The 72,089-nt window shown below is 40.8% G+C and overlaps 2 protein-coding genes across 5 annotated transcripts; one reads left to right on the top strand and one right to left on the bottom strand.

Moving 5' to 3' along the window:
• Positions 1 to 12,495: 12,495 nt before the first annotated feature.
• brd7 (bromodomain containing 7) lies at positions 12,496 to 28,157 on the top strand. Its single transcript, XM_061735128.1, has 17 exons — positions 12,496 to 12,574; positions 12,873 to 13,066; positions 18,949 to 19,042; positions 20,060 to 20,117; positions 20,254 to 20,398; positions 20,599 to 20,709; positions 21,622 to 21,791; positions 22,371 to 22,485; positions 22,753 to 22,828; positions 23,226 to 23,333; positions 23,423 to 23,558; positions 25,584 to 25,704; positions 25,794 to 25,916; positions 26,511 to 26,592; positions 27,333 to 27,476; positions 27,748 to 27,888; positions 27,972 to 28,157. Exons 1-17 carry the CDS (start codon positions 12,526 to 12,528, stop codon positions 28,043 to 28,045), a joined length of 1,941 nt encoding a protein of 646 aa, XP_061591112.1. The 5' UTR covers positions 12,496 to 12,525; the 3' UTR covers positions 28,046 to 28,157.
• On the bottom strand, positions 27,134 to 65,326 carry adcy7 (adenylate cyclase 7). Of its 4 annotated transcripts, XM_061745736.1 has the most exons (26): positions 64,619 to 65,326; positions 58,119 to 58,316; positions 56,657 to 56,815; positions 56,362 to 56,511; positions 54,389 to 54,549; positions 50,777 to 50,888; positions 50,393 to 50,520; positions 48,981 to 49,139; positions 47,618 to 47,750; positions 45,778 to 45,966; positions 45,500 to 45,543; positions 42,433 to 42,492; positions 41,413 to 41,490; positions 39,743 to 39,812; positions 39,528 to 39,625; positions 39,329 to 39,413; positions 36,989 to 37,126; positions 36,779 to 36,838; positions 35,581 to 35,777; positions 34,548 to 34,662; positions 34,297 to 34,455; positions 32,978 to 33,124; positions 31,922 to 32,029; positions 31,708 to 31,822; positions 30,190 to 30,314; positions 27,134 to 29,291 (listed from the first exon to the last, which is right to left on the bottom strand). In XM_061745736.1, exons 1-26 carry the CDS (start codon positions 64,781 to 64,783, stop codon positions 29,145 to 29,147), a joined length of 3,300 nt encoding a protein of 1,099 aa, XP_061601720.1. In that variant the 5' UTR covers positions 64,784 to 65,326; the 3' UTR covers positions 27,134 to 29,144. The 4 variants fall into 4 exon arrangements, with proteins under 4 accessions (XP_061601720.1, XP_061601703.1, XP_061601712.1 ...); XM_061745719.1 differs by having other exon boundaries at positions 31,708 to 32,029; XM_061745728.1 differs by lacking the exon at positions 42,433 to 42,492 and having other exon boundaries at positions 31,708 to 32,029.
• Between the last annotated feature and the right edge of the window lie 6,763 nt (positions 65,327 to 72,089).

The following is a 72,089-nucleotide window of genomic DNA, read 5'->3' as shown; positions in this document are numbered from 1 at the left end:
ACATCTGAACTTGGGGTTTTGGTTATTTTTAATAAACAAATATATCATTGTAACTTCACCTGAAGCCCCGAGGCATTTGTGTTTTCAGCGTACTGCCCCCCATCAGCAGGCCATGGCTCTGTTCCCTGCAAACAACATCTTTCAATGGATGTATTTTCTGTGAATATTCCACATTTAATTTTTAACGCGAGCAATCTCGCTGAAAGCTACCCACATGACCAAAACCACAGTTTACTGGCAAATGACCACTACTTTGTACAATTACAGACATAAACTAACAAGTTGAATTGGGAAGAGTACGACAGCCTGCTGGGAAGAGAAAAGCTCCAAGATTCACAAAACTGGCAACTGAAATCTGCCAGGGAAGCTAAGCAATCCAAAATAACGTTTAGGGATGGCAGATATATGGCACATAACGTATTTTGTGGGTCATAAGCCACACCGCATTATAAGGCGCAATATCAATGAGTGGGTCTATTTTCGTAAATAAGGGTTTGAACGCGCATGATAAAACATATATAAAGCGAAACAAAACAGTCTGGTGAGTCAAACTTTAGAATATCTCAGAATATCATTCAGTTGTAACTAATACAGAAAAATAAACTCACATTTTAAATCATTCGTCCTCCACAAATCCACAAATAAAAAGTGGCAGAAGTAAGTGTCGTCCTTTTCTCTGATTGGTTCATCATTGTCAGCGATAGCTGATACTTGAAGTTAGTGTGAGGTTGGAACATTGTATTCCAAGATTTGATTATAACTGGATTATGATGTATATTTGAAAATTGGGTTTACACTAAAAACCTAACGTTAGCTTGACGTCTAATTCTAGTAAAGTAACATGGACCAGATGTTGGATGATGATTGCTTGCCACCACTACATAATTAGTTATCTACCGTTGTCTGACGTTGCAACCCGTATCTAACCAAGGACCGACTTTAATGCGTCAGCTGAATGATCCAACAATCAATCAAGCGGGCGGCTTCGTTGCTACCTAAGTCACACAAAAGCTGCACTATTTTTGAGCGCAGCGTACCACATAAAATTGGTTTGAGGTCAGTAAGCACAACAGAATTCATACATAAGGCGCACTGCTCATTTTTGAGAACATTTAAGGATTTTAACCTTATAGTGCAGAAAATACGGTATATCCGACAAACATAAATCTCAGACAGTGTCGCAAAGGCAAAGAAACCTCCACACCTCTAGGAGGACCCACTTAGATACAAATTGCAGAAGTTCTTTTGCGTCACAATGAGGCAGTTTAATCATTGTCAGGTTATAAATGGGGCTGGCATTGTTTCGGGAAGCTCTAAGCTTAGCTGCATGGAAGCTCCTGTTCTCAGATCCGTTGTTTATGATGATCATATTGCTCTACTCAGTCTTTTTAGGAGGGGGGAGGGGTCCCCGATAAACCACTGAAGTTGAATGAGATTACAGGCAGCGCGTTTCCATCTCAAACAGTGCCTCTCCCTGCGTTCAGATGATAAACTCTCATTGAGTTTGCAAAGACCATTTCCCAGAGGCTGTCTTTCAGTTTATATGAACTTTTCAAACGGCTAAGGATCTGACGGAGGATCGTCACCAAGCTTGCACGCTTTGAACACATCTCCCTTGTGCATTTTTCCCACCCCAAGACCTCTGTCTTCAGAGGCTTGCAGAGAATAAAGCGTCAGATCGACAGAAATCAGCATCCCCACCCGCACCCCCGCCACCAACCTCCTCCTACTTTGTCCTGTCTCACATGCTCATACTCACACGCTTCCAAATTTATGGTGCACGTAAGCATTTTGATATGTGTGGCCCATGAATATACACAAAGGCAATTCCCCCTGCAGTCACACATCAGATCAGCTTTCTTTAAAAAAATAAAAATCTCCATTTTAAATGGAGCTTTCAACAGCAGAATAACACATCAAGTACCTTAAAGCAAAGCGTGACTTTAAATACAAAAAGACGAAGCAAGCTCGGAGAAATATACATTAGAGCCATGAATCAGAGAGCGCTTTGCTTGAATTGGAGACAGCTCATGTTAAGAACCCACAGAGGACTTTTGGTCCGAGCTGCTGACCCAGGCCAGAAACCGATTTCAAACTCAAACTTTCTTGTCTCATTTATTTATTCATAGAAGGCTGCTTTGGGTACTTTTAAAATACACAAGTAGTTGTGCTGTAGTGCACAAAGGTAGTCCAAACCTCCATCCATAGCCCTGTGTCCACTGAGCGGTTCGGTCCAGACCGGTACGGTTGGGTACACTATTTTGTGTGTTTTTTTAATTTTATTTAGCCTTTATTTAACCAGGTTAGTCCCATTGAGATCGGGGGTCTCTTTTACAAGGGAGACCTGGTCAAGATAGCAGCAACATAGTTACAGAATTAAAAGATAAAAAACAAACAAACATATAAAATAATTACATATAGACTTAATCAATTAAAACACTTGCATACAGACAGTCTGAACTCCACTGTTTTCATGAGAGCTTTAAATTCAGTCACAGGTATGAGGTTTCGTAAATGCAGTTCGGATTGAAGTTTATTCCAAGCATCTGGTGCTGAAAACCTAAAAGCTTTCTTCCCAAATTCCATTCTTGTTTTTGGAAAAACCAAATGCAAAATGTCCATTGAGCGGAGATTGTAACCTCCTTGTTTGCATGTTAAAAGAAAAGATAAATAAAAAGGAATTTTACCCAGAATGGCTTCATAAATGAACATATACCAATGACTGAGGCGACGAGCATGTAACGATGACCAATTTACTTTAGTATAGAGAAGACAGTGATGGGTGACACACCATTTTGTGTTTCCATTATCTTTTTTTTTCTTAAATATTTTATTATTATTCATTTTATATCACCCAGTGCTCCAACCTAAGTGACAGTCCTGGGCATTGCTGTCCTCTACCCTGCACTGAGCTCAGGTCTCCTCCTTAACCTGAGGAGTGAGCAGGCCGCATCTTTTCACAGTTTGGGGCTTCTCCGGCCGGACGTAGCACGTGGAAGGATCACGTTATTCCGGCCTGATCCTCCCCACCCCATCTGGCGCCCCGGTTGGCCAGAGGAGGCATGTATAGCCCAGGACTATTGCATGTTTTTGTGAGGGTAGCTCACATTGCTACCCAAGGGAACACGGGGAGAACATGCAAACTCCACACAGAAAGATCCTTTCGCCAACCCCACCCAGGGTGTGGGCACTGAAGAACTAACACGCACCTCAGCGCCCACAGCGTCCCCGGCGGGAATCAAACCCAGGACCTTCTTGCTGTGAGACGGCTGCACTACCAGCTGCGCCACCGTGCCCCCTGTGTTTCCATTATTAAAGGGTGCCATAAAACCGAAACAAACCGCAGCATTTCTGGGCCCCGTGCAGATGTAGATCCATAAGTAAATGATAAATAAATGGTACGGTGCGGTTACGGTGGAGCTACCATACAATCTGTTGATTGGCGGACAGAAAACCGTCACCGCCAACGGCAATCGCAAACACAAAAACAAACACCAAGTTGCCATTCAGTCGCGGCCAGAAATGTTCTTCTGGCCTCAGCTGTGTTTCTCTTCGCGCTATGACGCCACGCTAGGCATTTGGTCTAAACCCTGCAGCGGCAGCCTGATTTGCAGAGGGAACTTTCTCCTGAACCGACTGGGTCAATCTCATCCTTCCGAACGGTACCGGCCCGGAACGGACCGCCCAGTGGAAACGGGGCTCATGTGTCTGTGCTGGATGCCGGAGGACCACAGGACTGGAACGCCACCGAGACAGCTGTTAAAATTGACAAGCGATCCCACCGGCATGACTTTTTTTTTTCCTTCTTCTTCTTTTTGTTGCAGATAAAAATAGAGTCGCCATCCACATGACGCTTTGACGAGGATGAGTGACTGATGCTCAAAGATGCTGCCATGACAGAGTGGCAGGCGGGAGAAAAACACTGAGGCAAAATGATTGGCTTCTCCTCTTTGATGTTTCTGTCTGACTTACTTGTGATGGCTGGTTACATCTTCAAACCAGCGCTTCACTGACAGTTGTAATGACCCCAAACATTTCTTCTGTCATATCTGAGCAGCTCTCTGACAGCTTTGAGTGGAGAGAATCCTCTTTCATGGCCATGCTTCATGACATATTCTCATTTCGATCTATAAGGACAGATGTTATTAATTTCCATTTATCACGGATTTAAAGCAGAATTGCTTTTAACTTTAAAATCCAACAAAATCAGAGTAAGAAGCAAATATCACAAACAGTGAACAAGGTGTTAGGAGAAACCAAGGCTCGGGTCGTTCTCAGTAAACTTCACATGCAAGTAAAGAGATATGATAACCGCTGGCATGTAGCCTGACGTGAAGTTAGAGAAACTATTTACAACTCAACTCAAACTGGATTGTCTCAAAGCTCATGAAAATCTGTAAATGGCTGAAGTCCTTTGGCTCAGTCCAAACATCACGTTTTATCTCCACTGCTGGCTCAGTCGGCCCATGTGTGAGACAGATAAACCGTTCAAAGCCAGCCTTTGTCATGCCTATTTGGATTTTTGTTGTGTGTATGCGCAAAGACCAAAACATCCCAGTTCCGTCCTGTCCTCAGAGCGGGAAGCGGTTTCCCATGGTTCTGTTGCGGACGTCGCTTTCATGTGGAAACAGTCTCTGGGTCCCTGTAGCCCCTCTGTTGTGACAGAGGATAATGAATTTCACAACATCTGTCATTTGTTAACCCTGTTTGGTGTAACCAATCTCTTTTTAATCCGAGGACTTCCAACACGTGTGCAGCTCCGTGGCTGGACCCGAGCAGCTGGAGGTGCTGAGGGGAGTGCAGACTGGATCTCTCTGTACGGGACACAGACCACTTCCTCCAACCTCTGAAGTCATTCCTGAGGTGTATGTGTGTACTAAAGGGCCGTTTTGAATTTACAGTCACATGTGAAAGATTAGTTCCCCTCTTTTAATCGTTTTTTTCATTGTAAAAACTGATCATTGTGGGTCTTCTTGGCAGATGAATGCCAGTACATCACGTTCATCACAATGTCATTATCATACTTATTTAAAATAAATAAACAGATCAATAACTTAATCATGAGGGCAATACTAAGTAACTTAAAGTTCCAACACACCATTTCAATTGGGTTGACGTCTGGATTTTGATTAGACCATTACAAAATCTTTATTCTTTTCTTTTTATGCCATCGTGCTTTAAATCTGCACCATGGTGTAGTGTAAGGTTTACACAAGTCCTGCATATACGTGAGAATACCCACTTATTTTGCGGTGAGCATTAAGTTTACCCTGGCGCCGAGAAGGGGGGGTAAAGGAGGCAGATTCTAGGGGCTCATGATTGAGGGGGGCCCAGAAAGGCCCCTAATGATGCTGACATGATAATACCGAAAAAATAATGACACTAATTTATTAACTAACAAATAATCGAGAATGTTTTATTTTCAATGTCCTGGTAACAATAACTTTATCCGTTTTGGAAACATTAACGCCTGTTCTTCTTTCACTGATATGGTAATGATTGTCAAAAATACCATAAAAAGGAATAATTGTATGTAAAATAGCATAAAAAATGTTGCCCCTGTGTCTGGGGCGCTGTAAAGAGTCTTTTCATGGGGCCCAAAATCCCTGGCGGCGCCCATGGGTATACCGACTTCACAATCCCCTCGGATTTGTGTCCGTGGTGTCTGCGAGACAAATGGCCCAATTTTCATTGATGGTGAGGCCTGACCCACCCTAAGCTCCCTTCTTTGGTACTCGTAGATAGGTTAGGTTTAGGTATGAGGACTGACGAGCCAATCAGAGGCAGAGTAGTGATGCTCATGCCTGAGAAAATTCAATTCAGTGCAAATTTATTTACATACCAACAAATCATGACAAATCTCAAGGTAGGCTTGTAGTCAAGACCGCCTAAACCGAGACCAAGACACCACGAAGACCAGAGAGTATCAAGACCAAGACTAGTTCAGCTCAGTACTGAGACCAAAAACAAACCTAGTTATTTCCTGTTCCTGCGTGAGTTATAGAACATCACTCACCATCCTGGTTCAGCTAGTTTCCATATGAGATTGTTTTCAACTGCAGCACAATAACACAGAGAAGTGGATGATGATGTTGAACTCACTATAAATGTTTTCATCCATCAGCTGAGATCAGATATGTGTGGCGACTGCACTACCGCTATTTCTACACTATTGGAGGATTGACTCCAGTGCTTTTAAGGATTGACACGACTACTAACTAGTCTCAAAGTCATCTAGCAGAATAACCAGCTCCAACACCCCCCTCCACCTCAGAACAGTAATGAATAGTAAATGTCACTGATTTAAATTATACTTAATTTAGGAGGAAACGTGAATTTTAAATATTAAAGATACAATTACTGACTTAAAATTGCATTATTTGCCATTATAGTAGCCAAATTACACCATATATCAGCATCACTGAAATAGACCTGATGCTTAATCAATCACAATGATATGCAAATATTATTCAAAGGCCAATGATGCCATATATTTCTTCAAACAAGGCCATTATATCCACAAAACTGTAATTAAATACTGGTGAAGAACTGGTGATCACAAGATTCTGTCACCTTGGTGTGCAACGGCATCTCACCGAGATGGGAGATGGGAGACCGAGAGACCCGAGACAAGACAAAAAAGTGGTCCTGAGACCAAGACTGGTCTCGAGAACTTCATGTTTATCTCAGGGCACTTCAACCATTCACTTCATTCCAAATTAGCTCTGTTAATACAAAGCCAATAAACTAACAATAACAATCGTTGCCAAACTGAGGAAACCAGCAGATTGCGTCAAAACTTTTCTACGATACAGTCCTCCGTCCTGATCAAGCACCAGGCAGCTGTGGAAAAGAAAAACTCTGCTTCAACAAGAAGAACCGTCTGGCAGGACCAGACTCAGGAAGAGTGACCATCTGCCTCCATCGATCGGGGGTGGAGAGGACAGGAAAGAGGAGAGAACAGCAACAACAATAGATCAGGAAAAACCTGCTGGGTTAATAACAACAACAATAGCGCCATTAAGAGAGTTTGAGTAGAAGAGAACAGAGTGAGAAGAGGTGCATCATGGGAGGTCCCCAGCAGTCTAGCCCTATAGCTGCATAATTAACTAATTAACATAAATAACTAGAAGCTTTATCAAAAAGGAAGGTTTTAAGCTTAATCTAAATGGTGGAGAGGGTGTCTGCTTCCTGAATACAAACTATCAGCCGTTTCCAGAGGAGAGGAAGCTGATGACTGGAGGTTCTACCTCCCATTTACTTTAAATAAACACAAATAAACCTGTTGTCTGAGAGCGAAGCGCTCTACTTGGGAAATATGACACTAGTTCTTTAAGATATGATAGATCTTGGTAATTAGATGCTTTATATGTGACGAGAGGGATTTCAAATTCTATTCTGGATTTTATAGGTACCCGATGAAGATGAGTTACAGCTGGGGAAATGTGATCTCTCCTGCTAGTTCTCGTCAGAACCCCGGCTGCAGCATTTTGGATGAGCTAAAGCTTTTTTAGAGATTTTTTGGGAACACACCCAATAATAAAAAAATCACATTAGTCCAACCTTGAAGCAACAAATGTATGGATCTGTTTTTCTGAGACAGGACGTTCCTAATGTCATCAATATTACAAAGGAGAAAAAAAGACTAGAAACCTCTTTAATAGGTGAATCAAAGGACAGATTCTGGTCAAAAAAAACTCCCAGGATCCAGGTAATAATACCATCTAGAGTTACTACATACTGTCGCTGGACATTATGTCCCTGAAGCACTCAAGTCCGAATACAATGACTTCTTCATCCACATCCAAAGATGCCGGCACAACATCAGATGAACATGTCAACTATGGTGGGATGGCACCTTTTTTAATGCTGGACCCTCTAAATTATGTTAATAACATGTCTGTACTGGGCTCAAACAGTAATATCTGCAAACTGCTCCTGGTAAAGTAATTACAATATTTTGTATTTCCCTTAGCATTGGACAGTCTGAATTTGGCATCTGTCTTATACGCCTTTCACCTGTGGATAATTTATCTCACTGCAAAATATTGAACTCCAAATTGTTTTTGAATGATTTTATAACCTTTTGGGATTGTTTTGTAACCTTTTCCAGATTGTTGCAGCAGCTTTTGCTCCTCTAAGACCAATACTTGGCATTGTGTTAACACACACACCTGTCTGCACACTGAAGATTGATTTATCAGTGTCTAATGATCAGTTGCATCTGTGACCTTTTGTTTGGAAAGTTAAAATGTGTCTCATCTGTGCCTCTTGCATCTTTTTTTTCCCTTGTTTTTCACGTTTCTTCTTCCCGGTGCTTGGAGCCAGCCTTAACTCAAGCCCGGAGCACTAGCGGCATGTCGGAGGGCCATATGGGAGACAGATACCATCAACTCTGCACTTGTTGAAATTCCTAAATCCTTCTGTCAGTGCGCGCTGAGAGCTAAACAACTGGACGGGAACACAGGGCCGTAAACAAGTTTGTCTTATCAACTTTAAAGTATGCGGCTTGTTTGTGTTGCAGACGAAAATAAACGTCCATAAATCTGCGCTGTGTGTGTTTTCCATTTTATACTGTTTTTCTCAGATTTCAAAGAAAGAGCTTTTCTCATCCTGTAATTGTAACTCGATCCATCAGAGTACCACCCTGCTGTCCTAAGTGTACGTATGCAAAGAATGCACTAGGATGCTGGTATGTCATGACGGATCAGGGACTAATTTACTGGGGATGGGTCTGCTCAGATAGGACGCTCAAACATCAACAGACCATCAAGAATCACCTCTTCATTCTGGGGGAAGGAATGGCTGAAATGGTGAATTCAGTCAATCTTCATTCCTTGCAAACCTTCTCCCTCCATCCTTTGCCCTCCTCATAAAACCTGGAATGCACTTCAAAGAATGTACACTATCTCCCCTCCATGAATAAAACATCTGTCATTCATCAGCCAGTACAATATGTGCTGATTTAACAGTGCATAACAGCTCTCTGCAAGGGAGGCAGGCAGGCTCCCGCGAAACCCGACCAAGTATCGGCCGTCTCCCTTTGCAGATTACAGGTTAATTTAGACAAGATTCAGTGAATTCATTTGTGGATTAAGGCTATAAAAGGGCCCTCCGATGCAAGTCTGTGTCGGCCAGTACATGCTCCGAATTTCCAAGGGAAAGGCCATCCAAAGCAGATTTCACACCTGCACTGCAGGCCTGAAATTGTCTGGACATTTTCCAGCGCAAGCTGCATGTGGGAACACAGATGTCCACGTCAGATGGACGAGACTTTGAGTGAACTTCACTGAGCCAGCACCCTATATTTCATTTGGAAATTACTGAATGAATCCATGTGTGCACAGAGCACATGATTCTTGGTCAGTTTCTGCTAATTCATCTATATTTCCTGCACATCCTTACATGTAATGTTGATAAATCAGTCCAAAATAAGGCATTTTCATATGGGGTATGCCCATAGACAGCCTCTACGCTCAGTGTTCTGCTAACAGAACGCTAACTTCTGTGCACTCTATCTCACGGCCTATTAATATTTTGCATTTTGAGTATTTTCAGTTGTAACAGCAAAATCTTTTGCTGTGTAGTGTATGTACACAGCTAATTGAGGATTTTATCTAAACTTCATTCTCAGGTGTTAATGAGAGTGCCTCTTTAAAGAGACAGAGTGCATGGGGGGCGCATGTGGGCGGGATTTTCTTGGGCTTCAGAGTATTTGTTGGAGTGTCGTGTGTTGGAATTAATATAAAGCAATATATGCTTCCTGGGCAACATGGTTGCAACCTGTATGAAGAAAAGAGGGGTTCAAAGCTGCTCTTCAGACCCCAGTGAGTCATGTGACCTAATGCTTCGTTCATCGTTTTTTTTACAGTCTATGAGCTGTAATAGACAAGGGCCAGCTATCTAACTTCTGGGTAGTCTTGTGCAGAACCAAAAGTCATTGCAGTTCATTGACTGGCCACTAGAGGCTGTTTTCAGAAACAAGTCTATCTCCAATGACCTCAAAAAAAGGTTTTGCTCTCAATCGTTTGATTTCACACCCGTGACAACTCTGAAAGGGGGTTAATTTTTTTGTACCACGCTATAAGAATTTATATATAGCATTAAATTCATTTCTAATAAGATTGATTGACAGTCAGCTGAACCAGTGCCTAGCCACTATCACTTCCTCATCCATTAGTGAATCAACTAGCCATCTGTACGAATCTGGCACCTGCTAAACATGACTGTAATTTTTGATTTTGCCGTCAGGTCAACGTGTTAAACTGTGTATTCGGCTGTAAACGTCTTCCAGCAACCCTGGAGATATTTCGGCAGGGATCCACTGAAGGAGCTGATAGCTTGACACACACTGGGCGTGTTCAGCTTCCCTAATTACATTGCTGCCCCCCATTGATGGAAAAAGAGGCTTTAAAACTCTTCCCCCATCCTTTCCCCATTGTTTTTTACGGTCTATTGTACCTACAATCTGATTTACAAGCGGAAACCAACCTGAAAGTAACAAAAACTGCTGTTCACCGACTGACCACTGGAGGCTTGCTGTAAAAGCGAGTCAATCTCCACTGACCCTCATAATAAAAAGTTCAAATTAAGTGCAGAAACACACATATTTACCGCTTGGTTCAAAGAAACGTTTTGGTTTGTATTGTTTGATTTCTTGTTTGATAACTTTTGACTGACAGTTGGTTGGTGTGCATCAGCTGAAGAAGGTGAAAGAGGCTTCAAAACTGCTCTTCGGGAAACCATGGAAAATTTCGGATTGTCCAGTAATATTTGCAGTCCGTGCTATGAACAGGGGGGAAAAGAAAAAAAAAAACATAGTTGAACAGGGAGTTCTTGTTCTGTAATTGTTCCCTGTAGTATTCTGACCTTCTGACCAAAGCATGTCACTAAGATGTTATCAAAACCCAATAAAAATGTTCATAGAAAAGAAAGAGAAACAATAACAAAACATTGTCATATGTCTCCTTTAATGCTCCTGCCAGTGGAACTGACAGGAAATCCCAGTCTCCCTCATGAAGACACTGACAGACAATATTTGGGATTCTTTCTCCAGCAAAAGATTGTCTAGCTTTGTCTGAGTCTAGACTCTGGACCTTTAAATAATTTCAGCATGTGGAGTTTACTAAAGTTGGAAATGGACTGTGATCAGCATCAGTATCACCATCACTGTTGTCAAACGCTCCCAACGGGCGTCACTGTTAGGAGTAAGAGTTATCAATACTCACGAAAACGTCAGAGCACGGTGGCTTAGTGGTTAGCACTGTTGCCTCACAACGAGCAGGTTCCCAGTTCAACTCCCTGGCCCACTCCGGCTTCCTCCCACAGTCCAACGACATCCATATTAGGTTAATTGATGATTATCAGAATCAGAATCAGTTTTATTGGCCAAGTTTGAGCATGCCCAACAAGGAATTTGACTCCAGTTATTTCGCTCACTGTACCCAGATTTAAAAAAGTAGCAAACAGTAAATAAACAAATGTGGCACTTATTAACATATATACAATTAAAAAAGTGAAAGGTGCAGCAGCATGAGGTAGACATGGTAATGACAGCTCTTAATAACATATATACAATTTTTAAAAAGTGAAAGGTGCAGCAGAATGAGGTAGATATGATTATTGGAAGGTGCATTGTTACAGCATATGATAGTGTAGGGTTCCCAATTGATCATTATGCCAGTTTCCAGCATGCACTTACATACCTCATTGGGGATCATGATTAGACGTTCTAGATCACCCAAAAAAATCGGTTAATTGGTTTCTTCCCCCAAGCTGTTGCTCAACTCTCATCACTCATAGAGTCTCAGAGTAATCAATCACTGTTTAATAATAATAATAATAATAGCCACAATCATATGCTGTAACAATGCACCTTTCAATAATCATGACTACCTCATAATTCTGCACCTTTCACTTTTAAATTGTATGTTAATAAGAGCCATTTGTAACTATTTAAATCTGGGTTCAGTGAGTGAAAAAAAGCAAAAACAAATTCCCTGTCTGGCATGTTCATACTTGGCCAATAAAGCTTATTCTATTCTATTCTGTATTCTATTAAATCAGTAGAAGCACAAAATGAATGGTGGACTTTGGGCCCTTTGGTCTTTGGTCAATGTATCAATCTTGAATTTCAAACTTAGAGGGTGAAATTATAATTAAAATGCATGAACTGGTTGAGAAGTTTCATTAGACGGTTTGTTATTGACTGGGATCTCTGATTGATGCCCTCTTCCATTTATTTGACATAAACTGATGGCAAAGCAACATTGGCTTCTTTGAAAAATAATTATCCAAAACAAGACAATAAATGTAATTTCTCCCTTTACTTACTGATGGTGGCTGCTTGCTCACAACAGTAGGATAACGCGCCCGGGATTTGCGGATGAGGTGAATTTCAAAGCCTCTCCCGCCATCTCGTGGATGCAAGTGTGACGTCATGAGCAGTGGCGCGTGTTTTTCCCGCCACGCCGACAGGCGGCGCTGCAGGAGCTGCGCGCGCACTCACTCATCACAACACAAACAATGGGGAAGAAGCACAAGAAACACAAGTCCGACAAACATGGATATGAAGGTATAATATTGTAAATAACTCGAGCTTTTATCGTAATAAATCCCAGATTTATTGGTATTACTTAGTATTTAAACACGGCGGCTTGATTCCCGGGTTTATAGCGATTATATCGCTAGCTTGTTAGCTTAGCTGACTAGTCATTTAACTGTTTATGTGATTCATGGTCCACATGTACACATTTGTTCTGCATTTGCAAGCTGGTTTTGGTCTTTAAACCCTATTGGATAAAAAAATAGAGGTTTTAGCCTTAGAGGACGTGGTTGTGTGTGTGTTGAGCTCCTCTGGGTTTGTTCCGCAGAGTTTGGAGACAGACCTCTGAAACTGGTGCTGAAAGTTTCTGGTAACGAGGTGACCACCGGCAGCTCCAGCCGGGACACCTTCTACGAGGAGACGCCGGCCGACTCCGGCAAGCAGAAGGAGAAAAAGAAGAAAAGGAAGAAGGATAAAGATAGAAACCTCGGATCCCCCGACAGTACCAAAGGGAAGAAGAAGGTGAAAGCATCCAAGATGCCTCCTCCATCCTGTAGAGCAGGGGTTCCCAACCTTTTTTGTGCCGGGGACCAGCAGAAGTATAAACAAAAAGCTCAGGGACCGGTTGACAATTTATGTCAATTTTAATAAACATTTTAGAAAAAAACAATGCATTTTAAAATGCAGGCTATCATCAGCGACGTTAGCTGATGTTGTGGCCTTTAAAACTTGCTTCTGCAAATCTAACTCACGTTTTTTCCTTTCGAAAAAATCCACTGGTTTGTCTTTGAGAGAAAGATGTTTTGTATTTAAGTGTCTTTGGAGCTTGGATGGCTTCATTGCTTCGTTGGCGAGCGTTTCTCCACATAAAACATAGTGGGTTTGGCGCCATCGGCGTCGCCAGACAGATTTTACTGGGGCACGTGCCCCAGTATTGATCTGCAGTGCCCCAGTAAAAATTTCACCAGTAAAAAATGAATTTCGGAGTTTTAACTCCACATAGAATACACCAGTGTTGTGCATGAACGCATTCAAATGAACGAATAATCCTTCTCATTTCACCAGCGGGCGGCGCGCATATTTAAAATGCTCGACGAGCCCGGTGCAGTCTTTACGAATGAAGGCTGATTTATGGTTCCGCGTTAGACCAACGCGGAACCTACGGCGTAGGATACGCGGCGTGCGGACCGTATGCTTCACGTCGCCTGCCGCGTACCTTACGCTGTAGTCCGCGCCGTCGATTTAACACGGAACCATAAATCAGCCTTGACCAGTGAAGAGAGAGACGTTGCAGACGCAGCGTCAGCGAGCCGTCAGATGATGATCCGCTTATCATTATCTGCAGTACTCGAGTTGAAGGGGGATGAGGGGGGATGGCATCCCCCCTGAAATAAAAACGGTCCAAATCATCCCCCCTGTAAAACTGCCATCCCTCCTTTCCATCCCTTATGTCATTTCATCAATGAATGTGGTTTTACTGCTATTTCAACATTTAGAGTCATCACCAGAAAAATAACTCCATAAAAATAACTTATTTGACAATTTTCACCTGTTTCAAGTACATTTTCACTTGAAATAAGTAGAAAAATCTGCCAGTGAGACAAGATTTATCTTCTTATTACAAGCAAAAAAAATATTGTTCCCCTGGCAGATTTTTCTACTTATTTCAAGTGAAAATCTACTTGAAACAGGTGAAAATTGTTGTTTTTTTCCAGTGATGAGTCTTGTTTTAAGTGTAATAAGATTTTTTACTGAAATGAGAAATTTTAACTAGAAATAGAACAAATATTCTTTTAAGATTTAGAGTTTTTGCAGTGATCCATTTTACTTATCCTGTGAAGGACAGAGTCATATTGATAATTTCAGAAAAGTGTTTTTTATTGTTGTGTTTTGATGTATTTGATGTAAGCCCAGTGGATATTTAAAGCTTACAGAAGGCTGCATTTAACTGCTGCTATGTCATTCCTGCAGGATTTCTGCAGGTGTTTTGGTCAGTGCTATTATTTGTAATATATTATATTATTTGTAATGAGCACAAATTATCTGTCCCCATATGATAAAATCCACCATCCCCCCTGATTTTTTTTTTACAACTCGAGTACTGATTATCTGCGGGAATTTTACACATCGTCTCCCAAAGAGTCTGACGGTAGGAAACTAACCTTTCTGTGAAGATTATGTCTGAGAAAACAAGTCTGAACGTCTGCCTCGTCAACTTCACATTTGAAACGTCATGTGGAGTTAAAGCATCAGTCCAGTGGGAGAAAATATCTGCTAGTCCTTGACAATCAAAAAAGTTCCCAGAAAGACCAAGAGGTCTGATTTCCCAGTAACAGGTAGACAAATTGATAATGCACTACAATGTTGGAGATTTACAGCCTCTGAATAAAGTTGAAACGCCATTAGGACAATACATGATTGTATTCAGCAGGGGTCTCCAACCCTGTCCTGCATGTTCTACATGTTTCCTGCATCATCACACCTGATTCTAATTAATGGTCCTAATTAGCTTGTCATCAAGGTCTTGACACTTCTGTTGATGACACAGCCACTTGTATCACGGTGTGCTGAAGCAGGGAAACATCTAAAACATGCAGGACAGGGTTGCCTCGAGGACCAGGGTTGGGAAACACTGATTTAAAGCACCATTTCAGCTTTTTTATTATAAATAAGTGCTAAAAAATTTTTTGCTCGTGCGCTCCGCGCACTCGCATGCATTCTCTGTGCCCCAGCTGTGCCCCAGTACAATCTTAAGTCTAGTGACGCCCCTGTTTGGCGCCTCCAAATCGCCCGTTGCAACAAATCCGTATTTTATATACATAATGTCGTACTTACGATTAAAGCTTTTGCTTTTCTTTTTGGTAGGATTTTCCACTTGTTCATCACTATTTCTTTTACTCGAACAACCAGTAAAGAAACGGCTCATGGAGGTTTGCTGAGGTCCGCTCATCTCTGCAGCTGACTGTACCTAACCTGCATACAGCACCTGTGCATTGCGCTGTTCAGTCCGGTCAGGTACCAGAACTTATTGTCCGCCAAGCCATGACAGGGCTGCCACTCAAAGAAACACATTTCGATTTATACAAGTTTTGGATGAAATGATATGACAAAAAAATGCAAAAATTGTTTTCTTAAATTTAGTATGAGGTTGCTTTAATTATGTGGCAAATGATAATAAACACGAGAAAGATGGGTACTTCAATGAAAAATAGATATTTTATTCAACTTTGCTGCTGTCATTCATGCAGGGAGACACCTAAAACATGCTGGATAGGTCTCTCCAGGACCGGAGTTGGAGACCCCTGTATTATGCTCTTATTTATTCATGTAATAATCTACAGGTGGAGGTCGGAAAATTTGAATATATTGCAAAACTTCATTCGTAGTAAATTCAACTTAAGGTGAAACAAATATTATTTCCCACTACATGCAAAGTGAGATATTTCAAGCCTTTATTTGTTATAATTTTGATGATTAGCCTATGGCTTACAGTTTATGAAAACCCCAAATAAAAAATCTCAAAAAATTAATTAAACAATTCAATCATCAAAATTATAACAAATAAAGGATTAACATATATTGTTTTGCTTGTAATGAGACTATGTACTGTAATATACATGTATTACGCGTATAACCATCTCCCGACGAATATTTAATTCTCTGCGCATTAATTCTGCACCTTCATCAATTGTGTCTTCATCAAAAGGACATGCCGTGTTCGTGACAATGGACTTCTAATATATATATGCAGTACTCGAGTTGTAAAAACAATTCAGGGGGGGTGGTGGATTTGATCATATGGGGACAGATAATTTGTGCTGATTACAAATAATATAATATATTACAAATAATAGCAGTGACCAAAACACCTGCAGAAATACTGCAGGAATGACATAGCAGCAGTTAAATGCAGCCTTCTGTAAGCTTTAAATATCCACTGGGCTTACATCAAATACATCAAAACACAACAATAAAAAACACTTTTCTGAACTTATCAATATGACTCTGTCCTTCACAGGATAAGTAACATGGATCAATGCAAAAACTCACAATCTAGAATATTTGTCCTATTTTTAGTTAAAATCATTTTAGTAAAAAACATCTCATTACACTTAAAACAAGACTCATCACTGGAAAAAAAAACAATTTTCACCTGTTTCAAGTAGATTTTCACTTGAAATAAGTAGAAAAATCTGCCAGTGGAACAAGATTTTTTTGCTTGTAATGAGAAGATAAATCTTGTCCCACTGGCAGATTTTTCTACTTATTTCAAGTGAAAATTTACTTGAAACAGATGAAAATTGTCAAATAAGTTTTTTTTCTGGTGATGACTGTAAATGTTGAAATAGCAGTAAAACCATATTCATTGATGAAATGACATAAGGGATGGAAAGGAGGGGTGGCAGTTTTATAGGGGGGATGATTTGGACCGTTTTTATTTCAGGGGGGATGCCGTCCCCCCTCATCCCCCCTCAACTCCAGTACTATATGACTCTGTTTTTAATGACAGACGGCAGAACTTCGCCAAAACTCGCCTGTTGACTGAATGAATGAGGAAATCAAATGTGCGTGTGTCTCTGAAAGAGGCGGAGACGCAGAGAAACTCCAGGTTTCACGATATAAACCTGGTCCCGACCAGGTTAGTTTGAGAGAGTCTGTTACTACGGTAACTGGCCGAGAGCTTAAGTTACCTCTCTTTGTGAAACAGGCTAGAGTTACCTCTCTTTCTCTGGTTTGAGTTACCTCCCTTTGTGAAACGGAAAACTCAGTTTCCCTCATTTCAGGGTTAACAGACTCAGAGTTTTCACTAAACCTGCTTTGTGAAACGGACCCCTGCTCATCATTGATCAGCATCTGCAGTATTGATCAGTGAGCGCAGTCGTCTGGTGCGGGGAGACGCAAAAAAGAAAAAAAAAAGAAAAAAAGCAGCGCTGAGACGCGGGTCTCGGCAGAGATTGTATGAGGTGAAGTGAAGTGAGATGCCTCACTCCATTGGGAAAAAAACGTCTGGTGACAATTGCCGACGATTTTGATTATCGCTTTTTGTCGACAACGTCGTTGCAGCCCTAATTATGATCGGAACACAAGCCATTCCACGGCCCGGTAGTAACAGCTCTACGGACCGGTACCGGTCCGGGGACCGGGGGTTGGGAATCACGGCTGTAGAGCAGTGGTCCTCAACCTTTTTTCAGTGATATACCCAGTACTCGAGTTGAGGGGGGATGGCATCCCCCCTGAAATAAAAACGGTCAAAATCATCCCCCCTTTCCATCCCTTATGTCATTTCATCAATGAATGTGGTTTTACTGCTATTTCAACATTTAGAGTCATCACCAGAAAAATAACTTTTTTGACAATTTTCACCTGTTTCAAGTAAATTTTCACTTGAAATAAGTAGAAAAATCTGCCAAAGGGACAAGATTTATCTTCTCATTATAAGATAAAATAAAATCTTGTTCCACATGCAGTTTTTTCTACTTATTTTAAGTGAAAATCTACTTGAAACAGGTGAAAATTGTCGTTTTTTCCAGTGATGAGTCTTGTTTTAAGTGTAATGAGATTTTTTTTACTAAAATGAGACATTTTAACTAGAAATAAGACAAATATTCTTGTTAAGATTTTGAGTTTTTGCAGTGATCCATTTTATTTATCCTGTGAAGGACAGAGTCATATTGATAAGTTCAGAAAAGTGTTTTTTATTGTTGTGTTTTCATGTATTTGATGTAAGCCCAGTGGATATTTAAAGCTTACAGAAGGCTGCATTTAACTGCTGCTATGTCATTCCTGCAGTATTTCTGCAGGGTTTTTGGTCAGTGCTCTTATTTGTAATATATTATATTATTTGTAATCAGCACAAAGGATCTGTCCCCATATGATAAAATCCACCATCTCCCCTGATTGTTTTTTACAACTCGAGTACTGGATGTACCCCCTGTGAAATATTTTTATATTACCCCCTAACCATCGCAAAGTACTTTTTTGTTTTGAAAAAAAAAAAGACCTAAAACAGAGCACTGTGCCACCAGTAACTGATTTATTAAACATAAAAATATTGCTGCTATGCTTCAACCACGACTCCATCGTTGGTCCAAGTGATTGACAGGTTAGGTGGAACCATCCTGGTGTGGGGGATACTCTGCGGTTTTAGGATAATAAGTTGAATAGCCTACTCCTGAAGATAAAATTCATTTTATGAATTTAGACTTATATTTTCCTCAATTATTTATTAAATATTTATTTTGAAAGGATTTTTGCATGGATGCTACTTTTTAAATATATGTATATTTTAAAATCACGCGTACCCCCATTTGAGAACCACTCCTCTAGAGGAGATGGTTGAGGACCTTTACCCTCCCAAATGTGATGTTTTATCCTCATTATTGTCTTGTTTACGTTTCTGTTAGATCACTAAGAAGAAGAAAGGACAGGATGCAGAAGCAGATGACGAGAGGGAGAGGAGCAGAACTCCCATCCGCTCAGAGCTGGATAAACAAGAAGGTGGGAAATCATCCAGGGATTGTTATCAGAGCTTCAGTCAACTTTAACTCATATATTTAACTCATTTTTTTTATTATACATTTTTAAAAGGATACATGTCCAGTGCAGTATATATACAAATAATTTGAAATACACTTGTGTGAAAAAGTTTTTGCCCCCTTCCTGATTTCTTTTTTTTTTTTTTGCATGTTTGTCACACTTAAATGTTTCAGATCATCAAACAAATCTAAATATTAGACAAAGATGACACAAGTAAACACAAAATGCAGGTTTTAAATGAAGGTTTTTATTATTAAGTGGGAAAAAAAATCCAAACCTACATAGCCTGGTGTGGAAAAAGTGGGGCAAGGGGCCAAACACTTTTTCACACAACTGTATGTAGCAAATCCAGAATACACACACAGCAATGATTCATAAAATACTTTGTAAAACCAGAATTTTTATCAAAAATAATCAATCATGAAATAATTTTCAGATTTACTGAAAGGAGGGAAATGGAGGAAAATACAGCCATCCATGCATCTATCCATCCACCCATCTGCTGTATAATAGCCTAAACTTTATGTCTGTGCTGGGGCATTTTGTTTGGTGTTGAAGTGATCTTGTTTAACTTAAAAAAAAAAAAAAAAAAAGTATTTGTTGGCAAAGGAAAGGGTGTCTATGAAATGCTGTTTACCCCGTGACCTGTGAAAATTAGTAATTCAATTCTGATTGTTAGGTAATTCTGATTGTCTTTTTTTTTTAAAACGTTCTTTTTATTATGCATTTTTAAAATTAGACATGTCCAGTATATATACAAATAATTTGAAATATGTAGCAGATCCAGAATACATACACAGCAATGATTCCTAAGGTCCTCAGTGAATCCAACATTTCAGGCAGTTCCCAGGTACACTTTGCCAAATTTAGCTGTAAAAAGGCACCTCTGACCACTAATTCCAAATATCAGTCTTTCCAGAGAAATATAGTCCACTATCAACGACTTAACTCATGTATTTTAATTCTTCTCTCTCGTAGAAAAAGAGCAAACTCCGCTGCAGGAAGCATTGAATCAGCTCATCAGGCAACTGCAAAGGTGAAGCATTGAACCTGTTGTTGAACTCTTGTTATTTTTGTACAATATGTCTTCAAAGACTTTGGACTAAAGTCTTACTTGCACTTTTTTTTCCTTTTTTTTTTTTTTTTTTTGCAACTGCAAATCTACTCTGCAGGAAAGACCCGAGTGCATTTTTCTCGTTCCCGGTGACAGACCTCATCGCGCCAGGCTACTCCTCGATAATCAAACGCCCCATGGACTTCAGCTCAATGAAGGACAGGGTAAAGAAAGAGTGTTACCAGACGCTGGATGAACTGAAGGTACGTGAATCAGTCCACTCAGAAATCAGAGGTAGATAAATCAAAACAACTGATGCCTAGAAGGTGTTGCTCATGTAGGATGAATGTTTTACCATACAAACTTGAATAATATAGCAAAACTGTGAAGGAACGATCATTAGTTTAGTCAGAAGGACAAGATTTATACACATCCCTAAACTGTCAAGTATGTGTCGCTGCAGGTGGATTTCAGAATAATGTGTGAAAACGCCATGATTTACAACAAACCCGAGACGATCTACCATAAGGCTGCTCGGAAACTGTTGCACACTGGCATGAAGATCCTGAGCCCGGTATGAAGATGATTTATTCAGAATAACACCTCTGTGTGGGTTTGCAGACTGCCAAGTTGCTCCTTGCCGGCTTGTGACCCCGAACACGATGTAAAACCCTTCAGCATGAATAATGTAAAGGTTAAATTAAGTCATTTTATTGCTTCAGATGCAGACATGTTATTTAAAAACTGTGTGTAGTTAGAGTTCAGTCTTTCCAATATTCTTTGTCTGCTGCAAGATGTCTTTTGTTTTGTCATTTTGAGCTAATATCTGACCTGCCACATTCATGCCTACTTTTGTTTTTAAATGTGCAAGTGCTTTTTTGTGGGGATTTTCTTTTCAAATTATGTGTGAAGGTATCAACACTAGAAAGCATCAGGCTGCACACATAGCCAGTTTAGTGTGTGCACACTGCATTTAAACCCGAGTATTGGGACTGCTGTACGGTGAATCATCAATACTGATCTTTTCCGACAGAAATTATGTCCATTGTGGCATTTAAAATTAAAGATTGGATTGCAACAAGACCCCCACTGAGAAGACTTAATTCATTAATTTGGAAAAACTATTAGCCTAATACACCTCAACACACACTCAGACACCAAACCATCTCTTCAGATTGCTGAGCTCTCATCAGGGGAGTTTTTAAACTCTAAAGATCTGATCACATAACATAAATGCTTTTTTTTTTATTGAATACATGTGGTGTTTATCTACTCTAATATTAGTGATGCATCTGCTTTCAGAGTCTTAAAACAGTCAAATAAGGCCTGTTTTTGCAATGATTCAACAGACGGGGGCAGCAGAAAGCATCAAATATTATTTCAAGCATTCAAGAGAGCTTCAGCAATAGCAGTTTTTTTTTCCTCTCTCTCTTCACTTGTTTTCTTTCATAAATTAAAAAAAAAAACTGTTCTGCTCTTCCAATAGGAAAGGCTGGAGAGCCTGAAGCAGAGCATAGTGTTCATGTCTGGCCTGGACCCCTGCACCAAACAGCCGCTGAAGACTGAGGACCAGGGGGGGGGCGGCCAGGACCCGAGCAAGGCGGGATCCGTGACCACCGACACCAGCGAGCGCTCCCAGACGCCCAGTATTCCCAGGTGCTTCAGACAGGGCCAGAGACGCACTGAAAACCCAGTCACAGATGTCTCAGAAATAGTTCAGAGTGATATGAGTGACGCTAATAAAACTTGTCAGAACCAGCATGTTCATCCCCTGTCTGCAGAGCGTTGCTTCCCTTTAGCTTAACTCTTTCCCGGCCCTGGTTATTCCTCCCAGGAGCTGAGGGCTGAGAATGTGAAGTATGCCTGACAACATGCCGGGACCTGTCAACTGTTGTAGCTGTACATCATCTACATCGCTTTAGTTTCCACCCCTGCTGCTGAACTGAAATCATTTGTCAGATAATGACTCATTGTCAGAGAAGTATCCTCAGAAAGCCGGCTGCTATGCTCATTCAGCTACGCCTTAAAGCAGAAAAATCAATGACGTTTATTGGCGTCAGCAAAAGCTCACAGACCGACGATACGTGAAACAGATGAATGTCGGCATTTTATGAAACAAAAAAGCTTGTGTGAGCTGTGAGCGTGATTTCCTGTTGTCGGTACAAAGTGAAAAGCCTTTTGGTTCACGGTCAGAGTGTCTCATCCGTCTTCTTTCAATTTGTTTTTCCTTTGCAGACAGGACAAAGACTCCAAGGACGAAGCGGCAAATGCAGAGAAGGAGCTTCAGGAAATCCGCAAGGTCATCGAAGAGTCTGGAGGAAAGCTGTCTAACAGGCTGCTGCAGAGTGATGTGAGAAACCGCCATTAAAGGAGTGTGACATCAATGTACCTGCTTTTAAAAATGCTGTGATCCTCAGGTGGCAGCATGATGGGGGGGGAGGCAACATTTCCCCCATTTTTGAGGAAATATGCATACTTTTAACTCCACATTCAGTGTTTGTGGTGACCTTTTTTTCTTAAATATTGGTTATTAGTGAAACCCCCCCCCCCCCCCCCCCCCCCCTTATTTTTTTCTACTCCCCACTGAAATGTAGTTGACGGTGTATTTGTTCTCCAGGTAGAGTTTGTGAGGCGGAAGTCTGATGGCTCCACCACTCTCGGCATCCTGAACTCGGCAGATCCGTCAGCAGGAGGTCGGTCCATTTTTAAAAGCTTAAAAGAACTCAGACAATTACTCACTTTTGAAAAAGAAGAAAAAAGCTTATGGTCGTCATTTATATCTGACATAAAGCTTGAATTTATTTCACATTTGCAAAAATGTTTTCAAGCAAATCCATTTCAGATTTATTTATTGTAAATAGAACAGGGTTTTCTCGGCCTTTCATGAACCTAAACTGTATATTTGCAGTCTGACATGTTTCTACAAAGTACAAATCATAAGTAGTTTATCTTGGACTCAGAGAAATACTCGTCACTGATTTCAAATATAAATACTCTGACGGCTACTTGACGTGGAACATGATGTTTATGTGCAGCGCGGGCTTGAATGAACTTATATCCTGCTCAAAGTGTGAATGTTTGCTGTTGCAGATGCTGGTTACTGTCCCGTTAAACTGGGCATGATGTCCACTCGGCTGCAGAGCGGTGTGAACGCGCTGCAGGGCTTCAGGGAGGACAAGAGGAACAAGATCACTCCAGGTACCGGTCTGAGCCAGTTTTTTTGGTCTTACATACCAGATACTCCCATAATAGGCAATGAGCTTCCTTGTCTTTGACACCTTCCCCAGTTTGCTACTTAAACTACGGACCATTCACCTCCTTCGCACCCACTTATGACTCCAGCTTCGCCAACGTCAGCAAGGACGACTCTGACCTTATCTACTCGTTCTACGGAGAGGAGTCCAGCCCTCGGGGCTCAGACAGGTCGGTGCATCAGACACACTCCAGCTCTGAGAGATGCACACATTACATCACCGGAGGCATTCCTGTCCGATTACCTTCCAGATGTTCCTCTTTTCCCGTTTGTCTTTGCTTGGTTCGGTCGGTCTAGAGGAGGTCAGCGGCCAGCTGTGGACGGAGCCTCACTGACATCATCCTCCTTTATTCTCCCTCGCAGGAAACTCAATACCAACTTGGTTTACTGCCTCTTATGTAGCTCCGAGGTGTTTACCGTTCAATAAACAAATTGAGGGAAGGGGAAAACTTGTGACGTTAATGTCCCTGAAAAGCTTTTCTCTTCAGCATTTTTGTTGTCGGAGAACAACGAGAGTGGGAAATAACATCCAGAAATACTAGTGCAGCACTTTCATCATAGCAGAGAGAGGAGCTAAAACCCTGTTTTAAGCACAAACTGCGAAAATTGCTTCTTTAGCTCTGTATAACTGGATTCTTTACTTGTACCGTAGCAGTTAGTTTCAAAATCTTTTTTTTAGTGGTGGGACTCGATTAAAAAAATTAATCTAATTCATTAGAGGCTTTGTAATTAATTAATCGCAATTAATCGCATATCAATATTTGACACGATAAGCAAAATTTTTCAATTTAAATGCATGTTGGTATACGACTGAATCATTGAATTGACACATAAATGGGCTTAAACAACAAAATTGTGTTTATTTTGATAACTGAGTGTTAACATAAAGTGCAATATGAATAAAGGGATTATGATTGCATTGTCCACAAGGCACAATCATAAATTCAAGTTAGCTATATTCAAGCTTTTTCAGGACTTTTTGTAAACTGTCTATGTCTAAAACACATTGTTTTTGTTTAGTAAAATTAAACGGGTAACTTCTACCGGGAACTCGTGCAATGAGAAACATTCCGCACTGTTTGGAGTGCAAAAGTAAATTGCGATTAAATGCGTTATTTTTTTTTGTTGCGTTATTTTTCTGTAATTAATTAATGCGATAAAGTCCCAGCCCTACTTTTTTTATACGATGGACTTTTCTTTCATAATTTCACAGCAGCATCAGTGTCACTTACTGTATCTCTCACCTGCCGGCCAATCACAATGCTGCAGCCTCTGAAACGGGGCTCTCAAACCCGGCAGGCAGGTGAGCTAGTTAAACGTCTGAGAAGGGGAGGGATCCACGTCAGGTCCCAGTTGCTAGGTGACAAGGATGCTTCCTTGGGAGTAGTTAGCTGATATCAAGTAGTTTTTCCAAGTTGGACTGAGTCGCACGGTATCTTCCTAGCTGTCAGTGAAAAGCTGCGTCTTTAGTCGTGCTAATGAGGAGGAGGAGGAGACGAGCTGCTGCGGAGAGAAAGAGGACGTGGGTTGGTGAGACGCTCAACAATGACGGGAGAGTTTAGGAGCGTTCAGGGGCTGACAGCTTTCAGTTGTAGTTCAGGATGAGTCGGGAGCGGTTTGACAGCTCGGGGAGGGGGGGGGTAGACGCAGAGGCAGAGGCAGAGATAGCATCCAGATAGCATACGAAGCTGTAACGCCGGGACAATGAGCTGCTGATTCTCCTTGAGGTCTGTGAGGTTCTCTGCGTCCAGCCGTCATCCGAGAGCTGCACCCACGTTTAACACTTTTAACTTCTTCCTAGTCAAAAACCTCATTCCACAGCAGAGCAGTGTTTTGCAACTGGTGTGTCGTACTAAACACACTAATTTATCCGTATGTGACGTGATCAACTGTTTCTGTCCTCACAGCTTCTGTATTCATGGTTACTTTTGCTTAACTGGTACATAACTTTATTCAGAGACTGTAGTTGCTGCCCTGCTGCTCTTGTGTGTCGTCACCTGCTGGATCTTTTCATTTGATTTCAGATCTATAGAAATGTGTTATTAGCTTCTTTCCGGCATGTCCTCACTCACCTTTGCCTCACTGGGCAAATGCAGTCACTTTCCCAGGAAATTTCAGCTGCATTGAGATCAGTTTCTCATTTTCTCATTCAGATGTAATTGATTTGTGTCGTGTTTTTGTGTGTGTGTGTTTAGCACTAGCAGTCTGTCGGAGTTCCTGGCCAAACCAGATGAATACAGGTTCAAACTAGCAGACAACTTTCTGGATGCGATGACCAATGGAGAACATTCAAGGAGCCTAAAGGCCACCGAGCCAGTAAGAAGCTTCATGACTCTCGCTCCTGATTATAGCAGCTCAGGTAGAAGTTGTTGAGTAAAACAGTTTTTGTTTTTCAACCTTTTAAGCAGGTACAAGAGTCAGCAAATACTCAAGTGGACAAGGATGAGGTGAGTTTGTCCTCATTACCTTCTCTATACTGTGTTTTTACAAAAGTTGTCCAAGAGCAGCAGAGACAAACAAGTATAATATGACAATAAATCAATGCGTTGTGCGTAACACAAACCCTGCTGCTCGGCAGCTCCGTGGAAAGCCCGTCACGTGTTCTCCCACTGCAGCCAGTGTGAGTATCCTTCATTTAATTTGAGATGGTTCCTGCATCCAGCAGCTGTGTCAACACGGCGGGGGCTGGCCGTTCGCTGCGATCCGTCCGCGCATGGAAAGAACTTTTCCCCTGAAGACACAGTAGGGCTACTTGCTGAGGGTCCGACGCCGAAGAATGTGGAGGGGACCGTGTTTTCCTTCGGTGCCCGCTGGCTGCGAGGCTGAATCGCTCCTCAGAGCAGCGGAGGAAACCAGAGCGGCGGCCCCACCTCCCGGCGCACACAGCAACCTCTGTGCTGGCTGTTTGCTGCTTTTGGCCGCGCTCCAGTTTACACTCATCCCCTGCTCAGTTGTTGCAGCTTTTGATTAGGTTTGATTTTGTTGGAACGGAGAAGCAGCACGAGAGAAGAAAAAAAAAAGGCTTCAAAAGGCCACGATGTTCCCTTGACGCATCAGCTGTCCAGTACAGAATGCGTTTTGTAATCTGGCCAAACATGTCGTTTCCCCTCCGTCTCTCGTAGGTAGCTGAGGCCGAATCAGCCCCCCGGCTGGATGTCCCGCGCTCGGCTGCAGGCACGCAGACGGCCGAGGAGCTCTCTGCCGGTAAAACCTCGCTCTGGTCTACATTCTGAATTGAAAATTACCTTTTCAAAGTATCTTCATGTCTTTACGACCTCAGCACACACACACACACACACACACACTTTCTTCAGAAGAAGTAAAGCACCAAGACATATTCAGAAGTCTTGAATGCTCTTTTCTTCTATGCTTTTGACGTTAAACATCAACTAAACATTGCTGTGTGTGTATCAGGCACCTGGACTTTAAATGCCTGCATGCAGAAGGTTGTTTTTAATGTATTTGTTATAGATCAGCATCATTAAGCGCAAACTAAACATGAGTAGCTGTCAAAAGCACGATGACTTTGTGGGCAAGTTTATCTGAAGAGCAGATAATTTGATCCCAGGTCTCTGTTTCTGTATTTTACAGCCCTTTGACATGAAGCCCATTAATCAGATGAGGTAAAGTGTAATATATATAAGAGGACTTGCCTCATCGATGAGAATAGCTGAAAAATACACGTGCATGGATCATAGTTTGCTCTGAATTAAGACAAACAAAAGACAACCGCTTTAAATCCACACCAAGTTTAATGTTCTAATATTAAGTGAGATTTATAACCCAAAAACATTATATTCTAACCGTCTGCACATGTTTCACAGAAGTTTGTAATCAGACTTCAAAATCAGTTGATCCCCGTGTGTCTGGCTCCAGGAGAATGGATGTGTTGTGCCCTGAGGAAGTAACTCGTGTGTGTGTCGTCTGCCCCGTATCTGTTACAGGAGCGATACACTTCCAGCAGAAACTGGACGAGACCACAAAGCTCCTGCGTGACTTGCAGGAGGCCCAGAACGAGCGTCTGAGCACCAAACAGCCACCTAACATGATCTGCTTGCTGGCCCCGACGGCCAAGGAACTGGAGCTGGGTAAGAGAGAGTCCCGCTGCATGGGCCCTTTGTTCCCCGACCGCAGCCTTGGCACCCGCCGTACACCAACAATCCCTCATCTATCTAGTTAGTCTCACAAAGGTGCGGTTTGTCTGCTAGACTCAGACGAGTGTGCATCGTTAAGGTGATCCGACTCAAATCCCTGTGGAGCTTTTTTGTAATTTTATCCTTCTAGAGAGATGTGTACTTTAAAATATTCATGATTTCGTTTCTATCACTAATATACATCCTGCGTTATCATGTACTGCAGCTGAGAAGGTGACGGGGAACCTGACTGAACTAACGGGCCAAGTAGCTCCGTGTGACGTCAGCAGCATCCACGCCATCAGGAAGGCCATGGGTGTCGCTCTGCGCCCAGAGCCGCCCGAGCCCCTTTTAGACCTCACAGCAGGTAAAACACCACATTTATGTAACTGTCCTGCTTGTCAAGTTAGACGTAATGTAACATTTCAGTAACACTCTGCACGTCTTCAGTGCAGGACGCCGGGGAACCGATGGAGACGGCGTCCGCCTGTCCGGATGGGCCGTCATGCGTTGCTGTGAAATGAACTTCCAACCACCTTCGTTCAGTTCAATTAACTTAAGTTTTGTACAAAAAGGTGCTTGTTGTGTGACATTTGTGTGTATTTCAGTCAAATAAACTCTTTTTATTCATACAAACTTCAGTTGTTTTGTAACGATGCACGACAGATGCAGAAAAACATTTATTACATTCTGTAACTGTACAAAAGTCATTGTCACATTTGTTCACGGAAAGGCTAAAACATTATTATTATTATGATGATGTAACCACAAGGACAACATGTTGGTCTCGGATGATAAGGCCACAAGACGTCAAATTTCAGGAGGCACAGAGAGTGATGGAGTTTAGTCGAGGTGGAAACACGAGCCGGGGTCAGAAACATTCATAGCGGGCAGGTTGTTAGATCATACGGGAAGAACATGCGTCACATTTCCTCCGTGGCTGCGCGTATAAAAACAGGCGGCTAAACACCAGAATAGATGTTAAATCTGAGCAGAAAGACTGAAACGTGAAGCACACACGTATCCAGAAACACGGTGTGTATCTTCTCAAAAGTGACATCTCCAAACTGCACGGCTGGAACCAGATGAGAGAACTAGATCTCCCACTTGAACGTACATTTATGGGACTAAATTCTTAATCAGATGGCATTAGGATGTGTAGCTGTGCCAGAAAGCATGAAAACGTCTTGAAAGTGGAGTTCTTCGGTACCTAAGGTTTATCTCGGAGAAGCAGAGCGGCGTGTCCATGTGCGTGTCAAACGGCAAGAACAAACTGATCCAACAGAATCCACTTATTTAAAAGGACCAAAGAGGTCTTCAAAAATAATGTTCCATTAATACAAGACACACTTGTTCTATCACAGTAATTAGGAGGCAAAAAGGGGTACAAAAGTAACATAAGTGGATGTGTCTGAGAATACAAAAAGACGGTGAGGGAACATACCGACCGCCTCAGTCACCTGATCTGACCCGAGTCCAAAAGTGACATCCAGCAAAAATAAAAAACAAACAAAACAGAGAAGCAGTTTCTGTAAATTCTTTGAAAAACAGGCCGACGCTTTTGTGCAGGAATCTGTAAACTTTTGTCTTGAGTTCGTGAGTCTGTCTCCGGGCGGGCTGGACTCAGCTCAGCCCCATACCTTGCTGCTTGCTCATGTCGGTGCAGACAAAGAAAGTTTTCAGCTCTCCTTTCCCCTTGACATCGATCAGTCCTCGACACTCGCACGAGTAGCCAAGTTTGTGCAGGACGTCAGACGTTTCCTCCGTCACCTGCAGGACGAGCAGAGGAGCAGCTTGTAACAAAGAGATTATCTGCTCCAAGTATCTGGTAGACTTCTCACTTTTAAAAGCTAAATGAAATGTAACGTATTAGTTGGGGAATATGATACACATCAGTGAAGAATAAACACCCCACTTCTCCCCCCGTTACTGTTATGATTAATTAATTTATTTATTTATTACGGATCCCCATTAGTCCTCACTGCAGTGAAGACTATTCTTCCTGGGGTCCAACATTGCACACATAAAACAATAAAATACAACCCTTACAATTAAAACATAACTAAATCTAAACAAAAATCTGAGATGTAATAGAATTCAACCCTTAAATTGTTGAAACCAGCCAGAACCAAACAACAAAAAATATTCCACTCAGAATTTCAGAATAAACCAAGAATTTCAGAATAAACCAACTAACTAAAACTGACTTACTTGCCAAGTCCTGCTTTTATTCATTTATTTTTTAATACAGCTTTTTTTTTTTATCTTGTTTATCATGGTTAAATGTGGTGGAAGCTTATTCCAATATGTTACTGCTCTGTACATTTTAGCCTTCTTTAGTGCATTGGTTCTTGGTAGAGGAAGAGTAAAGTAGTGAACACCAGAAGCAGATCTGGTTGCAGAGCCATGTTGAGTATTGCTGGGGTTTTAGATGTGATGACAAATTGATAGGTTTACCAATATTCCAGATGTTGAAACAAAATGTTACCAGGCCACACGGCAGCCTTTGGTCAACTTTTATCCAGGACAAAGCGGCATGCATCCACTCAACACACTAAATCTTGCCTTCTAGCACTGGACCATATTGTTGGGCAGTAATGAATAAAGGAAACAGAATCTTTGCAAAGAGTGAAAGAGGAGTTTAAAGTATGCTAATCTTCAGGTGTACCTGGATCTTTCCCAGCTCCCCGGTGCTCTCCATCCTACTGGCCACGTTTACTGTGTTGCCCCAGATGTCGTACTGAGGTTTCCTCGCACCGATCACTCCTGCGATCACCGGGCCGTGGTTGATTCCTGCAGGAAGAACAAGCACGGACATGCTGTTAACTAACTTAAGTTTTTTAGTTGTGTGGAAAAGATGGAGTGTACATTTCAACAAGGGAGAGTTTCAGCATCTGCAGGTCTCAAGCTGGGGTCGGAGAGGCCAGCGTGAACCAGACGAGGTGAAAGAAAACAAAAGGTTAGATAGAAAAAGAAAACTTTCTGAGAGACGAACAACTTTTTCAAATCAGACTTTAACCAAAAAAAAAATCTCTTGTGGAGCTGACAGTGAAATGAAGCGGTTAGTAGAGACGACGGCTGATTCTGTTGTGATCCAGACGGCCGTGATTTCTGTAAGAGTCATCTCCGCTATCATGTTCAGGTTTGATCTCTTAAACATACAAGATAATGGACAGTATGAAAAAGTCTATTAAACCTCATCAAAGATAATCAAACAAAAATAAAACATCTGCCAGAAATGAACATAATATAACATAATAAATGAAATGAAATGAAAATGAACCATAATGTGTCTGTTTGTTGTAACTTGAGACAAGTTTGGAAAAACTGACGCCTGGAAAGACCAACATGTACCCAAAACTCATAAAAACGATAATTGATTAACAATTGATGACAACATGGATCATAAAAGATTATTACAGACACAAGAACATCTCATTCAGCCTGTTTATCTTGATGGAAACTTTGCGATTGTTTGGGAAATTCCTGATGTTATCTGAACACGACTCACAGCTGCCGTCAAAGTTTATCGCTGCCCAGGAAGTTAAAAGTGAAGTAAATCTGAGCGAAACCAACCGGGACTGAAGAGGGCCGAGGTGTAAACACTGTTACTGTAAGAAAAAGGTCAAACTCAACATGTTTTACTCTGTAGTGTTTGGACACGGCTGCTGACGGAAGCAGAGGTGTGATCCGGAGGACTTCAGCAACCCGGCGTTTCCCAAATGATATTAAAGTTTTTTTAGTTTTTACCTCCTGTATCCAAGATATCTGTCAACTGTCTGCACTAAAAGACACAATAAACAGGATAAAGGTTGTTTTTCTCTTGATTATGACATTCATTTTCATACGATTGACGCACTTTAGGCAGCCGTGGTCGATTATCACCAACCTCCAGACACCACAATGTAAATGCTGCCAAATGTCCAAGTTTACAGGAGCTGAATGAATAAGAATGAGCTCGCCGCGGTGAGGGTGCTTTAACCGTTACCCGCGGCAACCGCCTAACGACATAATAAGTGGATGCGAGTGAATATTACTAGTGAGACTGCAAAGTCAACACCTGAATGCTATTCATGCACAGGGTAACCAAGGGAACGGGCGGCGTAACTTTACATCGATACAATAGAGGGAACTCAGACAATGAAAAGGTTCAAGTCGAGGCCGGGAAGCGTCTGAACACACTCACCCACGCGGAGCCGGAACGTGTTGAACGAATGTCTGTTGATGCCGTCCAACTTGCCGATCATAGCGATGGCGAACTCCACCATGATCCCGATCTGGGCCTGCTGCCTCTCTCTGTCCTGAAGCGACACAGTCACATCAACGTTAGGCGGCTCTTCCAGTGTGAGGAGCGTTCGGTTGGAGACCAGGGCTCTGAGATCCCGGCCTGGACGCCACACCTGGTTGTTCTCCTGACCAGGCGTCCCGCTGAGCCCCGCGGCAGCCATGTAAGTGCTGCCGATCGTCTTGATCTTCTCCACGCCGCTGAACTTTGGTTTGGACAGCAGCTGTCAGGGAAGAGGAGGATGGAACGGGTTATCAGTCCAGCCTTTTATCACCTATACACAGTACTCGAGTTGTAAAAAACAATCAGGGGGGATGGTGGATTTTATCATATGGGGACAGATAATTTGTGCCGATTACAAATAATATAATATATTACAAATAATGGCACTGACCAAAACACCTGCAGAAATACTGCAGGAATGACATAGCAGCAGTTAAATGCAGCCTTCTGTAAGCTTTAAATATCCACTGGGCTTACATCAAATACATCAAAACACAAAAATAAAAAACACTTTTCTGAACTTATCAATATGACTCTGTCCTTCACAGGATAAGTAAAATGGATCACTGCAAAAACTCAAAATCTTAACAAGAATATTTGTCTTATTTCTAGTTAAAATGTCTCATTTTAGTAAAAAAAATCTCATTACCCTTAAAACAAGACTCATCACTGGAAAAAACAACAATTTTCACCTGTTTCAAGTAGATTTTCACTTGAAATAAGTAGAAAAATCTGCCAGTGGAACAAGATTTTTTTGCTTGTAATAAGAAGATAAATCATGTCCCACTGGCAGATTTTTCTACTTATTTCAAGTGAAAATGTACTTGAAACAGGTGAAAATTGTCAAATAAGTTATTTTTCTGGTGTTATTTTTCTGACAATGACTCTAAATGTTGAAATAGCAGTAAAACCACATTCATTGATGAAATGACATAAGGGATGGAAAGGGGGGATGGCAGTTTTAGAGCGGGGATGATTTTGACCGTTTTTTATTTCAGGGGTGATGCCATCCCCCCTCATCCCCCCTCAACTCCAGTCCTGTATACATCCCTGCATGCACGTCACAATCCCAGGATCAATATATGAAAAGTGTACGCTATCTCAGAGGAGAATTTGTAACAAACAGAAGCATTAACCCCTCCAACCCCTTAATCTTTGTCGTCCTGACCTCGTCAAAGTCAGCAATGATCTCATTGAGCAGCCTCAGGCATTCCAGGCCCTCCTTGTTAATATCGCACTCGGTGTAAAATTCTTTGAAATCCGGCACTGAGGCGAACATCACGCACACACAGTCGTACGACTTGTAGTAGAGGTCCTGTCGAGGGAGGAGAAAAATAAAGGAGACAGTCATTGTTTTGCTTCAACACGTTCCCACAGCAGAAGAGGGTCCACTTCAGCTACTTTTAATAAACTAGAAATCATCATCCTGTAAATCTGAGATCATAAAAATAGGAGCGGCTTTATTTTTTATAATTAAATTAAGGCTGGGACTTTAGCGCGTTAATTTTGATTAATTAATTACTAGAAAAAAATAGCGCATTTTAATCGCATTCGTTTTTTCCCCTCGGAAAGTTTCTCACGGGACGACTTTCACACGGACGGCGCACCAACCAACCAGACCCCTTGAGAGTGAGGCTGCGTCCGAAATCGCATATTTCCACCCTAATGATATTTACTCAAAAGTGTGCCGAACTTAAGTATACTTTTTAGTATATACTTTTTACTATGGCATTTCAGACGCACCGAGAGAGTTATGACACTTACGTCGACTCCCATTGTAAGCTCCGCGGCGAGATCAAAGCGTTTTACAACTCTCTCTCTCAAGGGTTCTGCAACCAACGTGCATTAGTGTTAAAGCGAAGTGCGGCCGTCGTCATAACACAAGCTAAGTTGTTACCACACACATTAAAGATGAATGAAGTCGCAGACGAAAAGGGTCTCGTTGGTCCTGTGGATGGAAATTTTGTTTTAAAAAAATGGATGGATGGAAGCGTGGTCTGTTTTCTAATGTGTTTCCATGTTCTGGAATGTACTTGAAACAGTTGAAAGTATTTTGTTATATTTAAGTGTTTACAGAAGGTCCTTGACTATAGGCTACCTGTCTCATTCAATGTGCATACTGCATATATTTAATTTACTGCACTTTATAGCAAATTGCACTGATTTGTTCTTGGTGAAGCACCACCTTGATAAAAATAAACTGTTTCATAAATTGAACATATGTTTTCACTAGTCAATCATTCACTCGTATACAAAAATCCATTTGAAACAAACAAAAAAAAGGAAATCTCATTGTTCTCAGATCTAAAATTGATATGCGATCAAATTGCGATTAATTAATTACAAAGCCTGTAATTAATTCGATTAATTTTTTTAATCGAGTCCCAGCCCTAAATTAAATATGTTAACCTGAATACTTCATTACCCATCAGTTAAAGTCTGGACGCTAGCCATCTGGTTAACGTGAGAGAGTTGTGAAGCTCTCACCTCGTTCTTCTTGTTCTCCCCGACGAACAGCGCCGCCACGTGAGCCGGCAGCACGTTCTCCAGCAGCAGGCGGTTCAGGTTCTCCCGGGTCTCGATCTCGTCCTGCTCCGTGTGGTTCTTGTACTTCAGCAAGAAGTCCTGGCGAAAGCAGTATTCGTTCTGGGAGGCCGGAGAAGGCGAGAGGAGACTGATTAGTACGACGACTGAGACGGAAATTAAACGAGGAAGGAAAAGTGAAAAAGTGTCAGTACCTGTTGTGAGATGATGAGCATGGTGACCAGGAACAGCGTGATGTATATGCAGCTCATAACCTTGGGGTGTTTCACCAGACCGATGCAGTTCAGGATGTCCGTGGAAATATTTGGTCTACAAGTCAGAAGAAACGTATATAAAAAGCAAGAAACCTCTTAATTCTGTACGACGGAGTATTAGGGCCAAACTAAGACAAAAAAAAATTGAAATTACGAGAATAAAGTCGTAAAATTACGTGAATAAAGTCATAATGTTGCGAGAATAAAGTCGTAATAGCCTTTTACAAGAATAAAGTGGTAATTTATGAGAATAAAGTCGTAATATTACGAGAATAAAGTCGTAACATTACGAGAATAAAGTCGTAACATTACGAGAATAAAGTCGTAATAGCCTTTTACAAGAATAAAGTGGTAATTTATAAAAATGAAGTCGTAATATTACAAGAATAAAGTGGTAATTTATGAGAATAAAGTGGTAATTTATTAGAATAAAGTCGTAATATTACGAGAATAAAGTGGTAATTTATGAGAACTCTAACAGGAAGAGCATCTTCTCCCTGTGTTAAAATGAGGAATATTGAGCATCTTGTGAAGTTATATTTATATATTATATTATATATTACGACTTTATTCTCGTAATATTACGACTTTATTCACGTAATATTACGACTTTATTCTCACAACATTATGACTTTATTCTGGTAATTCTACGACTTTATTCTCATATTATTATTACTTTATTTTCGTAATTTCCATTTTTTTTGTCTTAGTTTGGCCCTAATACTCCGTCGTAATTCTGAACTTTAAATGACAGATTTAAAATACCATTTAAAGTGAACATAAAGGAATAATTCAAGTGCAATAACACTTCAAACACCATCAACCATATTCTCGAGCAAAATACATCATCTAAGTGACTTGAGGAATTTGTTTCAATCAATGTTTAAAGAAAAAGAAAGAAAGGGAAGAAAATGTGTTTGCGTGGTTTCCTCTCCGCCAGACGAGCGGGAATGTCGTCTCCCTCCCGTCTCACCTGCTGCAGTTCCAGCTGCTGTCGATCTGAGCATGAAGGGAATTTCCGTAGCTGGTGAAGAGTTTCTCCCTGGTGCTGAAGATGATGATGTAGTACACGACGGAGGCCGCCGTGAGGAAGAGCACTTTGAGCTCGAAGCTGACGCGCAGGAAGACGCCGCAGGCGATGAGCGACAGGATGCAGCAGTACACCGAATACTGGGGGACACGAGAGAGCAGACGCTGAACCCACCCTGCAGGTAACTGTTCATGTCCTTCAAGGTCCTTTTACATATTCAACAAGTAATAAAAGTCAGTGATGTCATCAGTACAGTTTTTGTAACACACACAACACTGTACTCTCTCCAAAAGAACATTTCTAGGAAAGTCTTTTAGGTCTAATTTCCAAAACTAAGCTGTGCAGCCATGTCCTTTTCCTGGCCAAAAAAAGCCCAACTTGTCCAGGCTTTTTCCCCCCTCACACTTCTGCCAGAAACCTAGCTTTTAGCATGTTAACTGAGGCTTGTAAAGACAGACTTAAACACTTCCTTATTTTGACTGCGTTTAGACGGACAGTCCTGAGAGTTGTGCAGCGCTCTCCAAGCCTCGGTTAACGCCAGACATGTCGTTGTTGGACACCTGATTGTTATGCTTTTGGTTTTGATCAAGCTTTATTAAACTGTGAGATACAGTAATGAATTTAACGTTAATTCAGGCAGACAAAATTTCCCACCAGTTTTAACCTGTATTTTCAGCAAAACTGCATTCATTTGGTTTGGAATATGTGAAAGATAAAGTAAAATCCTGATGGTCACATGGCGGTAATTAATTTTAAAAACACAGATCAGAATATTTAACATCCTAAAACTTAAGAACAAAACAAATCTGCTCACTAAGTGCATCTGATTGCACTTATTATGTAATATGTCATGGTTTTGATGATCTGTTGTTGTACGTCCCTAATTTTAAGACCTAAAAGGGAAACTTTTGTTTTATTATTTAAATCCTCCTTTGTAAAATTTCAGAAGTGAAAAAGACTGATAAAAAGAAAAAATGTATAAAGAAAACCTGCACATGTAGAAGAAGAATGTTTTCTATGTGCATTTTATTTGGTATTTAATTATATACGTATTAATTTTGTACTACATGCATTTTTATTAAGGGGAGCACTATTATTATCATCATCATCATCATCTTGGGTTAACAAAGTCATCACTCACAGTCAGACAGAAGAGGTCTCTATCCAGGAGAGTTTCATCCTTGATCTTATGGATGAAGAACTGTGGAGAGTTAAAAACAGTTTGAGTGACGTGCAGCCGGCGGAGCGCGTGCTTTGAAGTGCAGCATGGCCTTTCTGAAGTGCGGTTCAGCTTTAAATAGCAGCATGCCTAACATCATCGTCTTAATTTAAATTAGGAGCGCAGTCCTACCAGGTTGAACACGGCCAGGATGATGATGACCGCAGTGGTGATGGTGGCCAGCGGGAGGCGCACGCAGGGCCGCTTCACCACCGCCTCCGACACCGCCGGCAGCCACTGACACCTCGACAGCTTCTCCGGAAACACGCGCTGCACAGAGGAGGAAGACGAGTCAGAGGAGAGATGAGTTAGATTTGAGACGTGTTTACAGAGTAAGTGACTGCTGCGTCGCCAGTCATCTCCAGGCGTTCATGTGCGCCTGAGTCACCGCCGACTGCTTCCACTTTCGAGTGCGTCTGTCAAGGCCTGAATGTCAGATGTCATCTGACATGTTAATAAAGGAGCAGAAATCAGCAACACATCAAAGGCAGGGGGGGGGCGGCAGCTTCCACGAAATGGTTCTATTCTCTCTCGGGCTAATTTTGGCAAAGTGAGCTCTTGAACTATGTGCACGCCACAGACGCACTTCATGCAACAATGACCTGCCTGGTGGACCGTGTTGGTGCTGAGGTTTGGAGGTTTGGACCTGTGGACCTCTCAAAGTTGCCTGTGATCACTTTTGTTTTTCTTTCATCCACAGAAGCAGAATTTAACAAATAAAACATGGTAACCACACCAACACCTGACACTGTCTTTCATCACATCTTAAAGGGGGACCTATTATGGCATCTAGTACCTATTCTAAACAGGCCTTGGATGTTTTAAAAACAAGCTTTTGATAGTTTTTGCTAAATAAATTAGAAATTCAGCCTCTGAGCCTTGTCTTTATCTTCTCATTCTCTAACCTCATTCTCTATGCGGGATTCTGAGTGGGCGGGGCTATGATAATGAAGCTCTGTGCTGATTGGCTTGGACTTGAGTGGGTTTGGTGACTGAGTGCAGCATGGTGGGATTGATTTGGGGGGGGGGTCTGGTTGCTCTCAGGGTGCCGTGTTGATGTGGGTGTAAATGTGTTTCGGAGTATCAGTATGTAGTTGGATGTGATGGTCTATTGAAATGTAAATTTACAATGTTAAAATTTAGCATTAAAATAATATTAAATTATAAGTTTGTTTGGTTTTTTGCATAAATTCATTAGATTCAGAAAACCGGATGGACATAAAGTGTAATTATGAAATATTGGAGAAGTGAGAGGAATACATTTTACTTCTTCCTACCCCTGTTCAGACATGTTAAACAGGATTTGTGTGTTATCGGAATCAGAATCAGAATCAGCTTTATTGGCCAAGTTTGAACATGCCAGATAGGGAATTTGACTCCGGTTATTTCGCTCACTGAACCCAGATATTAATCGTAGCAAACAGTAATAGACAAATGGCTCTTATTGACATATATACAATTAAAAAAAGTGAAAGGTGCAGCAGTATGAGGTAGCCATGGTTATTGAAAGGTGCATTGTTACAGCATATGATTGTGGTTATTATTATTATTATTGCAGAGTGATTGATTACTCTGAGACTCTATGAGTGATGAGAGTTCATCAGAGCAACAGCTTGGGGGAAGAAACTGTCTCTGAGTCTGGAGGTTTTGGCTACAGAGCTCTGTAGCGCCGTCCAGAGGGGAGGAGTTCAACCAGACTGTGTCCTGGGTGTGAGGGGTCTGCAGAGATACTACCTGCCCGTTTCCTGGTTGTGGACCAGTACAGGTCCTGGTTAGATGGGAGGTTAGTCCCAGTAATCCTCTCTGCAGACCTAATTTTCTGTTGCAGTCTGTGCCTGTTTTTGCCTTTTACATTTTTCTAATTCATTTTTTTTTGTGCATCTCTATGAATACACTGGCTAATTTTATTCTTTTATTTTGTAGATTTTGTTTTATCATATAAAACTTTTTTTCTCTTGTTTTTTTATTATTATGGGGGTGGTGCAGAGGGCTCAGAAATGCATGTATCAAATATGATGCAGTAAAATCTCTATGCATTGATTCCTAAATAATAACGCCCACATAATGAATATAAATGAAGGCTTTTGCTACCAACACATTGTGAATAACGTTTTTCAGTAAGGCCTACTTCATTAAAACATTCTCTTCTGTGGCATTAACATAAAAATTATATGAAAGCTAATAAAAGTATTTCATATTTCATTTCCCTCTGATGGAATGAAAAGTCGTAGCAATACCACTTAAGAGTCAAATACATGTAATACAGACCAGGGACAGGCCGTAATTATGCAAGACTTTAAAACAGTTGCTGTAAAACAGCTCCTTCATGATGTATCATGGCTGAAAAAGCTGCTTTGAAGTGGTATAACAGGGTTTTTGTACCTGTGAGGCTTTATTTTTTACTATTGTCTGCAAATCCACTTGCTAATTAGGCCTGAAAAGAAAAATGACCACAAGACTTAACATACTGACCTGCAAGTGACCTGCAAAACAGATGGCCAGGGTCAGCAGCAGCACGCAGGCCAACACCCCAAATGATATTCCAAACATCTGCCGGCTAATGGAGACAAGCGTGTTGAAAACATAAAAGCTCATCACATCTCAGAATTCAAAGCACGGAGAAAAATACTTCCTTACAGTTAAAATGACAGGAAATTCAAGATATACTCACTCCTTTGTGACGAGCATCTGAATCAAAAAGATACAAAGGAAGATGAAGGTTGCACAGCCCACGTAGTGTTTGAACATCGGCAAATCCAGGGCTCGGTACTTAAAAGAGGAGAAATAAAAGTCACACCCAAACCTCATAGTCAGTATTTGAATAACTGAGTGAACGACATATAAAAATATAAAAGGATTCTTCTGATCTCTCCTCATGAAACGAACCTGTTTTTCCAGATCTTTCTTTGGAAACCACAGAGCTAAACTGCCACTCTCTTCTGACTTAGACCATTGCCTAAAAGAAAAGAAAGGAAACGACAGATAATGACCAAGAATGCAAAAAGGGATGAGTATTTAGAAACCGCTCTGTTCCTCCAGCTCAGTGTGATACTATTATAGCACATGATGCAGGCTGCAACATGCCACGCTGCATCTATACGTCTGCATCTCCCTCCACATCATCTCCAGCAAAACTGACCGAGTAGACAGGTCCTGCATCTCCATTGAACATAAACTGGGGCATTTGGGGATTTTTTTGTGCTTTTTTGTGAGAGCTGATGCACTTTTTCAATGTTTCGACAATCATTTATTTTTCTAAACAAAATAAAAACTGATTTCCATTTCTTTCTCACTCACATATCTCATCATTTAACATTCAGTACACTGCAAAAACTCACTTTAAATAAAGTGAAAAAGCATTATTTCAAGGAAATAAGAACAGTATGTCAGACTATTTTACTAGTTTTGAGAATTGTAGTCAATAAAAAATATTAGTTATCCTATTGGCAAATATATTTTTGTGCTTAAAATAAGGCAATTTTGACTAGATTTATGGAACATGAAGCTTATATCATTTGTTGCTGTTTTTGCAGCGTAAATCTGCACTACTACTTTGCTGATCACGTTTATTTAGTTGGGATGCTTAAAATAATACAATGTTGACTAGATTGGGATGAAATCAGTGCTTTATGGGTAAATTCATGGTTCATTCTTTCGATTTTAAAACAGTTTTCAAGCCTTAACCTTAGCTGAAATACAAATTCATATCAAATCAAACAAAATCTTTCACATATTTCAGTGTGGAAATTTAATTCTTTAATCTTCACACATAAATCATCTTTTGCATATCTAATCTAATCCATGGCGTCAACAAAGGATCAGTACTAATGTGGTGTGCGCTGAGCAGTCAACAAAAACTGCATATATATTTTCCTTTTATCAAATTCTTCCAGTCATTACGTAGCAGCAGGAAATCTAATCATTTCATCTTCAGCCTCCCCAAATAGAGGATGCTTGAAATCCACATGAGCAACAGAGAAGCAATGACACTCGTCATTAAAATCAAACAGCTGAAAGATGAGGCGGGATGTAAAGCTTAAACATGTTATCATATGGTTCACATGTTTTAACAGTAAAATTATCTTAAACTATTATAAGTTTCATCAAATCTGGTAGTTATTTTTTCTATTTGTTTTAAAATCTTTTTATTTAAGTGTCATGTATATTAATATTTCATGTATAATATTTGGAAGTGCACCTGAATAGCAGCTAACCACATTATCCTGCTTATATGTACCAAGTACCAAGAATCTGCAGTAAACACAATTTTTTATGTAATTTCATAGTTTTGTATCCGCCCTGTACTGGCAAAGAACACAACCCAAACACGGTACGTTAATATTGGACCTGATCTGAACCGTAATCAGATGCAGGTTCAGAGCTGTTGCTGCTTCACTGGAGGCTTGTGGAACAGGATGCTGTCAGGGCGCCGACAAATTAAATCAGGAATGGATATAAAACTATCAAGGTTCTGTGTGTCTTATTAAACTGAATAAATAAGTGTAATAAATTAAGAAGCCTGACGTGTAACATTTGATTTGACTAAATGAACCTACTTGCTGCTGAGCTCGTCGATGGTAGTGGTCATCTCGTTGTGCAGCTCCTCATCAAACTTACTCTTCTGGGATTTGATCCTGCAGCAGAGAGCAAAGACGATATTAGGACGAGGCAGGCGGACAGGCTTTGAGACACACGCGGCCTGATTGGAACAGATGCTGGGAAACCAGATCAGGTCATGTGATTCACTCAGGTCCATTTCAGCGGTGCTTGGGGATAACTCGGGTAATGAGAGTCTGAGCATTCGGGAGAAGAGGAAAAAAAAAACACGGCTTGTGCCTGTGAGAAAGTCATTCATAAGGGAGTGTGCTGGATGCATGATGCTGTGCGTTAGATAATCCCTGCAGGATTCAGTGGGAGGGTTTTTGTCGTGCTTCTGCTTGGAAACTCCCGACTCAATCAGGAAGGAAACACTCACGCAGATGTGCAGACCCCGACACACACACGCCCCAGTCAGTGATTAGTGTTAATAGGAGCATGTCAGTCCACTAAATACAGGCTACAGAACCGGAGAGATCACGCCCTGCCCCGTTACCGAGAGTTAGGAGTTAGGAACGATGAGAACAGCACTTCAACACTGTTCGGGTTAGTGTTGGGATAGCAACAATCTCCACCAAGACAGTAGTTCTCACCTTGAAGATCAAAACACTAAACAGAAACTTTGGAGGATGTTAGAAAATTAATGGTTGGATAAAAATACACAAGGCTTCCACCTGTTAAACTGGCACGTGTCTTTTCTTTTTGAATTGGGGGGTAGTTTTGTCTCCTTTTTTAAAACAAAAATAGTAACTTCAAGGATGATGAACGAAGCAGTTTGATGGATGCGTGAAAAGAAATTTAAACATTTTTGTTCAGTATGCAAGAGCTCACAACGTTTTTATTTACACACGTGACTGTGAGCAAGGATCTCTTCCTTTATTTATTTTTTTTTTTTTAGTTAACTGGGCGATACGTTAAAGGTTGAGAACTATTGCGCTGACAGGGATGAGGACCTGGTGGGCCGTGAAGGCCCCACTCACTTATGGCTGCTGAACGGAGCGTTGGGCAAGGAGAAGGGCTCCTCAAGAGACTCATCAAAGCTGTCGGGGTCCAACAGTAAGACAAACACAAATATATCACAAGAGAGTAGTGCCAAGCCAACAGACACACCCAAATATTGTATAACTGTGAAAATCTAGATTGTGAGACAGTGAGAAATACGTGAAACAGTCGACTCGAGACCCTTATTTTTAACCAAGAAAATCATATCCAGCTCGGTAATGTCCAGAGGTGGAAAAAGTACTGAAAAATTATAATTGAGTAAAAGTATCTTTACTTTGCTTAAATCCTACTCAAAGTAAAAGTACTCATCTAAAAATGTACTCGAGTAAAAGTACAAAAGTACTTCATTTAAAATGTAATTTGAGTAAAAGTTACTTTCAGTTATTTAATGCAAAAAAAAGGATGAGTCACAAATCAATTAATCAACTTGGAGGCATATTAAAGTACACATCCACACTTGTTCCAGTACATTTTTTTAGATGTTGATGTCTTGAAGGCTGAAAGCTCTGCTCTGCCGGGCAGGTACATTTTACACTGCATTATAATGTTGTTGCCTGTTGTGCGTTTGAACGCAAATAAGTCTTCCAAGTTTGGCCAAGGGTTTTTGTGGCTGGTTTCTGCCCGCATTTAATTTTTTCACCATCAATTTTGTACTCAGTAACGTGAGGGGGTTCAAATGTAGCAAAGTAAAATACTTGGGTCAAAATGTACTCGAGTAAAAGTAAAAATTACATATTTCCAAAACTACTAAGAAAATTACAAATTACTCCTAAAAAGTACTCAATTACAGTAACGTGAGTAAATGTACTTTGTTACTTTCCACCCCGGTAATGTCGTTGAGATGGAGCTGGTCCGTGACGTTTCTCTACCTCGTCATCGTGGGACATGTTCAGCAGATACCACTTCTGCTTTAGTAGAGTCAACGCACGAATTAAACTAGCATCACTTCTGATCACATTACTGAGGCCACATCGGGTTTTTCTGAGGGGAGTCCTGCTCAACAACAAGGAGCCAAACTTTATATATTTGTTAGTTAGAAATAAAGAATCGTGAGATAACGCGATTAATCTAAATGACAACTTCAGTTGACTGTTTGTTAGTTATGAGGAAACTTATTTAATAATTAATGCAAATTGATATTCTTAAAAGCTTAAAAAACTGTAATTCAAGTGAACTGCCAGTTCAAGTTAAACTAGAGCTGACTAGTATAATTTAAACCGAATATCAAATTAAACCAGTCCCAGATAATCTCAGCTACTTTGGTCTTTTAATTATAATAACAGGTTTATTGTTTATAACTGACGAATGCAAACAAACACTCTTTTCATGTTATCAGTGAAATGTTTGAACCATGCAGAATATTTTTTTCCATATTGAACTGAATGATTAATACTTGCATTAATAACGTTTCCTTCTGCAGCGGGTGTTTAGCACAGCCACTCCCATGTCTGATACAGGTACAAATATCCTTTAAATGATCCACTTGTTGCACTAATCCAAAATCCCGACGTTGAATACCAAGATGAAAATGGGCAGAAACATTGGTGGATTTAGTGAGACTGACATGGACACTTCACTAATCTGTTACCGTTTATTATGGGGTTCAGATGTAAGAAGCTTTCATCGATATTAGCTCTTCGTTTTACACCCGGCCCGATCACAGCAGATAGCTGTAGATTATTCTGTTAAATACACTGTCATTTTAAACATAAGCATTTTACTTCAACTTGTGCAAAATGCTGCTGCTTGTCTTTTAACCAACACTAACAGACGTTTGCCCGTCACTCCTGTTCTTAACTCCCTTCATTGGCTTCCCGTCCTTTATAGAATTGATTTTAAACTTTTGATGTCTGTTTTTAAAGCTCTTAACGGCCTCGCACCCTTGCATTTATCCGAGCTTTTAACTGTCCATAATCCTGGTAGAGCGCTGAGGTCAACTGATCAACTTTTGTTGGCAGTCCAGAGGTCAAAATATAAACACGCTCTGGAATAGGCTCCCCGCCGAGATGCAGCTTATTTCTGACCTGAGCAATTTTAAATCTAGGCTAAAAACCTATTTAAGATGGCTTTTAACACCCAGTAGTGTGACGACACGTTTATCTTATTAGGTTTTGTTGTATTTTATTGTTTTTGATTGTTCTATCCTCCTTTTTATGTATTACTTGTTAGGGCTGTGCGATTAATCGATTTTTAAATCTAAATCGGATTTATTAATCACAATCGATGTTAAAAAAAGGAAAATCGGAAAATCGATTTTCCTTTTTTGCAGCTGGCTGCATTACAGACAGAGCTCGTCTAGTTATCTTTGTTTGGTCAAGAAAATTGTAAATGTTGTCACTTTACTAAACTCAAGGAGGATTTACAGGATCTTTCAATTGCACTTCATTCCCAAAAGGGAAATTTGTTTGCTATTTTTCTTTAAAAATAAAGATAAAATATTTGAAACAATTTATTCCATTGTCTTTTGTAGTTTTACCAAAAAAATCTAAATCAAAATCGAAAAATCGGGTTTTCAGAGAAAAAAAAATCGGGATTTTATTTTTGTCCAAAATCGCCCAGCCCTATTACTTGTAAAGTACTTTGGCACACCGAAAGGCTGTTGTAAAGTGCTGTATAAATAAAGTACATTAAATAGACATACTTTGCTAGTTCAATACATAATACATTATTATAATATTTAATTGTACCGCTGAACATTTGCAATAATTCAAGGCCCTTGCAGCAAAAACGTTACAACATCCTCCTCAATGCTTTGACGTGTTGAATTACGTAACAGAAATATTACATAATTACATATATGATGGTTTTTGATGAGAGGCTGATGAGCTCAGGTTCTATGAACAGACGGACGAATCATAGTAGCATTACTGCCAAATATTGTACTTCCACCTTTCAAATAACGACGACCATAAAAGATCCTCCTAAGTTATTGTTTTTCTATCCAGGATTAATCTGTGTGACATAACTTAAATCCATAGTTTCACATGCAGCTACAGTCACGCGAGAACTTCCTGTGCTGCTACTTTCAGCAGCTCAGACTCTTACCTATCAGTGATCATGGAGACAGGAGGTGATCGCAAAGGAATGTCCTGGAAATAACGGAGACAGCGTTGACGCCACACCCAAAATAACACGTTTTTCTTTTTTTACATTTGATTTCAAAATACAAAAAAAAAAGTTATCTACATCAAACAGCAAACTTACCCTTTTATTACATTACTGCATATTATGAAATGTGTCCTCAATAGCTTATATACTTAGAAAATTGTCTGAAGGTTAACTAATAATCCAAATATATTAAATTATGAAATCAGCCAACCTACCTTGAAACGTGGCTTGCCGTTCACGATGGTGTCGGCGGTAAAACCTTCTCGACTTTGGAGATGGGCAAAAGGCTTAACAGCCCCCCAGGATTCAAGGTAACGAGTCATACGCACAGACGCCCTCATCTTCAGACCGTCATTCACTCGGGGTTTCGGTGCATTTCGGCTGTTCATTGATGCGTCCTTGGACTTCAAATGGAAAAAAAAAAAAAAAAAAAGAGTTTAGTATGCATTAATATGCATTTTAATTTCACTGTATGAATCATAAAGGTTGTGACGCAGTTCGGGAGCAAAAATGACTACTCTTTAAAGTTACTGGCTTACAGGAAGTGATTTTTAGCTCATGGTCTATAACACAGAAGGATCCTGTGAAATACTTTGACCAAAATAAAAACAATTCTATGAAACTTTCTTAATTTCTGCAGAGAAATTAGATCATAAATACACATGCATACATTATATACTCCAAGGTTTCAGATGGCTTTAATGCTTTAAGTCAGTGTCTCCCAACCTGGGGTCCGCGCCCCCCCTGGGTGGACGCCAGAGATCTCTGGGGGTGCGCGGAACTTCGTCGGCTTTGAAGATATGCAGTTGTAAAAATTATATTTGCGCATGTTAAATAAATAAAATAAAATAATAATAACAAATCTAATGTAGTACAGTAATCTGTGGTTTTTCACGGGGGTTACTGTTAGGACTCGGCCGGGCGGGGGTTTTCCTCCGCAGCCCGGCCGGTCGTGGGAGCGCAGAGTCGGCGCGGCGTGTTGTAACGTTAACTTTGGAGTGTGATGAGGTTTACTTTCGAGTTCCTGTGAGGAAGGTTTGTGTTTCCTTTTGAGTAAGTTTTTTTTTTGTTCCACTCTCTGTGGATTCCCCGTGGGAGTTCTTTTTGGTTCACAATTAAACCACGCCGTGATTTTTGGCTAAAGATACTCCTGTTTTATGTCGTGCGATTGGGTTCAAGGAAAACCAATTCCTAACAGTTACATTCCAAAAGGAACCCGTGATAGGTGAAATCTACGAAGTAGCAACCTTTTTTTTTTTTTTTACAATTATTATACAAAATTATCAAATTATCAAATTGCAGAGATCAGCCCCACCGCGACCCGATTAATTGGATTTGAACGGGAGAAAATGAAAAATTATTAGAAAAAAAAAAATTAGGAACAGTAGGACAAATTGTGACTCGGGTGTACGTCATGCAGTGCAAAGACATCCTGGTCAGAGGTTTGCAAGCCCAAGGTGGCTATTAGTTCATGAATGAACAGAATGACACAGAGTCATTCATAAGACATTGTTAGGAATAATTTATGAATTTCTTTGAATAATTGTGTTTTTTGTACACTGGGGACAAACACAGGAAATGATTTCATTACTTATTATGATATCATTATTCAACATTTAATCATACTACTACTCTGACAGATTGTTAAAGGAAAATGTTTAAAAAAATGTTTGCTCTCATATTAAGAGACGTGTTTCAGAAATATTTTTATGTCCTTGCAATTATTTTTTGTGCGTATTTTGATGGTGAGAAAAACAAAGTCATATGTATACAGGGTAAACCAAAGATAAATGTAACAAAAAAACATAATTAATGTTCATTTTTTTCAATTAAAGATTTGTAACGAATCACTTTACTCTTTTGGTGCTAGTACGTACGGGTCGGGGGACCTGGCTGGTCTTAGACACAAGTCCAAGGGGGGGGTCCAAGGAAAAAAGGTTGGGAACCACTGCTTTAAGTGATTACTTTTTAGGAAATTGTTTTAAAATGCAAAGTGTTTTCCATTCTCACTGTCCTTTTACAATTTGCACCTTTAAGGACTGGTAGAAAACTTACCCGTGGATCAATGACCAGGTACGTCTTGACATTGAGCTCATGTAGGTACGGGTCTCTGAGGTGGCCGTTGCCCTCTTCCACCTCGTAAGCCCTGTTCAGGTGTTTCAGAGTTGCCTCTGTAATATGGACACGGCTGACGAGCCACGGGAAAGAAACAACATCAACTTTTATCCATGGTATACGTGCACGTTCGTTCATTCATTCATTCATGTTCAGAGCTGATCAGGGGGCCGATGCTGATCCCAGGTAAAGCTTTGGGCAGGAGGGACGGTGCAGCCTGAGGTTCAACTACCATGCATGCTCATACCAGCGGACGATTTACACTCAAGAATCAACATGCGTAATTTTCGTGGTGTAGGAGGAAGCTGGAGTACCCAGAGAAAACCCACGCAGGCATGAGGAGAGCATGCAAACTCCACACAGGAAGGATTTACACCTTCTACAATAACGGCAGCCACCCACATATATGCAAGTTTGCTGTGCTACACTGAACATTTTCTTTACCTTATTAATAGTAATGAAGTTAGACTATATATGCTATATATATGCTGTTTAGTTCAAAAGCACGCCAATTCAAATAGCAGCACGAAATAAAATGATGTATAAGGAGCATGGGACGAAAACAGGTAAGACCAGTACTCGATTTGAGGGGGGATGAGGGGGGATGGCATCCCCCCTGAAATAAAAACGGTCCAAATCATCCCCCCTGTAAAACTGCCATCCCCCCTTTCCATCCCGTATGTCATTTCATCAATGAATGTGGTTTTACTGATATTTCAACATTTAGAGTCATCACCAGAAAACTTCTTTGACAATTTTCACCTGTTTCAAGTAAATTTTCACTTGAAATAAGTAGAGAAAATCTGCCAATGGGACAAGATTTATCTTCTCATTACAAGCAATAAAATCTTGTTCCACATGCAGATTTTTCTACTTATTTTAAGTAAAAATCTACTTGAAACAGGTGAAAATTGTTGTTTTTTCCAGTGATGAGTCTTGTTTTAAGTGTAATGAGATTTTTTTTACTAAAATGAGACATTTTAACTAGAAATAAGACAAATATTCTCGTTAAGATTTTGAGTTTTTGCAGTGATCCATTTTATTTATCCTGTGAAGGACAGAGGTATATTGATAAGTTCAGAAAACTGTTTTTTATTTTTGTGTTTTGATGTATTTGATGTAAGCCCAGTGGATATTTAAAGCTTACAAAAGGCTGCAGAATTGGGGGCTATTATTTGTAATATATTATATTATTTGTAATATATTATTTGTAATCAGCACAAATTATCTGTCCCCATATGATAAAATCCACCATCCCCCCTGATTTTTTTTTACAACTCGAGTACTGGGTAAGACCACTTACCCTGGGAGGCCTCCTGACTCCATATGATTAGCCAGGGTCACGTCATGTGACCATACATCGAATTGCCACTTTCGAAGGCCGATCACGCCGCAGAGCACGTTGCCTGAGTGAACTCCCACTCTCATGTTGATGTCCACTCCCGTGGCCTCCCGGACCTGCCTGAAGGAGTTTCACAGCAACAATTAAACTTGTTTTGCCAGACACGCTAAAATAACATCACAATATCATTTACTGTCCTTCCCATTAAGCCTTATGGATCATTTGTGTGAATTCATGTGAAACTCTATATTCCAAACAGACAAGAGCCCCAATCAGCTGCTGTAGAGTCTTTATTCCCTCCTGCTTGTGAGGATGGCTGCAGGCTCCATCCATGGAGATAATGAAATCCATCATGACATCACAGGGATTGTTGGAGACAGTCTACTGTCAGAACACCAAATCAAGTGGCAAGCAAGCCAAAAGAAGCTCCAGGAAGAAATACAACCAGATTTGTGAGATTGGTTGGAGAGGCAAAGGCTGGCTGAGATATAATGACACTGTGCTATCTGACCCTACTGCTGGGTTTAGTAACCATCTGCTTTGGTCACCCCACCGTCTTGCTCCTGCAGCAACAGCAGCGATGGCCAAACTAAGACCAACAGTAATTTCGTCTGTGTCTCAAACTAAACAGCCAGGGAAAAACTTGAAGCAGATAGACATGAGGGACTTGTTGCTGGCTGTAAAACAGGAAGATGAGGAAAGGGACCATCTTCACGTTGCAGAACTCTGTAACTGTTAAAGCACAAATTGGGGAGGCGATATAACACCTTTGGGGGATCCCTTTGGATCCACAGCTGCAGAGAGCAAGTGGAATAAAAAAATAAATCTCTGGTGTGTTTTACCCTAATCTCTGCTTAAAAGTGGCCAACGGCAGACACAAAATTATAGATAACTTTAGGTTTTAGCATCATCCATTTTAATATTTGCATGCAGCGACTAAGTGATACTACTTACTAGGGCTGTTCGATTTTGCCCAAAAATAAAATCGGGATTTTTTCTCTCAAAATCCGATTTTCGATTACGATTATTTTGTGAATTGACAAAAGGCAAAGAAATGATTTCAAATATGCTGTTTTTTTATTGAACATTTGCCCCAAAATGAATGAATAAAGTGCAAAACTCTGTAAAATAAGTTGAAAAAAAGTTTTAAAAAATATAATAAAATATAAAGTTTTATCTCTGAGAAAAAAATCAGCAAATCAGCACTTGCAAACATACAGTAAGTTATATTTCCAATTAAAAAAAATACATAAAATTTTTTTTTTTTTTAAAGTGAAAAATCGATTTTACGAGTTTCACGTTTTAACATCGTTCTAATTACATAATCGCGATTACGATTTAAAATCGATTAATCGAACAGCCCTACTACTTACTTGATGGCTTCACACATGTCCAGACCCATTTTGACACAGTTCTTGGCGTGCTTGGGCAGCGACACTGGCAGCCCAGACACACAGTAGTAACAATCCCCCAGGATCTTGATTCGCATGCATTCATTTTCCTGCAACATAAACATCAAAAACACTCCCATATAATAAACATCTTCTGTCTCACTGTATCTTTGTTCTTTGCTAAAGTGAAATATTGAAATTTTCTGTGATAAGTTTCTGAAACAGTTTCTGTCACAAAGTCAATCATAGTTATCATGTCATAGTTATAGCCACTACAGCGTTTTTAATGCTCACAAAAACCTGAAAACGGAGCTACAGTATTTAAATCATCTGTTAATAATGTCAGGGATAAAAGTCTGTCCTCACCTTGGCAATCTGGTCAAACTTGCCGAACAATTCATTGAGCATAATTACAAGTTCTTTGGGAGAACAGTCACTGGCCAAGCGGGTGAAGCCAACAATGTCGGCATAAAGAATACTGAAATAAGAAAAAAAGGGTTTAACACATGGTGAATGAGGGTAATGACATAGTAAAATATGGGGAAAATAAGGACTTTAACACTTTTAATTATAGAATTAGAATTAAAAAACATAAGACATCACATTAATGTAAAGCATCCCTCAGCTGTCTAATATCCATGCGACTTGCATGTCAAATGTATGAGTCTAGTCTGCTTAAAGAAGGAAAAACATTAGTACAGCAACACCGCTTTCCTCCATTAAAAGCTGTGACCTTTTACAATCTGTCAAATCAATACAGAAACTGCCAAAGACGTCCTGAAAGCACCGTTAACAACCAGTGTGCAGCAAACTCGAGCATATGAAGCTCAAACTGTCTGGGCGTCTCGAATTTGGGGTAAAACAATCATGTCTTTCACCAAACAGCCCACGCAGCCCCCACTGTGAAAACTAAAGCTTGTAAATTGTAAAGAGGAATTTCATGAAAAACGCACATTATTAAAGCTGCGTGTCAGTGGGCCCCACGGGGAGAGTGATGTCTTACTTGATGTCTCAAAGACCCTGATACTGCGAAGGCAACAGCTGGAAGTGTGGCAGAAAGCCAACGCAAAGACATCACTTGACTTCACATTGCCTGTCTCAGTGGGAAGTAAAGCTAACAACTGACCGAGTAACATGAACCACACTGAACGTGGTACTCGTCTCGCTGCGTTTCAATATCTGTCAGTAGTTGTGCGGCGGCTGCAAGAGCAGAAATTGCAGCATATAAAAAGGGAACATTTACCTTGGCTTTTGAAAATTATGATAATGAGCCATCAACTATAACAGAGTTTCAAACTCTGTGCATAAATATTAAAATAATCAAAGTAACTGTACAGAAAAAAAAAAGCATGTTGGTCTAGTCAAACTGAATACTGGCTCTGTTAAAATCTGGCGTGCATGCAGCTCCACGTGAGCTGACTGCTGGGGGAACGGGGACCTTGCACTATTTTGAACTGTTGCAGAGCCTTACTGAAAATGGCCAGGTGCTTTATGAGACAGCCAGCAGAGCTAATCACCGTTCTGACAGGGGTAATTATAGGGGAAGAGCGAGGCACCCCATCTATCAGTCAGCACCTTTTCACTGTGGCCTCAAATGAACATAGACGTGAACATGATACCGTTATAAGGAACTCATAAAAAAGAAAAAGACCTAATGTGTAAACATTCATGGAGCTTGATAAACGGTGGATATGATCTGACAAAAACATTCAGTCTAATGCTCAGAATATACACATTACGATGAACATACCACAAAACCAGGGGAATCAAGGTGGACGGTTGCTCTAAACCGATTTAAACGACTCCACTGAGGCAGAGTAGGTATTGCATCTTGTCTGATTGTATCAGCGAATCAGCTGGCAAGCCATCTGCCAAAGTTCATTTTAAGCCGTCCCCATATCTGTCAGCACTTTTTAAATTAATGAAACCCTCATACAGCACAACTGTATCTGGGTCACTGCTTTGAAAACACACACTAATCTCCAGCATTATGAGAATTGGAAGAGGTCAGGAAATATCTAACCCCCCCCCCCCCCCCCCTTTTGGTTGTGCTGTATATTATGAAGCACGGATTTTCTTAAAAAGTCAGTAGATTTATAGTATTAGAAATAGATCAAATAGAAAGACAGAAAAGCGGAGAAAATGTAAGAATTGTGTCTGTAAATATGAAGTGGAGCATTTTTACATGGCACCGTAAAAGGAGATGTTTTTAACAAGCACTCTTCTTTCATTTTTGCATTAAAAATTAAGTTTGACCAAACCCTTCACAACAACAAATGAAGTATATATATATATATATATATATATATATATATATATATATATATATATATATATATATATATAGATATATATATATATATATATATATATATATATATAGATAGATATAAAATAAATAAATAAATATATATATATATATTTTTTTTATTTATTTATTTTGTAGATGAGTTCAGTTTAGGAGTGAGTATAAACCAGAATTCAGATAAAGCAGGGCCAAGACCATGATACTACCACCACCATTAGCATACTTAAGTGAGGGAGAGTCATTAGTCAAGACAAATAAGAAAAAAAGATAAGAAATCCTTTAATAGTCCCACAGAAGGGAAATTTCCAAAATGCCTCAGTCCCAGACGACCGGAAGATCTGTGGTCGGGTCTTTCTTGGTTCTGAACCGTCCTCGACTCTGGCAGGGGTCATGTCAAAAGCGAAGAGCTACCTGCTCTGGTGGATTCCTGAGATTACAAATTCACCCAACGGTTTACTGAAGGATCACTTGACAGTCGCAGGGTAGTCTGCTTGCTAGGTCTCTTGCCAAGTCTTTTCTTTCGTGAGTAATACATATAAAAAGGATAAGATAAAACAAGCTTTTCAACTAATGAACTAAACCTCTCTTCATATATGACTCATTTTTCTTCTTGAAGCCTCTGAATCGTTTCCCCACAGCTTCCACAGCTTAAAGCCATGTGGATGTGCGAGGCGGAGCCCACATGTGGTGTTTAATTTGGAAGGTTTACCAGATCCTGTTATATCATTCCCATGTCTGACTTAGTGCCAGCTCTATCTGTTGTCTGTAAATTGACAGTCCGGCACCCAAATAGGCTTGATGTGAATGTTTAGTGGACCCGACTGGCCGGTGGCTTCTGGGACGCTCCTAATCCGCTCTGCGGCGCCTCCGGTGAGACCGCTCTCATTGATCAGAGTGGCATTGATTTGCAGCGGCTGGAGTTTCAGTGCAGTCCTGTGGGACTTGCCAGTAAAATGTTTCCAGTCAACAACAATAAAAAACATCTTCTGGGTTTTCCTGCGGCCAGCTACCGCTGCAACCTACCGACTAACCCAGTCATGCGGTGCACGACTATTATTTCAGCCAAGTCAAATTCAAATGATGTGCATGCGATAGATGGTATATCTTTCTACACAAAAACAAAAGAAAAAGAAAACAAATCATGACCAGCCGCCAAAAGCTTTGGTCCATTAGGTACAGCACGACTCCTGCTTAGATATTCTCAGGTTACCACCAGCCAGTTACTAATAACGTGGCTTCACAGTCGTTTTATCATCTTGAGGCCTTTCCAATACATTTCAAGCACCAAATGGTCTCTTTTTCTAACACACTCCCCTCCTGAAACATCTCCGGGCAGCAAACATTAGACGGGTCAAAAAAAACAAAGGTTTAAGGCACCTTTCTTTTGGCAGTAAATGTAACTGCAAAATGTAACTGCAAAAATGTAATGAATATAGATGTAATTTAAACATTAAACAGATGTTTTGTCACTTTGAAATACATTTTATTTAAGTTTACTGGGTCAAATTTCTCAACTTTGGGATCTGTGACAGGGTCATATATGAATATCAATAACTGGTCTTAAAGGCAGATCAATAACAATGAGTTTGGTAAATGTTACGTCTCCAGAAGAAGGTGATTCTCTACGATGGTTATTAATAATCAAAGAGTGTTATATAAGGTGTTTGTACCTGACGTTTTCGTGCCTCTTGACATAAAGGCTGTGGAAGTTGTTATCTTTGACCAGCCGCTGTTGCTCTTCTTTATCTTTGCAGTCTTGCAAGCGCTCCATTATAGCCAGCTTCATCTTCATGGAGATGTAAACAGGGAGCACAGACTGGAGCAGGTTCTCCTGCAAGAGCATATAAAAACAAACAAATGTTGAACTCAGAGTAGTTGTGGCTTGTTGAGAAAGCAAAATACACATACGGTTTGAAAGTGCAGCGGTCTGAAATGCACCAAAGCGCATCACATCCTAAAATAATACTAAACATGACGTGCGGGAACCTTTTTTTCTTTTAATACTCGTCAGAATGGAGACAGCACAGAGTATTACATTCACGAAGAAATAACATTAGAGCTCTACGTCCAAAAAGGAACAGCGGCCCGAGGAGTGATTAAAGTTCATTGGCTTAATTAGGGCAGGAATCTGAAGAGACAACTTCTCATGAAATAATTAATCCCTCTTTATACCACCAAGAGGGCACCGGGGGCTCCTTACAAAGCAAGTTAATCATGTAAAATAATCCTAAGAAAGTGATTTCTCTAGAACAATCTTGGTAATTATCTGAGCTCTGAATCACTCAAACATATCTTCAGCAGTACATACTTGGAATCACATACAGCACTTCAGCAAAGAGCATTTGTGATCATATTTTCCCCTCTTTATATCAATTTTCTTGGAGGTAAATCATTTGGGAAGACGGTTACATGCATGAACAGTTATATTCCTTTTATTGTACCGATTGTAAAGGAGATTTAGGGCCTCACATAGGTCACTTACTGACACATTTATTACCGTTTTGAAATAATTTCTGTATTTATTTGGCGTATACTTCAGGTTGTTATCCCGCTGAATCCACAAATTATATCCACAATCTCACATTTGATCAAATCTCCCTGAAATACATTATTTCACTTTAAACATAAGTACTTCTGGACACAACAGGTGTAAATACAATCAAGCGGAGAAAATTCAACCCAAAATTTATTTGGAAAGTTATTGCAAATAAGTAAATGAGTAAGGTAAAGAAGGTTGCAGATTTGTTTATTCTGAAAAGAGGTTAACATTTTCAGTAAGTGACCATTTAAAGGAAAAAATAAGTAATCCTAATGAAATGTGAGAGAGTTAAGGCTTTATGTTTGTTTCTCCTTGATGTCTCACCTGCATTAAATTATATATAAAAACCTGAGAATTTCAGTGGTTGGTTTTAAAAGTCATCCAGTTTTTTTACAGTCTGATGACCTTCACACCCTGTAAAACAAAAAAAAACTATTGAGGGAAGTACACTGGGCTCTTCTGGCTGAACTATACGTGGGAACCTAATGGACGTTTTTCATGTTTTGATCTCTTTGGCAAACCTCACAGACCACACTGTCTCTTTTTCCAGCCCTAGTTCCAACATAACAAGAGGTTCCAACGCCAGTGATTACATCATTCATTTATATCCTGCTAGGCAACGCCGCAGCTCGCCCGTCAGCGTGGTCTATGTTGTGAACCGAGAAAAGTCACAACAAACAACTAATTGAGAAAACTGTTTCAAAAGGCCTCTGAAGACGATGCATGTCTGAAAATATGCTTTTCATTAAAAACAAGCATCATAGAAAAATCTAATTTGGGAGGGATTTGTCAATGAAAATAAGCTGAGGGCGTAGCTTACAGGATAGCGTGACTATAAGAGTTATTCTAAATTGCCAGAAATGTTTGTATCATGTTTGCAGTGAAAATAGTGATAATAAAATATTCATTAAAGTATTCACAAGTGTTAAAAATCTGCTTTCATGGGCCAAGCTCCTAAAGACTTTCAAACAATAATTAGACAAAATGTCTGTTCTTACTTCCTTCTAGACAAAATGTCTAGGAGGAAGACTCTTAATACTCTATAATTAGTTGTGTAGCTGCTTATAATGAACCAGTCTTTGAAGGCTTTTGCATTATCCAAACCTGCTGTCGCTTTTCTATCTCAAGCTTCATCCGCATGCTCAGGCACCTCAGAGTATCTTGGAACGTCTGCTTCAGCGTTTTCTCCATTAGGACCTTGTGAAAGGCTCCGACTGCGCTGCCACATAGAAAGACCACGGCGTTGGACAGTAGCTGGAGGAAGAGACGCAGCACCAACTGTTAGCGCTCAAGTCAAACGTCATCATCGATCATAAAATAATAACGGCTAAAACTACAATATGATGGTATTATGCTCCTCCAGAGAAAGCAAGAGCCACAGACGTGCAGATGCCTTCACCTGATTGGCCAGGTAAGGGGTGCGCTCATAAACGGTGAAGTGCAGCGTGAGGGTCACGATGTGAGACAGCGAGGTGATGACGCTCAGGACCACAGCATACCACAACTGGAATGGCAGCATGGTGTACACTATCAAGATGATGAAGAGGAAGAAAGGCACCTGGAAACACACAAGACAAATGTCAGAACAGTTTGTTGAACCTATTTTTTGTAAACTGGAATAGAGACAGATTTTGTGAAGTTTGTGAAACACATTTAGGCAAGGCAAGTTTATTTGTATAGCACAACTCAACACAAGGTAATTCAAAGTGCTTTACATCAACATTAAAAGCAGCAAGACACAATTAAACAATAAATAACAAATAAAATGAAATAAAATGATAAGAAAATAGGTAAAATTAAAGAAACGAGTCTTTATGTCAAACCATTCAAAAGTTATTGCAGATAATAGGAACTATCACATAACCAATCAGAAGAAGGGGCGGGGCTAATTTGCACCAATTATGGTCAAAGACTCAAAACCGAGTCCGATGACACCACCCACGACTCTTTATGTCAAACCATTCGAAAGTTATGTGAGAAAGTAGGAACTATCAAATATGGACCAATCAGATGAAGGGGGGGCGCGCTTTTTGGCGTCTATCGTCGCCACGGTAACGCTTTTGACTGAGAAAAGTAATGCCCATCGTCGCAGGATCGAGACGCACATTTTGATGTATAACACACCTGGGTGCACGTTACGGTTCTGGCTGCATTAATGGCCGAAGAAATGGTATAAATTGCGCCCAAATTACACGATTAATTCAAAATGGCCGACTTCCTGTTCGGTTTCGGCCATGGCGCCAAGAGACTTTTTTTTAAGTTGCGACATGATACAGGTGTGTACCGATTTTCTTGCATGCACAAACCGTATTGTGGGGCTTGAGGCACAAAGTTTTCTAGGGGGCGCTGTTGAGCCATTAGGCCACACCCGTTAATGCAAACCATTCAATATCTAACTTTTTGTCAGGCCTGGCTTGCATGCAAAATTTGGTGACTTTTGGGCATGTTTAGGGGGACAAAACGTCCCTCGTTTTGTCGGAAAAATAAAAACGAGAAAAGGGTAGGGCCTTCGCACTGTCAGTGCTCGGGCCCTAATAATAAAAAGCACAAGCAGGTACATCTCATTCTTACAGTGGCAAGAATTACATTTCTACACGGTAAAAACGTACAAAGACCGGGTCAAATACAGTATTACAAAAGTAATCTGTAACAATTTGTAAGGTGAATTAAACCAATTTGACAATTCTATGCCACAATGCCTGTTTCCAGGTCTTATTTCACACAACTGACGACAATTACGTTTCTATAAGGTCAAAACGTAATAAGACCGGGTCAAATACAGTATTACAAAAGTATTACCAATTTAAACACATTAACAAAAATCTCATCTTAATCTGAAGTCTGCATCGAAGGACAGGTACCTGGTCCCAAGGCAAGATGATGGGGCCGCTGAAGATGAAGGTGTACCCCAGGGTGAGATGCGTGGCCCAGACGACCAGGCCCACCAGCAGCCTCCATCGTTGTGAGAGCAGCTCCATACACACCAGTGCAAACACGGCTAGGAACACGCACAGGCTGCCACTCACCACACTCACAAAGGCACAATGTTCCTTCGCACTCTTCACCAGAGAACGGGGGAGGAAAACAAGCACACATTTTATTATATATTAGATTTACTGTCACATAGACTTTTTCTTTTTCTTGTTGAAGTGAGCTCCACGCTGTGGTTTTATTATTCAATGGCTGCAGACATGGATTAGCTTTGATAGGTAAAAGGCGTCAATTAAAAAAAAAAATGCAAGCTGTCAACTGAGAGACGGTAGTGGTAACAAGAATCTCATTGAAGCAACATAATTTTTATGAAATTTCAAACACCTGTTCATCTACGTTGAAGAATTTCTCCTTAAACCTTTTTTTTTGCAAACCTCCTCTTGTAATTAATAGTTTATTGTTATAGTTTTATTTGTGATTACATGCTCTATGGTTACAATTGTAGAGTTGCATCATGACCTGTTTGCTCCAGATCACCTTCTTCATGAGTGAGCTGCACCTTGAGAGCCAATTACAAGGAGAAAAGACCTGGGCTTTTGGATTTAAAAAAAAAAAAAAAAAAAGAACCTGTATGTTTGTACTTGTGTTTGAATGTGTAGACGTTCTAAGCAACAAGTGTTTATACACGTCTGATGATAAGCAACTGTAAGCACTCCTTCTCCTAAGTGGGAGACAGAGTGGGAGTCGGAGGCAGAACGCGAGAGCAAACAAGGGGTTAAAAAGAGTGCTCAAGAATGAGACAGATGCACAAAGTCAATGTTAATAGATCTCCAAGCTGAGAAGGCCATCTCAGCATTGTATGTTGAGTTTTCTGGTTGCCATGGCAGCACTGAAAATGGCCAGATCTGAACTAAACCACTTTCAGCTCTCTGTGCGTCTCAACGTAACCTTTTTGGCAGAGAAGGGACAATTATTCCATTTCGACAGGAAATTTTAAAAAGGAAAAGAAAAGAAAAAAATCTCATGAACAGATACTGCTATGATGTCCAACACGCGGTACACAAAAAGGAAGGAAAAAAACTAAAATAAAACCAGCTGTACTGCTCAGTCAGTATATGCATTTTACTTTTCCTTCTGGCATGTGGCTCCCATTTTTGATCTTATTTTTTTATATGAAAGCGGTGACACTGACAGATGAAATTAGAGCTATATCACAATAAAATGACCTAATTCCATAAGCCAGGGGTCAGGGACATAAATAATGAAAATGTGGAAAAAGTGCATAAACAAGATTTGGCAGGGTGGAGGATTGGACGTGATCTGCGGGAGAGTAGCGCACAGGTCGCGCGGGCTTGGATCAGCTGATTGGGCACAGGTGTGTCCAATCAATCTCTCCTCCCTGCCTGTGCATTTAAGCGGTGGGCTGATTGTGCAAAGGGGGTCTGTAGTGGGTGATGACACGGAGCTGCCGGAGACCCCGGAGACGACGGCTGCTGCCGAGTGCTTGTGTCTGTGTACGTGTCTGGTGACGAATAAAATCCACCATTTCTCCGCTAAACCTCGTGTCCTCATTCCTGTCGGCTGACCCCGGTAGCACGAGTTGGCTACAGTGGCGCCCAACGTGGGGCTGAGACAGGATGACTGAGGAACTTGGGGATCGGACCAAGCGGGCGGTGGCTTCGCTGGCGCAGGTGGTGGCGGACATGGCAGCCCTGCTCCAGAGCCAGACGAAGCGGCATACTGCAGCGCTGGCGGCGCAGCAGTTGGCAGGCCGGGGGGATCGCCCGCCTACTCCGTTCGCGGGGGTGACGCGGGGGAGGCTGCAGAGGATGACAGCGGCGGATGACCCTCTCGCATTCCTCGACACCTTCGAGGCGGAGGGGTGCGACTGGCCAGCAGCCGTATGGGCAGTGCGCCTGCTGCCTCTCCTGTCAGGGGAGGCGCAGCTGGCGGCTCTCGCCCTCCCAGTGGCAGCACGCGCCGCCTACCCAGTCGTGTGGCGGGCAGTGCTGGACCGTCTGGGGCGGTCCTCGGAGGAGTTCCACCGTCGCTCCCGGATGCTCAAACTGGGGCCGGAGGACAGGCCCTTCACCTTCACGCATCTGAATGCAAAACACCGGATCCTGCCGTCCCCACCCCTGGTCATCCCGTTGCTGCTTCCACCTGCCTGCTGTGCTGTTGCCGTCCCTGACCCCCAGTCTGGCCCTCGGCAGGAGGGTCCCCCTTATGAGCCTGGTCCTGCTCAAGGTTTCTTCCCTCTTAAAGGGGAGTTTTTCCTTGCCACTGTTTGGCTTAAGGCTTTTCTCCCACTAGGGGAGTTTTTACCTGCCATTGTTTATGTAATAATTGCTCGGGGGTCATGTTCTGGGTCTCTGGAAAGCGTCTAGAGACAACTTTTGTTGTATTAGACGCTATATAAATAAAATTGAATTGAATCAGCTCCACGACGCAGCAGGGGTCGCAGACGCAGCGTTGTTCCTGTTTCAGTGGCAGACCGCAGCGCTGGCGGTGCTGGCGGACCAGCTGCTGGAGCAGTGCTGCGTCGGGAAGGAGGAGGTCTGGGAGAAGAAGGCGCAGCTGAACCGGCGGGTGGACGGGCTGAGCGAGACGCTGCTCAGCCAGACCTGGAGGAGCTGGCCGGCCGCCTCAAGGAGTTCGAGGAGGGCCGGCAAGCGATGGAGCGGAGGCTGGAGGCCGCCAAGCGCCTGTTCCTGTTCGGAGGCGGTCTCGGACGTGCCTGTCCCTGGTTCGGAGGCAGCCTCGGACGCGCCTTTTCCTGAGGCAGACGCGCCTGCTCCTGTTCCTGATGAGGCGGACATGCCGGTTTCTGTTCCTGATGAGGCGGGCGCGCCAGTTCCTGAGGCGGACGCGCTAGTTTCTGTTCCCGAGTTGGTCCTGGACGCACCTCAGCCAGCACCACGGATTCCGTCTGCCCCAAAGCCACCCTCTGCCCAGTCCCGAGAATCGCCCTCTGGCCGGTGGGCCTGGCCCCGAGGGCGGCCTCCGGCACTGTCTCCCGGTCTGAGAGACCTGGAAGACCCAGTGGCCACAGGCCGGGGGGCTCAGATGGCGGTCCCCGGCCTGAGTCGGGCGATGGGGGTATGTGGCAGGGTGGAGGATTGGGCGTGGTCTGCGGGGGAGTAGCGCGGGTTGAATCAGCTGATTGGGCACAGGTGTGTCCAATCAATCTCTCCTCCCTGCCTGTGCATTTAATCGGTGGGCTGATTGTGCAAAGGGGGTCTATAGTGGGTCATGACACAGATCTGCCGGAGACGACGGCTGCTGCCGAGTGCTTGTGTCTGTGTACGTGTCTGGTGACGAATAAAACCCACCATTTCTCGGCTAAACCTCGTGTCCTCATTCCTGCCGGCTGACCCCGGTGGCACGAGTTGGCTACACAAGACATTTTGTTTTCAGTTTACTAATATTGGTTCACAGCTATTAAAACGTGTAAATCCACACATTTTTAGATACAATTTTTAAAAAACAGGCTGCTCAAGGTGTGTGTGTGATTAAAACCACACAACTTGAGAATGAACTTAGAAGCTGAACAGAAGTTTTTCTGGTTTCGCTCTCAAAAAAAGCTCTTCATCGGATGCCCACGAACAAAAAAAGGGTTTTATATGTGGATATTGACTTTCTGACACCGGGAGCCACCCCTTCAACAATATTGTACCTCTCCTTTGCACTTAACAACATGTTATACAACCTCCATTTCAACATTTTCTCACTTCTCCTCTGCACTCCTAGCAACCTGGGTACAGGCTCACCCTTACGTGCTCAGAAGAGACGTTAAAGAAAAAAAGGAAAAAACGGGACAAGAAGTGAGTAACTGACTAAGGAATTAGTGTATATTGTATTCTTGTCGTGCATTCAGATATATTCATGTTCCACCTCAGGTATTCAGTGAACAATAAAAGAACTGGGAGGGGAAAAAAAAACAATTATGCAAGTGTGCATGCTAAACTTGAAAACCATTGTGTGCATGTCTAAACATATACAGTGCATGCAAGAGGAATGAAGGCATTGTCCAGGAGTGAAAGAAAAGAAAAGGAGAGTGTGCCGCAGAGGCTTCAGCAGCACAATAAAAGGAAGGTTAACTTTGCTCCTCCAAGCAGGAAAACCAGGATAATCTATGCTGACAGAGGCTGTCAGATCACTCTACGACTGTCTGGATTCACTGAACTCCTGCCGGCCATCGTGCCAAAACCAACAGCCTGCTTATAATCAGGAGAAGTCAGCGGAGTGATTGTCCTCCAAGGTCTGACAGCTACATCGTTTTTACCTTCTTTTTATCTGATTTTTATCATTTTGATTTCAACTGTTCCATCTGTTTCTAATACGGAGGAATCAGCCTTTTGATAATAAAGCTTTACTTTGAGCACTCTGATCCTGACCTTTTTCCTGTGGACAAAAGTAAGCCCAACTCCCAACAGAGAAGTACCATCAGCGATGCAATTCACTTGATGTCAGAAACATATGTACATAAGGAAAATACTAAGTTGTCCTCTTACGTCTTTGAAAATCCTTTGAAACTTGGATTTCCTGTTCTCATGACTACTTCAATCAAAAGGTCTCACCTTCAGTTATATAATAACTAATTTATTCAGACTATTGAGGATTTGAAAACTTTGTTATTGATGATTTTTAAAGCCAACTGAAGCAAAGAATCTAAACTAATCATCCAGCCACATCCTCTTCATGACACATTATGTTACTGCTGCTATCCTAATGTGCAATTCACACTAATTTATGCAGTTAATCTCCTCAGCACAATCAAAGCTAGAAAACAAACCCTCTACAGTCTGTTAATCTCTAAAACAAATGTTCAAAAGGATGCATAAATGGCATGTCTTTTGATTTAGTTTGCTGTGTGCAGCTCAGTAATGACAGCAATATTGTCATGAACTATTGGGAATATATAATGTTTGAACAAAAAAACAACATTTAATTGTCTTGCCCCTGTAGCACAAGGCAGATGTAATAAATAACCTCGGCCAGGTATCAATAGATGCCTCACATGGAAGAGAGCAGTTCATACAGATGTTACGGCTGCATTTCCACCTTGTACCTGTGATAAGTGGAACAGTATAAATGAAGGACGAGCTTGGCTGAAGGATATCTGTTGAAATACCGCTAATTGTGCTAACTCTCCTCAACTGTGGCAGAAAAGCAGTTGAAATTGTGTTTTTCGTATCCAGAGCGTCCTCGTTGGTAATTAAATAGGCTCAAGGATCCTAACCCCGTCTTTGATTTGCTTATCAAACACAATTTCATTTCTTTCTTCTGAGAGTTACGCAAGGTGTACAAGGGCACAAAAATACAAAACAGACTGTGAATATATATCATTTTTACCACCTAAATCATATCTGAGTTTATACACTGTTTTATACACACAAAACTTTTAATCTTTCTTTAAACTGCTGATGTTGTTTAGTAGTTTACGATACGTTATGTTGTATACAAACTTTAAAGAATAGTTTTCAAGAGTGACATTAAAATATTTAGGTAAAACTTCATGTGAAGTAGTTTACAACCCTTCCTGAAATGTCATTTGTTCAGAGGGCCAGAGATGTGTTACACGCAGTGTTGGGGTAGTTACTCAAAAAAAGTAATCCATTACATATTACTAGTTACTTTAAAAAAGTAATCCCTTACACTACTTAGTTACTGGTTGCTGAAAGTAACTAGTTACATTACTAGTTACATTACTTTTGGATTACTCCGCAATATCACCTGAGCTGCACCATAACTCGATTGCCAATGAACAACATATACAGGACTGTCTCAGAAAATTTGAATATTGTGATTTTCTGTAATGCAATTACAAAAACAAAAATGTCATACATTCTGGATTCATTACAAATCAACTGAAATATTGCAAGCCTTTTATTATTTTAATATTGCTGATCATGGTTTACAGCTTAAGAAAACTCAAATATTCTATCTCAAAAAATTTGAATATTCTGGGAATCTTAATCTTAAACTGCAAGCCATAATCAGCAATATTAAAATAATAAAAGGCTTGTAATATTTCAGTTGATTTGTAATGAATCCAGAATGTATGACATTTTCGTTTTTTTTTTTTTTTTTTAAATTGCATTACAGAAAATAAAGAACTTTATCACAAAATTCAAATTTTCTGAGACAGTCCTGTAGTTGGAACCTTATTACTGCAGTGCCCAGATCAGCACCAGAAGTACTTTGTAACGCGTTACACGTAACTTAGACTCAAGCATTATGTTTTAAGTTACATTTGAGTAATTTAAGTAACAAAAACTCAACATTTATGTTTTAAAAAAATCTAATCCCAAATGATGAAAAGGTCTCAAAATAAATTGCATATTCGTCACCGATGAGCATTCCTTGATACAGCCCATATTACATCTATGATATCGTTCCTATAAGTATTGCAGAGGTTAAAACTTACCAGCTTCAGGGCGAAGAAGACGATGAGGAGGACTGCACAGGTGAGCATGGAGAGGCCCAGCAGGAGCACCAGCAGCCGATACTGGCTGACGCAGGAAAATCTGCGGTATAGCGCCTCATTTTTCAGCTCCTGGTTGTTCAGCAGGTACTTTCCCTTGGCTGGCATGGCGGACACTTCTCACAGAGACATAGCCGGCATCAATACAGAGTCTCGGAGAGCAGGAGAGAGGGTCTCTCCAACTTATTTTGTGTTGATTGACTAGAGGTTCATTTAAAAGAAAGTCCAAAGCTGAAGGTATGTTGGCTCATGGCAGTCAGGTAAAACTTCTGCTTTCCTTCATCATCTTGATTGTTGTTTCTTTTCACAGCTTTGATGTCGCTGTCTTCACCATCTGTCCCCCCTCTCTTTCTCACTCACCCCTTTCCCTAGTCGTTTTGTGCCTTCTATCCTCTGTCTGGTGTTGGCAAGCAGACCCGCTTCATCCTTTGCCAACTACTGTGTTGCTCCCGTCAGTGGTTTGGAGTAATAAGCCCGTGGCTAGGAGACACCGAGGAAGGGAGAGGAGTGTAAGAAAGGGGAGGAGGGTGTGCGTATGAAGGGGAGGAAGAACACAGGGGCTGTTGAGGGGCGCAACAAAGGTCAAGTGTGATCCCACGAGGACATGGGATGTGATGGAGCAGTGTGGTCAGCCACTGCAGTCCTTAGAGGCACCTGGGAAATAGAGAAAAAACGACTTAGAATCACACATCAAATATATTACAACCCAAAGTAACGAGCCTCCGATTCCTGTAAGCGTTCGGATTAGACATTTAATCTCGGCTCGTTGGGAAAGGGAGCCGGTTCAGACAAGAGCATGTGTAATCAGGTACATCACGTGAATCACAGGCTCTGCTCTGAAAGCGAGACATAAATATCCGGATTGCTCATGAGCACATTCATATCTCAAATACGCAATTTCCACAATCCTAAAAGCCCTCCGTCTGTTTGCTGCGGGCTCCTGGCTCCTCCCTGGCACAAGTTTCATGGAAAGCAGCCATAACAATGACTTCATTGGTATGAAACAGTTACTTTAGGGCCATTAAAAGAACAATACAAAGCCAAGGCAAGAGCTCTTAACTGTCACATAAAAATGCTCTTCTCTCCCTCTCGCTGAACTTACAGGAAGATCCACATCTGCAGCTACAAAAATAAGACCAACCAGGTGCACAAATGGTTTACGCTTGTTAACTTTGATTACCTGCTCATAAGTCTGAGCAAACTAAAGATGTGACCGTGTTCAGTGGTTTCAATTATCACCTCATCAACACACAACAGCAAAAGCAATCTGAATGGTTTGTACTTCTCACACTTTTCTTTCATTATAGAGAAAACATTTTTAATTGATATATCTTTTATTTCGAACATAAGCAGAAAAAATAAATAAATAAAAAAAACAGAAAAATAAATCAATAAAATACTAATCACTAAATAATAAATGTACCATCGTAAACAAAGTAGACGAGAATTAATGAATATAATAGCAAATGTGTCATGCTCGAAAAAAAGGAGTAGGAAGAAGAAACACGTATGAACTCCTAACCCTTGATCTCAGTTGAAGCCTAATTATTAAATATGAAAGAAAAGAAAAAACTTGACATCGTTAAAGGTTGCACAAATTAGTAGTAAGAATTTTAATCACCTGAGTTATTTACCCTGAGTCCCTTTATTCATCTATACATACAAGCAGACATTTACAATGTGAATTTATATTATATATAAAATCCTGTGTACAATCTTATTCATTACAAACAATCGAGATATTTCTACACACATTAAAGCATACATACATACACACACACACACGTACTGGTTTCTGTTCACATATGTATAGATACACGCGTTTCCAAATACATACACATATTTACACCCACAACCATACAAGTCCAGTCCCCCACCAACCCTCACAGAACAGAACTGTGAAAAAACAGGAAAATAGGGATTTATGAACAAGAACACAGAGTCTAGGTGATTATGCCCCTTGTATTATCCTTGTTAAAAGAAATAAACATAGATGGACATAAATTTATTGCTTCAAAACAGTTAAAGCTCAATTAAAATTAAAGCTGTCTTTTGCCCTGTGTCTGTTCGGAGTTTAACGGCTGTATCATTTAAATAAATCCTAGAAAAATCCTTATAAATATAATATGAAATCATAAAATAACATTTCAACATCATGGAAAGGTCTGAACTTGAAAGCCGAAGGTCAAATACAATAAATAAGAACTCAATACTTAAAAACTGGGAGAGGAGAGATGAGTCTGGCTTGAAGCTCAATAGAAACGATATGAACTTCGCACTGCTGTCAATAGAAACCTCATTTCCTGCAATTGTTCTGTTCCTGTGTGCAGTGAGAAAGTCATGGGTCCATGTTTGTTTCAAACATAGCAACTGCAACAGATGCCATGTGCCATAAAAAGAGTGTAGAAGGAAGCGGAAAGCAAGAAAAAAAAGAAGAGACAAAGCACGTGCGCACTAACACACACACACACACACACCAACTCAAACTTAATACACTGTGTGTTTGTGAAGCATCACCCATAATGCTCTACTCTTGTGGTGATAAAACACACGGCTGCAGAAATCCCTGCGATGCCTCAACTGGTACTTTACAACCACTTCTTTTTTCCACCAATGCTGCTGCTGGACATAACAGCATCCAGCCGGATCCCCCCCTAACCCCCCCAAATAAAAACCACCTGGCCTGGAAGAAGGAAACCCTGAGCAGATAATGAGTGGATGCTTACATAGGAGGAAGGGTGGAGGGAATTTCCTCCTCATAACTACCAAACACCATCATTAAATATTGAACCTGCGAGGATTGTGTACACGTTTCTGTTACTATAAATGACATGAATGCTATGCAATGTAGTAATAAATGTCATACACACTTTTCTAATGACATGCAAAAGAGCATGGTGAGAATTCAGGACATTTAATAGCACACTTGAATGGTAAACACAAAATAATATGTATTAAATATACAGGAAAGACACCTTTCTATAACAAGAGACAATTTTGCTTTGCACATTTCAAACAAGAACAAAAACAGACCAGACAGTGTATGTCTAAAGGCAGGTAATTCCTACTTAATATGGTTATTGTACTATTTGGGTAAATTAAACAAATAGCGTCCCATACTTTCAGTGTAATAACTCTGGTATAGATGTTTCATGGCTGTGCCAAGTGTAACTCAGAGGCAATATACATACCTCTAATGTACAGTGCAACATTTCATCCTGAAGTGACGCTGCAACTGGTCAAAAAGCTCAGTAAAAAGCTCTCAACGATACGGTGGAAGTCAGACGAACCAGGCACTTAGGCATTTACGGGGTTCGCCTAGTCTTTGCAGAAGCCATTGACACTGCAAGAACTCACATTTAGCAGATGTTAAAGCTCCAGCCCCGCGCTGTGCTCTCATTCCTTTATTCTAAAGTTACCATGGCAAAGAAGCAGCACCGTCTGACCTGTGGTTGTACTGCAGCGCTGGGCCGGGAGAACAGACAGGCCTGTATGCTCCAGCGGAGTCTTTCAACGGGGACGACTGGAACTGTGCTGCACTGAGCTTTTCATCAGAGAAGCTTGTCAGCTGAAGGAATCACACAGCACCCCAAAAAACTGGCACCTCACAAACCTACAACAACACAAAACCAGCTATAGCGTCTCTTGGCTCTTGTTTCTGTCTGCAGGTTGCACAAAAGAAATTGCAGGTCTTTGTGTCAAACAAAAAAAAAAAAAAAGGAAGAGGGGGCAAAAATTATAGAGACAAAAGCCACTAATGTAGGACTTGTTGTATATTCAATGCCCTAAACACTAACCCCTAAGTAGGTATGGTGACACCTTAGTATGATTTAAGGGTAAGCTTTTAAATAAAGCATGTTGAGACTGAAACAAGAGTGTTGGCTTGTCGTGACCAGATGGTGCAATAACTTCAACAATGAGCGCCGGTGCTATCCTTTAGGCCTCTCATTTGGACTGTGGCAAATTTGGGAAAAGAGATGAGATGGAAGAACAAAGCATTCAGTCGTCTACTATAAAATTGTTGAAATACTACATAAAAGAAGCATCTGCAGAAGTCAATCACAAATGAATGATTCATAATGTCGCTGGTTATCATCATTTAAGTAGTCGTGGGCGAGAGATTGCAGGTCCAGCAGCTCGTGGACAGAGTTACTGACCCACAGTTCAGCCACTGCATGTGTGGGTCAGTCAGTCAGCGCTGCTAACTCCTGCAGCTCCTGCAGCTCAGCCAGTTATCAGAGGAAAGCACCGGTTGGATTCTGACCCTCTTCTGACTCTCTTGATTCAGATGTGGGATAATAGCGGCCAAGAGAACTGGACATATTTGGATATATGCATGTATTCCACATGGGACAACATCCACTTGGCAAATCATGCAACTGTTGTGAGCAGTTTGGATACAGAATTAGGAATAAAAAAGACAAAGATGAGGCCAGTGGTTCTGAAATGTTCCTTTTAGTACAAACAAGTCTGGATGTTGCATTATTCTAATGATATTTACAGTTCGTCTGAATGGACACGTTTCTTTGCCCCAATGTGTTGCAGAGAGTAAATAAATGAGCTTTGTGTCTGAAAGCAGCATAAATAATTGAAGCAATTTCTTTTGCGATATGATGGTAAAGTTATAGATTTTTTATTTTATTCATGCATTGATTGATTTTCTAATGGAGCTGAACTAACCATCACAAATCCTCCTTGATTCTCAAAACTGAAAGTACTGTGACTGTCATTTATTTCCAGTAAAGATGACTTTACATTAGTGTTTATGCTAATCTATCCTTTTAGTACAGTTCATGCCGTGTTGGCAGCAGCAGGGACGAAGATAAGAACAGGATATACTCCGCCACCTTTGTCTGTTTTTATAGATTGTGAAGATGAATGCTGCCCGGAAATGTTCAATGTATTGTCTTCATGCTAAGCAGTTCTCTCAAGGGTTACAGACTAATCTTAACCCAAGGTCTGCTCAGATTCTTCCCAAAGCCACACCCAATTAAGAGTCTCTTAAAGAGACCCAGACAAAAAAAAAAGAAAGAAGCAAATCACTTGGCTTTTTATGGTTGCCTTTGTGTTGGCACATAATAAGCTTGGACAAAAAAACAGGAGAGACAAAGGGAGACCTCTGTTAAAGAAAAGAGGACTGCATTTCTCAGGCCACGCTGCATCGTTCCAGGGTAAAGGCAATGACCAAATATCTAGGCTCTTCCATGTCATTTAAACAGTTTATATAGTCAGTACGTTTACATGCAGCAAAGAAATCAGATTTCTGATCGTATCAGATAAACATCCAGAAGACAGAATCACTTATCTGAGTATACATGCTGTTCAGAAATTCGGATAAATGGCCAGAGCATGGCTGACTCTGTGACGCTATGTGCAGTACTCGAGTTGTAAAAAAAAAAAAAAAAAAATCAGGGGGGGATGGTGGATTTTATCATATGGGGACAGATAATTTGTGCCGATTACAAATAATATAATATATTACAAATAATAGCACTGACCAAAACACCTGCAGAAATACTGCAGGAATGACATAGCAGCAGATAAACGCAGCCTTCTGTAAGATTTAAATATCCACTGGGCTTACATCAAATACATCAAAACACAAAAATAAAAAACAGTTTTCTGAACTTATCAATATGTCTCTGTCCTTCACAGGATAAGTAAAATGGATCACTGCAAAAACTCAAAATCTTAACAAGAATATTTGTCTTATTTCTAGTGAAAATGTCTCATTTGAGTAAAAAAAATCTCATTACAAAACAAGACTCATCACTGGAAAAAACAAAAATTTTCACCTGTTTCAAGTAGATTTTCACTTAAAATAAGTAGAAAAATCTGCATGTGGAACAAGATTTTATTGCTTGTAATGAGAAGATAAATCTTGTCCCATTGGCAGATTTTCCTACTTATTTCAAGTGAAAATTTACTTGAAACAGGTGAAAATTGTCAAATAAGTTATTTTTCTGGTGATGACTCTAAATGTTGAAAAAGCAGTAAAACCACATTCATTGATGAAATTACATAAGGGATGGAAAGGGGGGATGGAACTTTTACAGGGGGAATGATTTTGACCGTTTTTATTTCAGGGGGGATGCCATCCCCCCCTCATACCCCCCCTCAACTCGAGTACTGGCTACGTGTCACTGTAACCATTGTAACCATTTGTAACCATTTCAACAAAGAGCCACTTCCGGTTGACCTGTTTTGTTTGGCGCCAATGTCCGCCTTCCGTATATTTTTCCACTTTATTTTGATCTGCTCCGGTGTCCTGATGAAGCTTCTGCCATCTCTTACGCAATCGTCATGTTGGTGTTTAAACAACTATTTAACACGCGCCGTCTTCTCTCACTTCCGGGTGAATGCCCCAGAGGAAATTCTCCAGCATGTGCAGACTGCAATATCCGATGTCTCCGTATACATGGCGTTAAAATTCCGACTCTGAACGAATTATCTAGGTGTTGCTATCCGATTATTAAATGTCCGATATAAGTCCGAAATAGATCGGATTAAGGTGTTTACATGCAGTTTAAAAGTCCGAACGATGTCTTATACGATCAGAAATCCGATTGAACTGCTGCATGTAAACGTACTGAGTCATTCATTTCAGCTCACAGAACACAATACTTTTTAGTTTGCAGGCCTTGTAGGCCATAAAGCCAAGCGGATCCTCCATCAAACTTATGTAACCACAAATATAACAACAAATGTCCATTTATTTTAGAAATCAACAATGAGGCTAAAACTGAGAATACCGATATGCCAAACCATGATCTTTTTTCTCTTTAGAATTAGGTGTACAAACAATTAATTAGTTCATATCAGTGTGTGCTTTAGAGCTGAAAAGTTCATCCCTGTATATTTGGGAACTTTTGGCTGACAAATCGTCTTTTGAATGGTGACATATGGAAGTTAAAAAAGAAAAAAAAAATACTAATACTAAAAATACTAAAATCTGTATCAATTAAAGGAGCATGAGGCTCCTTTTAAGAAATTAGACTCTCTAGCGCCACCCTTCACCACGACGGCCGTTGGGGGTACTGCAGCCAACAGCGAAGCCGGCACGGGAGAACGGGGAGAACGCACATGCAGCGTCATGTGACGTCACATCCGCAGGACAGCGCGGGAAATTCGGGACTGAATTGCAGCACATTTTGCAGCACACAGCCTGTTCAAGGCAACAGAGAGATACACTAGAGGGCTCATTCTTTTTGATTTGGAACGCTTCATCTGATATTATTACTAGAAAACTTCCTGCCTCAAGCTCCTTTAACCTGTTAAAAACATATGTTTGCTGCAAAATAAGTCAAGAATTTTAAAACCATGACTTAAGACTGTGATTTCAACACCGTTTCTGTTTCAGTCAGTTTACCAGGACAATTATATCCCAGTCAGACTGTGGAGCTTACACATACAC

This window comes from Cololabis saira, chromosome 2 (assembly GCF_033807715.1).
Source record: "Cololabis saira isolate AMF1-May2022 chromosome 2, fColSai1.1, whole genome shotgun sequence".
Taxonomy (NCBI): domain Eukaryota; kingdom Metazoa; phylum Chordata; class Actinopteri; order Beloniformes; family Belonidae; genus Cololabis; species Cololabis saira.
Note: the sequence above shows the minus strand (reverse complement) of the source record. Positions and strands in the feature narration are given on the sequence as shown.

Bases quoted from the DNA above. Each gene is read 5' to 3' on its own strand.
- brd7 (XM_061735128.1), top strand. From the start codon at position 12,526: ATGGGGAAGAAGCACAAGAAACACAAGTCCGACAAACATGGATATGAA. The intron at 19,043-20,059 runs GTGGGAAATCAT...TCTCTCTCGTAG, and splicing joins AGAGCTGGATAAACAAGAAG to AAAAAGAGCAAACTCCGCTG. The intron at 25,917-26,510 runs TGACAATAAATC...CGTCTCTCGTAG, and splicing joins AGAGACAAACAAGTATAATA to GTAGCTGAGGCCGAATCAGC.
- adcy7 (XM_061745719.1), bottom strand. From the start codon at position 64,783: ATGCCAGCCAAGGGAAAGTACCTGCTGAACAACCAGGAGCTGAAAAAT. The intron at 56,512-56,656 runs GTGAAGGCATCT...CTCTTCCTCCAG, and splicing joins CCCCTTACCTGGCCAATCAG to CTACTGTCCAACGCCGTGGT. The intron at 29,292-30,189 runs GTACACCTGAAG...CTCGTCCTGCAG, and splicing joins GGGAGCTGGGAAAGATCCAG to GTGACGGAGGAAACGTCTGA.